General features: G+C 35.9%; 4 protein-coding genes across 12 annotated transcripts; 2 read left to right on the top strand and 2 right to left on the bottom strand.

The window, feature by feature from the left end:
- Nucleotides 1-9,124: 9,124 nt before the first annotated feature.
- LOC112789385 (putative disease resistance protein At3g14460) lies at nucleotides 9,125-13,606 on the bottom strand. The gene has a single exon (XM_025831250.3). It carries the CDS (start codon nucleotides 13,426-13,428, stop codon nucleotides 9,295-9,297), a length of 4,134 nt encoding a protein of 1,377 aa, XP_025687035.1. The 5' UTR covers nucleotides 13,429-13,606; the 3' UTR covers nucleotides 9,125-9,294.
- Nucleotides 13,607-17,053: 3,447 nt separating this feature from the next.
- On the top strand, nucleotides 17,054-20,055 carry LOC140183000 (disease resistance protein RGA2-like). Its single transcript, XM_072230991.1, has 3 exons — nucleotides 17,054-17,096; nucleotides 17,206-17,213; nucleotides 19,339-20,055. The coding sequence occupies exons 1-3, from the start codon at nucleotides 17,054-17,056 to the stop codon at nucleotides 20,053-20,055; spliced, it is 768 nt and encodes a 255-aa protein (XP_072087092.1).
- A 16-nt stretch (nucleotides 20,056-20,071) lies between these two features.
- Nucleotides 20,072-23,558, top strand: LOC112789387 (putative disease resistance protein At3g14460). The gene has a single exon (XM_029295946.2). The coding sequence runs from the start codon at nucleotides 20,076-20,078 to the stop codon at nucleotides 22,794-22,796; it is 2,721 nt and encodes a 906-aa protein (XP_029151779.1). The 5' UTR covers nucleotides 20,072-20,075; the 3' UTR covers nucleotides 22,797-23,558.
- Nucleotides 23,559-41,762: 18,204 nt separating this feature from the next.
- Nucleotides 41,763-49,648, bottom strand: LOC112789388 (putative disease resistance protein At3g14460). 9 transcript variants are annotated; one of them, XR_011879521.1, is made up of 5 exons: nucleotides 49,248-49,648; nucleotides 48,816-48,989; nucleotides 47,224-48,713; nucleotides 47,030-47,064; nucleotides 45,814-46,040 (listed from the first exon to the last, which is right to left on the bottom strand). XR_011879521.1 is itself a non-coding variant. In XM_072232346.1 (4 exons), the coding sequence occupies exons 1-3, from the start codon at nucleotides 49,360-49,362 to the stop codon at nucleotides 47,269-47,271; spliced, it is 1,734 nt and encodes a 577-aa protein (XP_072088447.1). In that variant the 5' UTR covers nucleotides 49,363-49,648; the 3' UTR covers nucleotides 41,763-47,064; nucleotides 47,224-47,268. The 9 variants fall into 9 exon arrangements, 3 of the variants coding, with proteins under 3 accessions (XP_072088447.1, XP_025687039.1, XP_072088446.1); XR_011879518.1 differs by having other exon boundaries at nucleotides 47,030-47,101; XR_011879519.1 differs by having other exon boundaries at nucleotides 46,012-46,148.
- Nucleotides 49,649-57,897: the final 8,249 nt, after the last annotated feature.

Below are 57,897 nucleotides of genomic sequence, written 5' to 3' on the forward strand. Positions count from 1 at the left end.
TATGTTTAAAGTAAAAATGAAATTTAAAATTTGAAATCATAGTTGTAAGAATTGGACTGGACCGACTAGTTCGACCATAAATTGATGAACCAGACTCCTAACCGATCCAGTCCAGTCTTTGAACCCCTTAAAGAATAAAACCGGTAAGAATTGGTTTAACTAAATCGTTCCAGAAAAAATTCTAAAATTAATAAAGATGTAGTTTGAACTTAGGTTTTCTTTGTGCTTGCATGCTCTCTTTGTCACTAAGCTATATTATTCTTTGATGGTAATCAGTGGCTAAGAGAAAGGGGTTGAATCTTAGCTCTTTTTTGCTGAGTGTCACTTTTTGCCCTTTAAAATAGCTTCAGGAGATTTTTCTGCTTTTTGTCTCATAACCAATCATGAGACATTTTCTTTTTGTCTCGTAACCAGTCAGGAGATATTTTTCAATTTTGTCTCCTACGTAACAGAAACAGAAATGGAGTAGAAAAGAAAGAGAGAATCACACCAAGATGTATTCTGTTTCAGTTGCTAAGTGCAATGCAGCCTACGTCCAGTCTCCATCACAACAATAACGAAATTTTACTATAATCAAATTGATTACGGACACCAATTCTTCCCTAGGAACTATCCTTTTCTATCCAGGACAAGTCCAGAATCTATCCCCAATCCTGAACTTGACTTGGTTACCTACCAAACTTTCAACTGCTAAGTGCTAACCCAACTTGCAAGGGAATCTCCACAGGATCATGAAATACAACATAGATGTACAAAGGAACTCTTAGACATCTATGCCTTTTTCTTTAATTTTGTACTCTCTACCTTTTTTCTCTCACTGACTTTTTCTTACAAACCTTACTCTGTTTGTCTTTTTCACCATGAGATTCAAACAGACAAAACTAAAGAAAAGAAAATAAAATTTAACACATTGAAGGAGAAGAACTTTTGTTAGTTTGGGTAGCTATAAGAACTCTGTGCTTTCTCTCTTTGTCTCAAGCCTTGGCCGTTCACCCTTATTATAGAAGGGGAAGCTTCCAAGGTTGAAATCGGTTTAACCAAGCCACCTTCTTCTTCTTCAATATCAAGGCCGGTTCGGACAGAGAGAAGAGAGAGAAAAAACCGAAAGCAAATCAACATGCATTTACCTCTCTCTCATCCCTTCTCATCAAACTTCATCAATCTGAGCCTTCCATCTTGACTTTGTCCCCAAGAAAGATTTCTGACTCTTGATGAACTATTGATCCTTGACAGCTCTATTTGTTCTATTTTTCTTCTTCCTCCACGTAGCCTCTATAGCTACCTTCTGTGATGGATGAACAAAAGTGGAAACGAGTTTCACCTCAGAGATCTTATTCTCTGATCAAAATCAATTGCTTCTTCTCCACATCTTGCCTTTAGTGAAAAAGATCTCAGCCACGCCATTCCTTGGATCTTCTTTTTGCAAGAGCCATCATCACCTTAGCCGCTTGCTTCTTCTTAGCTTCTATGTGATTTTCATTGATAGCTTCTACCATCTTCTTTGTCTGATAGAAGTGACAACTAAAAACAAGAGAGAGAAGAGAAAGAAGAGAAAAGGAAACTTTGGAAGCAATGAATGAAATTAAACAAAATTAAATTCCACTTCCATTCCTTTATGCATAGTAACGTGTGGAATCAATTAATGTAATCAAATCAATTTAAATTTTCTCTTTCCTGTTACCAATGCATGTAATTAAACCAATTGAATTAACTTTGAATTCTATTCCAAAGGGAAAGTAGGTAACCGAACTCATCATATTCCATTTTTCTTTTCTTCTTTTATTTCAGACCAAGGCTTGTTGGTCTCATAAGTCATAACAAAATTAATTTGGGCTATTCTCTTGATGCTTGGCCCAAATATCATTTGCAAAATAATTCAGCCACTCTCTTAGAAATCTTTTTGCACAATGGCTGAATATTTCTTCAACATATTGGACTACTTTATTTTTAACCCAATAATCAAATCTGCATATTAGCAAAAATATTAATCAACCAAGTGAAAAAATAATAACTTAATAATTTTGTAATTAATTATTTTTAATAATGTTTGATCATCACATTAATTTAAAGTTTTCCAATCTCATTATTCTTTATTATTTTAAATATTAATTATTAATTATATAGTAAAAATGTTTACTGATTTTTTTTAGATATTATTTTAATTTTATAATCACTTATATTTATATTAATTATATTTTTATTATTCATAATTATTAATATAAATGTAATTAAATATGTATAACTAAAAAATATCAAATATTTTTTAATTACAATATGATTATTTTTTATGATTATATGATATTTATTAATATTATTTTTCAGTAAAGACATATAGTATATAATAATATAATAAATACAAACTAATTAATTAGTTATTAAAATAAAAAATATTTACTTTAATACAAAAATAAAATTAAAAAATTTTTATTATGAAAAAATACTAGAATTTTATATACTTATTTAATAATAACTAGATTATAATTTGTTGAAATTTGATTATTTTTAAAATATTAGTGAAGATATATATATATATATATATATTTTAAATTTTAATTTTAGGCTTTGTATTATTTTATATTTTTTATTTACATAGGACCACCAGTTTTGTCGGTTCAACCAGTAATTTATCGATTGAACTAATAAACCAATAAATTGATAATCTGACCGATTTGATTACTAATTCAGTTTTGATAACTATATTTAAAATCCTTTTTATTCAGAAAAATTAATTAGTTTTGAACTAAGAATTTGAAATTAAGAAAGATAACTTTGATAGACAAGTCAATTAGCAAAATATAATAAGAAAACATAACAAGAAAGCAAAGATAGTTTAATTTTATTTGCAAAGAAAACATAATAAGAAAGCAAAGATAGTTTAATCGCTGCTAATATTCTCACATTGCTTTTCTTTTGCATTGTTAATTTAATAATTTTTTGATAATACTTTACGTGTCGAAATATTTTCAACGAATAATGTGTTCAAGAAATATAGTGTATTTAAGATTTGTATTTAGTAAATTAAAAAGTTTATATGCTTATGCGTTTAAAAGTTAGGAGTACTTTTAAAAGCATCTAAAAAGAGTTTTTAAAAATTAGCTTATACTTATTAAAATTAAAAAGTCTAATATAATCTCGTTCATTAATTAGTATCTAAATTAAATTCTTACATTAATGTTTATTATAATATTTTTAAAATTTATAAACCATTTTACCAAATATTATTTATTATTGTTTGTGTTTATTAAAAATTATTTTTGATTTAATTTATCAAATATAAATATTATAACTTTTAAATATGATTAAAATAAAGTTAATCCCTCATCACAACAAAGCGAGTGAAGTTTAATACCTTTTTTTTTTGTTTCTCACGGTATCCCCCAACCCGGCAGGCCAAGGACTAATCTGCCGCGTTACTGAGCTCCATTTAAGGATTTGCCGCTGGCCAATGGGTTGCTGCATGCACAAGGCAGGATTCGAATCCTCGACACTTGTTTAAGCGGACTAGTGAGCTAACCACTAGACCAACCCAACTTGGTTAAGTTTAATACTTTAATCTAGCGGAGTTTGCACAGTAAGTAGTAGCATTAACATTTTCAATAATTATGCAAGTAGTAGTAGCATTGGACTTTTAAAAAATTCTAATGGCCCAATATCTTCAAGGTGTTCATTTGCTTTACATCAATCAGCTGCAAGCTGATTACCTGCTTTTAAAGCTATCATTTTTTGACATTTGTTCTCTTTAAATATGGTTAATTTAGTCCTTTTCCATTCAATAAAGAATAAATCCCTACTGAATAACTTTTAGTGCACATGAACTTCATGTTCCATTTTCACACGTGATAATTTTCCTATAATATGACTCGTAATAACATTTATCATCTCGGTTTCTAACCGTCTATCTACATTCTAATATGCAGTTTGATTCCAATATATCATTATTCCTTACTCTAAATATATTAATATACACAAATGTAATTGGGTGATGCAATGAAATAGCTAGTTTTCGATGACATTTTCTATGAATGTCTTTTATTTTCTCATCTAGTATGCAGAGACTATTTGGTGATCAATTTGGATGTTTGGGATATGAGCCACTTTGTGCAATTCCTTCCCTCTTTTTGGTTTAAGCCTTGGAGTCAACAACGGGTATTCTTGGACACAAAGATTAATTAGGGAAGAAGGATCGAAGAATATCGCAACCATGAATTTCAAGTGTTTGAAGAGCATTCAGGTGTTGAAGTCCTTTGTGGTTCAGCTTCTTGAGACTATTTAGTGTGCTTATGCGCAGAGTGTTGATATTGCATGGAAGCAAGATCTCATTTGGAAATGACTCCATGCCCATGCATCCACCTTCAAGCTCAAATCGACGGAGAGACTCAAGACTACACAGACCCCAATCCTCTTGTGGTATGAGTTTATCACAATAAGCTATGGAGAGTACAATCAAACTTGAAGGCAGACCCCCACGTGGGAGAGATTCAATCTCTGGACATCTGTTTAAAAACAATGTCTTGGGGGATGTAAGAAAGTTCATGCCACTGGGCAATGCATTAAGATTCTTGCAATTGGAAATCAATATGGATTCTAAATTTGGAGTATGCAATCCTCCATCTGGTAAAAACCTCAATCTTGGACAATCTCTAATCTCTAAAGACTCGAGTGATGCAAGATCACCCTTAAACTCTGGTAACATTAACTGATTGAAGATTGTGACAATCCCATATACAGAGGCAAGCTTCTCTCTTGATTCTGAAGAGGGGAGAAATCCCAATCTCCTGCAGTTTCTCATGTAAAGTGTTGTCAAGGAAGCAGCAGGGTAGGGGAAGGATTTAAGTGAACAACAACTTATCAGGTACAACTCTTTAAGGGCAGTTATCCCTCCTAGTAAGTCATCTGGAAGAGCCTCTAAGGATTCACACCCCTCAATTTTCAGGCTGTGAAGGTTGGATGATAAGGACTTCAATTGTGGCACAGTTGAAACCTTTAAAGTTTCAAAAGATGATCGCGGTTCATCTAAATCTTCTGTCACCAAATTTTCTACCTTGACAGGAAGGTCATCAGCTTGTGGGGTGATTGGAATATCAGCTTTACCAAATGAAGATTGTGTGTCCTTTTTCTGTTTAGTTTTGGGAATAATACCAGCTTCAACTTGATGACTGTGCATGCCAATATGTGAAGATAATAATGAATCAAGCGGCAATCTGCTTCCTTTGGACTCAGTTTCCTCAATCTCACTTGAAGAGTCAAGAGTGACAGTGTCCTTAAAACTTGAAAAGTCAGAGTAGGATATTGAGGTTGTTTCACGTGATCCTTGTGAATATTTGAGAAAGGATGGATCGAAATGGGTTCTAACAAAACTAGAACTGCTTTTAGACTTCCCCTCATCAGAATAATCGTAATTGGATAATCTCATGTCTATTATATCATCCAAGAGCTTTCTTAAAAACTCCATCTCATCTTTCTCTTGCTTTTCCAAATCAGACATTCTCTCAGAGAATTTGTGCTCTTCTTGATATCCCATTTGAGACCTCTGTTCCTGTTTCTGCACCTTCCTCTTTATTCTCTTTGATTTTCTCCCCCATGATGAGGAACCTCCTGATCTAGCACTATCTTCAATCTCCAACGAGGTAACAAGACCTTTATGCTTTGCTGCAAACAAAAGTGGGAAGTGGGAACCATAATATAAAAGACCCAAATGGCCAAATTTAAAGGTATAAAGGTTTATCGTGTGTTAAAGACACATCAAAATATAAAGGCACATAGCCTAAAGTTGACATAAAATAAAACATAAAATTACGATTAAAATTCTTATTAAGATGGCTTTGAAAATAACAATCTTTCCTTGAAAATTAAAGTTCTTAAAACAAGCTACAACTTGAACAAAATGTTAAGGTCAAGAATCTGAAAAATAAAAAAGGTACCTCCAAGAACAATATGGCATTCACCACATTCAAAGAGAGAATAATCGGCATGCATACGAAGGATAGTGAAACAGTGGGGGCACATCCCCAACCGCACCTTGGTTGAGTCCTCCATTGCCGAGACACACACAAAGGAACTCTAAACAAAAAGCATCACAAGATCAAAGTGAAAGCTTGGCTTAAGTAAAATGCTTATTCTTTTTTAGAGTACAAACACATTTTCAGAACATTTTGCCCAATCAAACTTTAGTTATAGCTTTCGTTTTCATTAGCTAAGAAAAATCTAGCACCTTTATTAATCCTTGGTTCGTGTTCAACACGTTAATTTTTATTTACCACGATTTTCGTTAATTCTGTTTATTTACCACGCTTTGAGTAGTTTTCATTGTTTCTCTATTTCTATATATTTTTATCATGACTCAATTACTAAATGCATAAATAAACAGAAGTACATTAGAGATTAGACACTAATTATACAACTACATTATATGATCAGGTTAATAATATTTAGAACCTCAAGCTCCTTAGCGACAACCTAACAAAGTGTAGCTGACTTTGTGTAAAATTCTCAAAGTCTAGAACTCAGCATCATATATGAATTATTGAAGTAATATAAATGACAAAAAAAAGTTGTTGAGTTTGGAAACTGAGATGATGATCAAACATTATTAAAATATTAATTAGAAAATTATTAAATGGTTATTTATTTAAATTGCTTTCAAATAATTTGTTTGATGTTTTTGTTCAAGTGTACAAGAAGCAAATTAGTTTTCTATTAAGTCAAAGCTACACAAGTCCAAATAGATCATTGAAAAAAATTCAATTTTGGGTAAAATTAATTCAAAAATTAGTGGCTGAATATTGAAAAAAAAATAATCTAAAGTTGGCACAAATAAACTCTTTTCTTGATCCAATATCATCATTGATCCAAACTAGAAGAAGAAAGAAGTGGATCAAGCATGCTTCGGTTACCTATTAGAATCTAAATTCCAATTTAATTATGTTTAGGATTGGGGCTGTCCAATCCACTTGACCAAAAAAAAATTTTTAATTTAATTAATTACATTTCTTGGTAACAAAACTCTCATGGTGTAATGAATTTCAAATTTTAACTCAATTAAGTTCATGCCTTGACAACTGAAAAGATAAAATTCAATTTGATTTATTTGCATTGAATACTTTACACGTTACTCCATGCTTTGGGAAATGGAAGTAGAAATTCAATTTGTTTTAATTTCATTCATTGCTTTCTTAGAAAGTTTCCTTCTCTCTTCTTTCTCCTCTCTCTTATCCTCCAGTCACATCCATCGGAAAAGAAAAGTAAAGAAGTTATTAGAAGCATATGGAAGAAAAAGGCTATGAAAAAAGATAGGAAGAAAAACAAAAGCAAGATTTTTGCCATTGAAGACATGATTTGAAGAAAAGTTTCAAGATTTTACTTGCCAAGAAAAGGAAGGATCTGCCTCAGTGAAGGAGCAAATCTGAGGTGTAAAAGTTCATTTCCATTTTTTGTTCATCAAAAAAGAAAGATAGCCACTCTGCACGTAGGAAGAAGCAAAAATGAAAGACAAGAACTCATCAAAGGTCTGAATCCTTTCTTGGAGCCAAAGACAAGATCAAAGGTCCAGATTGAAGAAGCTTGATAAAAAAGGTTGAGAAAGATGAGGTAAGCTTGCATGCATAAGCCTCGGTTCTCTCATCTCTCTCTATTGAAGCCGCTGCTACTAGTTGGTAGGAGAAGAAGTTGCTGGGTTAGGGTTTCAACCTTGGAAGCTTTTCCTTCTATATTAAGGGTGAACGGCCAAGGGTTGAGATCAAGGAGAGAAAAGTGAAAGTACAGAGTTCTCATAGCAACCCAAACTTCCTGAGTTATTCTCCTTCAATGTTATTCATTTTGTTTTCTTTTTCTTAATTTTGTCTGTCAGAGTCTCATGGGAAAAAAAGCAAACATGATGAGGTTTGTAATAAAAAGCCAATGAGAGAAAAAAAGGCAGTGATCAAATTTAAAGAAAAAATCATAGATGTCTCAGAGTTTCTTTGTACATTTATATGTTGTGTTTCATGATCTCGTGAAGATTCTCATACAAGTTGGGTTAGTACTTTGCAGTTAAAAGTTAGGTTTTGAGTCCTAGTCAAATTCAGATTTGGTGTAGAATCTGGATTTGTCCCAGGTAGGGATGAATAGTTCCTAGAGATAAATTGGTATTTGTAATCTTAAAAAAGAGATAGTAAAATTTCATCATTGTTGTGATAGAAATTGGATGTAGGCCACATTGCACCTAGTGGCTGAATTAGGATATATCTGGTGTTAATTATTCTTCTCTACTCCTTTCTCTGTTTCTGTTAAATCAGGAGATGAAATCAAAATGTCTCTCAACTTGGCACGAGACAAATCAAAATGTCTCTCAACTTGATACGAGACAAAAACAGAAATATCTTCTAAAGTTTAGTTGAAAAATCAAAGATTAAAATTCAGCAAAAAAGACTAAAATTCAATCCCCTTCTCTTAACCACCGAGTACCATAAAAATTAAAATCCAAATGGTTGTATTTTATCTATCCATCTATCTATGAGTTTCTTGCTGCCCCCGGATTTCGAGCATGTAACACTATTTCTTGAAATTTGATCATAATGCTTCCATATATCCATAACACCATTTATATCAACAAACTAAGCTAGTCACCATAATAGGCCTAACTACTACAAGGTTCTACTAAAATCATTTATTCAAGCATTAACTATTTTATTCTTAAAAACAAAGTTCTACTAAAAAATATAAATAAAAAAGTACTTTAAAAGAAAAAGTCAATCCAATACATTCTATATAAGGGGGTGTGTATATAGAATCATCTAGAAAACGTTCATCAGGCATGTTTTTAATATATCTTGTGCTATTCTAAAATAAAAAATTATATGAACTAGGATTTTCTAAGTTTTAATATAAAAATGACATCATGATTCAGTTCACTACTTTTCTTTCCCTTTTTTATTTTTAGTTTTTTAACTAAATTATAATATGACTTATAGTGACTTTTATCATCTCGGTTATATTGGTTCTAAGTATAACCAATTTATTTAATAATTTATCTGCATCTAAAATATAATCTGATGTCATGATATATATCATTATTCCTTACTCTAATATCAATCATACTATATGTACATTAAAACTTAGTCACAAAATATAAAATACAAATTAAAAATAGTTAAACAATATATATATTTATACACAAGTATATAATAATTGATTTAGTGAGTACTTTTTAGAGTGCAGATAGTATTTTTGCAGTAATGTACATGAATGTAATTGGGAGATGCAATGAAAAAACTAGTCATAGATGACATTTCCTATGAATATCTGTGATTTGCTGATCTAGTGTGCAGAGAGCAGCTGGTAATCAATTTGGATGTGTGGGATATGAGCCACTTTGTGCCATTCCTTCCCTCTCTTTGGTTTAAGCCTTGGAGTCAACAATGGGCATTCTTGGACACAAAGATTACTTAAGGAGGAAGGAATCCCTTCATCGGGCAAGGATTGAAGCACGTCACAACCATGAATTTCAAGTGTTTGAAGAGCATTCAGATGTTGAAACCCCTTGTGATTCAACTTCTTGAGACTTTGCATTGTGCTTATGCGCAAAGAGTTGATATTGCAAGGAAGCAAGTTGTCCTCTGGGAATGAATCCATGCCCATGCATCCACCCTCAAGTTCAAAACGGTTAAGAGACTCAAGACTATCCAACCTCCAATCCTTTTGAGGTATGAGTTTGTCACAGTAAGCTATGGAGAGTACAATCAAACTTGGAGGCAGACCCCCACGTGGGAGAGATTCAATCTCTGGACATGTGTGTAAAAACAATGTCTTCAGTGATATGAGAGAGTTCATAGCATCAGGCAATTTGTTAAGATTCTTGCAATTGGAAATGAATATGGATTCTAGATTTGTAGCATGTAGTCCTCCATCTGGGAAAGATCTCAATCTGGGGCAATCTCTAATCTCTAGAGACTCAAGTGATGCAAGATCACCCTTAAAGTCTCTGGTAACATTAACTGATTGAAGATTGGGACAATCCCATACACACAGAATTTTGAGTTCAAGGAGCAAATCTAAGGTCAAGGTAGTGAGAGAATTGCAGCTGCTCCCTATGAACAAGTGTTGGAGAAAGTCAAGCTGCTTTCTTGATTCTAAAGATGATAGATCTTCCAATCTCCTGCAGTTTCGTATATAAAGTGTTGCCACGAAACCAAGGGAAGGTAGGGATCTAAGAGAAGAACAACTTATCAGATACAACTCCCTAAGAGTAGTTATTCCCCCTAGTAGATCATCAGGCAGGGCCTCTAAGGATTCACACCCTTCAATTTTTAGGGTGTGCAATTTGAGTGGCAATGACTTCAATTGGGACACGGTTGAAACCTTGAATATCTCAAAGGATGATCTTCCATCATCTAAATCTTCCTTTTGAAAAGTTTCTTCCTTGACAGTGGTAGGGGTATCAGTAAGAGGAAGGGTAGATGCTTGTGTAATTTTAGGAATATCAGCTTCAACTTGATGGCTGAGCATGCTAGAAGAAGTTTCCTCTAGTTTTGGGGTCCATGTTGTATCTGAAGATGAAGAACCAAGTGGTGATCTGCTTCCTGTGGAATCAATTTCCATCCTTGCCTCATGAGAATTTTCTTCAATCTCGCTCACCAAGTGACTGTCTAGAAAACTGGAATAGGATTTTCGGGTGATGTCAAGTTCTTCTGAGAACGAAACCCGGCGTGAAGATGCTTGTGAGGGGCTTTTAGCAACATTTCTCATCAGAGTTTCATTGCATTCTTGTACCAACAATTCACATGTGCTGGAAACTTTTGGAAGTGAAGCCACAAGGTCATAGCATCTGAAGATCTCCAACTTCTTTAAAGAATCAAGTTGCTTTGGCAAACCTTTCACTAGCTTGGGACACCGAATTATACAAAGCTTAATGAGACATGGAAACTCAATACCTTCTGGTATGTTCCATTTTTTCCATTCCAACATATCACAAAATTGTAAACTCTCTAAAGATTGAAATGGCACCTGGGAAGCAGTCATCTCTCCATAAAACTCAAGGCCTATGGAACTTACTTTGCTGAATCCTTCAATGTAGAGGTCTTTAAGCAATGGCAGCAGGCCTAGTGTTGGCAAAGAAGTGCAATTTTGACAATGGCGGAGAGCTACTGATTGTAAAGCCTGGTAAGAAGGATCCCCCAACCAATTTGGGAATCGTGCACCACTGTAGTATTCGATACTTAGTTTTTTCAAGTGTTTGTGAGGTTTTAGATCCTGAAGCACTTCTGTTTCATCCTCCTCATAGCCGGGAATGCCAGAGTTCCATTGAAGCATAAGGTTATCAAGGCTCCTCTTCTCTATGAGTTTGCAATCTGAAGCATCCTTAGCACTTGCCACATTTTGCAGCTTTGAAATAGACAGTGTTTTGAGATTGGAGAGCCCTGCCAAGTCTCTTAATCCTGGACCAGTGTTGGAAACGATGAAGTCTCTAAGTGTTCGGAGACTCGTCAGTTTATGCATTTCCCAAGGCATCTCTTGCACACTGCTACCTCTGATATCAAGGTAACGCAAGCTTATCAAATCACATATTCTTTTAGGTAAACTTGTGAGTTTAGTGCAGTTTGTCAACAATAGTATCTGCAAATTATGCAGCTCACAAATGGAATCTGGTAGTGTCTGCAATGGAGTGTTAGAAAGGTCAAGAAAACACAGATGAATCAGTTTTCCAATTGTAGTAGGCAAGCTAGTGATATCATAGTGAGATAAAGAGAACACCCGGAGAACATCTGGATTCAACATCATAACTTTAAGCATAAGATCAGCGCGCCTAGGTGCGCGTTGAAATTGCAATGGTATAGGCAAGATTGTTCTCAAAGATTTTCCATGTTTGAGAAGAAATGACAATCCGAAATCCCGAGTGTTTCCAGAGTAGGACAAATGGTGCTTGTATGATTCTCCAAACACATAGGTGGCCAAGTCATGAACCAAATTATGCATTGTAAAACTACCACCAGAACCATAAGGCTCCAAGAAAGACCTCATGATTAGATAACCAAAGTACTCATCACCAATGTCTTCCATGCTTTTTCCATTGGTTTCCTTTAGAAAGCCTTCAGCCATCCATAACAGGACCACCTTATTCTTGTTGAATTGGTAGCCCTTTGGAAACAATGACAAATAAGCAAAGCACCGTTTAATCTGTGCAGGGAGATCAAGGTAGCAGAGTACTAGGAATGAAGGAATAGAAATATTCACATCACCTGCATGCAGAAATTTGCTCATCAGTATCTCAACCCATTGATCAAGATGAAGCTTATCTTGGAAGAGGCTCCCTATCATTTTTGCAGCCAAAGGAAGGTTTCCCAATCTGTTAACGATTTCTTTGCCAGCAGCTGCAAGTTCCTCATGTTCAGTAAGGTCCATCTGCCCAGAGGAAGCATGCCCCAAAAAGATTCCCCAGGCACTCTCCATTGACAGCGAATCGAGATGCACGGTATGACTAGCAGGTGGCCCAAACAGGTTTGGCTCATCATCACATGGAGTGGATATTAGGATTATGACACTTCCTCTTGCTGCAGATTCAAGGGAATCAAGCAACATGTTCCAGTCATATGAGATATCTTCAATCTTGATGTCATCCAACACTAGCAGAAATTTCTTCCCAGCAAAGGTTCTCTTCAATCTCTTCCTCAAGACACTGAAATCATTTTCAGAAACAAACTGCTCAGTGACTGCCTCTAGAATCTTCTTTGCCATGAATTTGAAGTTGGCTTCTGAGTGCATAGAGACCCGAGCTCTGGGCTCAAAAGACTCCCTCACATCATGGTTGAAGTAGATAACATCAGTCAAAGTAGTTTTGCCTGCCCCGGGTTTTCCCACTATGTTAATCACCTTGACATATTCTTCATTTTCACTTTCACTGGTTGATAACATGATTTTCAATATAGACATCACTTCTTCATATCTTTCATAGAAACAATCTTTGGGATATTTTCCATAAAAATAAGAATGCACCACATCAGAAGATGAAGCCAATCCCTGTAGAGACTCCTTCAAAGCTGTAGCACTCCCAGTTAGACCAAGAACGTCCTTCTTTCTCACAAGAGCTTCCAAGCTCTCGATCGCATCGCGGGTTTGAACCTTGATATCCATGTCTGGTCTCTTTGCTGTTGAGAAGACTTTTAGTTGCAGAAGCAAAGACTTGGTAGTGGTGGTGTTGACTTGCTGCCATTGGCGTAGAAGCTCCTCCAAATGGTAAACAACATGGTGCAGTTCAATCAGCCACACCTTCACTTGTTGAGCTTTGTCTCCTTGAGAAAACTGCATCTGTTCTGCATCATCGACGAGAGCATCAAGTGTCAACAACTTATCCTTGATCTTGCGCAGATATCTGTGTGGTTTGGTTTGAGAAGTGAAATAGAAAAGAAAGTTGTCCAACAAATCATGAAGGAAAGCAGAGAGTAAGGCTCTACCCATGCTTCAAACTTTGTAACTTAGGAGCTGCAGAATTAAAGATGCTGGAAAATAAGCTCTTCTCTGAGTTTTGTTCGTAGTTGATAGTTGAGACAAATATTACAGAAAAAATTAGTCCAACCATGTAAATTTTGAGTTGACTGGTTCTTGTATGTTGAAGACGTCTATCTTGACTGAGTGCATAATTGCATAATTGACTGGTTTGCATACAGTTTTACTTATTCCTCACAGTTCCAGTTGAATAAACGTACGCCTCTTCAGAATCTGCTTAAGATTTATTTTATGGTGAGTTCTACTCTTTTGTTATAGTGTCTAAATTACTTAACTTCTTTTTTAAAATAAAAAATAAAATATTTAAAATAAAAAATAAATTATATAAAATTTATTAAATATTATTTATTTATCTTATTTTATTCACCACAGTTATCACGTACAACTCAGCTAAACTCAATCACTTGTTTCTTTAATTCCCCGAGAGCATGTTAAATAGTAAGTGGACAAAAATAACTATATAATTATGAATAATTACTGTGGAAATGTTAGTTCAGAGAGAGGGAAGGTTCAAGAACAGAGGAAAGTTTACAGAGGAAGCCCTAGGTCAAAAGCAAGTTACTTCTGACTGAGGCAAAAATGAGACTTACAAGAGCAAAAAACTCAAAACTCTAATTACTCCATCTACTATATATACTTCCTTAACTAAATCTGCTAACTAACCGTTCACCACTATTAACAGCTGTATAACAAACTTTTCCAAAACTGCAAAGTGTGTAACTAACTTGCTAATTAATCTGACTCCTCATATGATAGCCCCTCTCAAGCTGGAATTGGCAAAATCAACCATTCCAAGCTTGCTATGACATCTCTCAAAAATGCTTGGAGCTAGAGCCTTTGTAAATATGTCTGCAGTTTGGTTTGCAGTGGAGATTGGGAGTAATTTGATAACCTTTTCTTGCCATTTATCTCTCACTATATGACAATCCATCTCAATGTGCTTTGTTCTCTCATGGAAGACTGGGTTTGCTGCAATGTGTAATGCTGATTGGTTGTCGCAATATATGACTATTGGCTTCTCCAACTTCACTTTCAAGTCTTGCAAGATGTAGGTCAACCACTGAGCTTCCCTAGTTGCCATTGCTAATGCCCTGTACTCTGCTTCGCATGATGAACTTGCAACTGTATTTTGTTTCTTACTCTTCCAAGATACAATTGAAGTTCCCAAAAAAAAAACAATACCCAGATATTGATCTTCTACTATCCGAACATGTCCCCCAATCACTGTCTGAGTATCTCGCTGGCTCTAAGTCTGAATGAGCTGAAAACATCAACCCAAGTGCTGGTGCTCCCTTGAGATACCTTAATACTCTAATGGCAGCTTCAAAGTGTTTATCTGTGGCACAATCCAAGAATTGACTGAGTTTTCCAACTGCATATCCAATCTCCGGTCTGGTGTTGGTCAAGTACAACAATTTTCCAACTAACTTCCTGTATTCTGAAGTTGAGCTTAATGGAGTTCCAGAATTCTTTGACAATGGCACTGTGTAGTCCATAGGTGTCGAAACTGTTTTGGCTTCGAGTAATCCATACTCTTTGAGAAGGTCGATGCAATATTTTCTCTGACATACAGTGATGCCCCTCCTGCATCGAGCCACCTCCAACCCCAAGAAGAATTTAAGCTCTCCCAGGTCCTTGATTCTGAATAGCTCATGCAAGTGATGCTTGATGAATTCAATCTCCCTTAAATCTGTCCCTGTTACAATCAAATCGTCAACATAAACTAAAATAACAGTGAATCCTCCTTTTGAATCTTTAGTGAACAGGCTGTAATCATTTTTGGATTGTTGGAAGCCAACTGCTCTTAGAGCATCACACAACTTTGAATTCCACTGCCTGCTTGCCTGTTTTAGGCCATAAAGAGATCTGTCCAACCTACACACCATGTTTGGTGAAGAAACATTCAACCCGGGTGGAGGTTTCATGTAAACTTCCTCCAAAAGATCACCATGTAAGAAGGCCGTATTTACATCTAGTTGATGTAAGTGCCAGTTCTGCACAGCTGCAATGGATAGCACAATCCGCAATGTACTCATCTTCACTACTGGACTATAGGTTTCGAAATAATCAACACCAGCAGTTTGTGTAAAGCCCTGTGCCACCAACCTGGCTTTGTACCTGTCAATGCTACCATCAGAATTCATTTTGAGCTTGAACACCCATTTGCAGCCTACCGCCTTTTTTCCATTAGGTAGAGAAGTCAAAGTCCAAGTCTTATTTTCTTTCAATGCAGAGAGTTCAGCCTCAATTGCCGCTTGCCAACATGGATCACTGATGGCCTCAGCATAGCATTGTGGTTCTTTAATGGGATTTGGCAATAGAGGGTTTGTAGAGTGTTGAATTTGTATATTATGAAATTGAGACTGTGACTCACAAAAGAGAATAGTTGACTCTTCAAAAAAATTTTCAAAAACTTTAGGATAAAAATCTTGTAAAATTCCAGGATTGAATTGAAGATTATTGATGTAGTTGTGATTTATATCCGATGCAGTGGTCATACAATGATAGTCTGCTAAATATGATGGTTTTCTCCTGATCCTATTTGATTGTCTAATGTCTAAGTGTTGATGTGTTTGTGCTGGTGCATTGTATATGATCGAGCTGTCATTTCCAATGATTTCATGAGATGCTGATGGATAATTGTGTTCTGGTCGTACCACAGAACTTGATAGATGCAGGTCTTGTCTAGTTGAATGAACTAAAGAGCCATGTGATGTATGTGATGAATCATTGAATGAATTAGATGAATGCAGGTATGTTCCATTTGAGTGGTTTAAAGGGGCTTGTGGTGTATGTGAGGGCTCAATGAATGGATCCTCAAAATTTACCATGATACTTGGTTTTGGAGTTAGTGTCATAGTGTCAGATACTTGGTTATTGCCATTGTTGAAATATGATAGAAAGGGAAATTCATGCTCATAGAAGTATGTGTCTCTAGATAAGAATATCTTCTTTTCATTTAAATCATACAAGATGTAACCCTTAACTCCACTTTGATATCCTAGAAACACACACTTCTTTGCTCTTCCATCCAATTTGGATCTGCGAGCGTTCGGCGTTGAGGCATAAACCAAGCACCCAAAGACCTTCAAATAACCCAAGTCTGGTAACTTTCCTTTTAAAATTTGATAAGGTGAAGTGTTTTTCAGCAATGCACTTGGAATCCTATTAATCAAATGAATCGCATGTGCTGCTGCAAAATTCCAAAAACGTTTTGGCAAGTTAGACTGAAACAACAAAGCTCTTGTGACAGTCAAGATATGTTGATGTTTCCTCTCCACAATGCCATTTTGTTGAGGAGTCTCAACACAAGAAGTTTGATGCAAAATTCCTTTTGAAGCAAAAAATTTTAAAAGTTTAAATTCAGGTCCATTATCTGACCTAATGCATTTTATTCTTGTATCAAATTGTGTCTCAATCATGTTTACAAAATTCTGAATTAAAATTCTAGTTTTACTCTTGGTTTTCATGAAGAACAACCAAGTGAACCTACTTTTATCTTCAACTACTGTCAAAAAAATATCTATGACCTGACAAAGTTGCTGTACCTATAGGTCCTCATATATCCATGTGCACTATGTCAAACAATTTTTCTGATTTTGTAAGTCTTATTGGAAATGGTAATCTTTTTTGTTTGGCATAGTGACACGGATCACAAGGTTTATTGCAATTTGTGTTTTTCAGGAACTCATAGTCCCTTTTCATTACATTTATTCTCTCATTTGGCAGGTGCCCAAGTCTGAGATGCCACAGAGTGCTTTCAGCAGTTTGTGAGGGTTGTGAGATGTGTGTTGTGAGCGCAGATGCATGCGCAATGTTGTTATGTGTAGCTGGAACATGAATTTTTTACACACATTACCTTGACAAAGCAGTAACTTTGTGATAATAAGCTATGAATGTTTGTGTCCATTTACCTACTTAATTTTTCTTTTGATCATATTCATTATATTCCAATATATACACATTTATATCTTTAGTAGTGTCTTCTGTGAGCCTAAATTTAAAACATAACTTGGTATAAATACAACTGTACAGACACCTAAAAGATAGTTTTAATAGAAAAAAAAGTGAAGAAAGAAATACGAAGAAAAAGAACAGTAAGATTTATATTTTTGTATATAAACACTAAAAATAATTTAAATAATGAAAAATATTATTATATGTACACACTTTGTATATCCAAATATATTTTTCATTATAAAAATGAACTAATAAAAAAAATACAAAAATGGTATTTGTACGTCAAAATCAGCCACTAAAAACAGTTATCAATATATTTGTATATAAATATATATAAAGTTTAATTTATTTTCAATGTGTATTTGTATACTAATTAAAAACTTGACTGAATTTGATTGTCTTATTAAAAATTCTAATGGAGTTGGAATTGTTCTTGGTAGTTCTTCTCTTCGGTCCATCATCCAATGTAAGTTTTTTGTCATTTGGAGGGACCTTATTTTAACTTGTGTTTGCGAATTGAGAGACATAATGTGTAAAATAGATTGTTTAGACATTCTTCATCTTTTGCATTGACTCTCCTTGTGAGTGTAAATCTAAAATTGTTAATTTAGTTAACAAGATTCAGGAGCTGTTATCAAGATCCTAGTACATATAATTTGATTGGATATGTAGAAAAACAAATAAAGTTGTGGATTGGATGATTAAATATAGAACTAAAAGTAATTCCAATTGTATTATTTGGTCTGAGTCTTGTGAAATTCTTTAGTTAATCATTATATCGAATTTATGATAGGTGTTTTGCTTTGTGTTTCCGTTTGTTGTTTAGAGAAAAAAATATGTATTTATATTTCAACATATATTTTATATTGGTGGTTGATTTTGGTGTATACGTAATAAAATTATAAAAAATATTATTTATATACTAAAATTAATCATTATATATTTTTATATAAATATATGTGCTAATTTATTTTTAGTATGTATTTTATATTTTAATATATATTTTATAAAAAAATATTAAAAAATTTATGAGAATTTATTATTTTTTATTGTTTTAGTCTAATTTTTTTAATTTAATAATCTAACAATATAATTAATACTATATTTTTAAATATTAATAATTAATTAATAACTAAAAATAATAAATTTTAATAATTATTTAATATTTTTAAGGTAATTAATTTTAATGGCTAATTTTCGAATGTACTTGTTAGCAACTTAGCATGATTGCTTTACCAAAGCATTGTTATTACTTATTACTTAAAATAAATGTAATATTTTTTAAAATTTAATAATTATACAAAAAATAAAAGAACAAAGACGATAAATACTAACATTACCTATGTTTAATATTCAATAATAGGAAGTACAGAGAGTCAAGGACCAACTTTTAGTTGTATATTTTAGTAAGGATCAGCAAGACCCTGATTATAGGGTCCCCAGCTTAGTCGGAACGTCATAAGTATCTAGGTGAAGATGTTTTCATACTTCAGCAGGAAAAATATATAGTTATATTCAAGCTCCACCATAACTTCCTGCTTGAACGACAAACTCTCAGCTCTCTTTCTCTACTAACTTTGGCATTTCTACGCCACAAGATTATGAAACGAAACCTGTGATAAATGCATGATGGATGGATGCGAAACATGAAGATAGAAGCCGCCATGTAGATATGTATTTCAAGTAAGTCTGCATTTCATTCACTCCATAAATCATTATCACTAGGTTTATCATTTAGTGAATGGTAACAACTAAGAATTTCTCTTATCTCATCTCCTAACAAAACAAAACAAAGAAACAGAAACCACAAATCCAAACTATCCCAGCCATGGGTAGAGCCTTACTCTCAGCATTTATTCATGATTTGTTGGACCTTATTGCTTCTCCACAAAATTCTCCAAGGATGAGGAGCAAGAGCTGGTGGCAAAGTTGCAGATCCTTGATGCCCTCGTGGATGACGCAGAGTGGAAGACCTTCTTTGCAGAAGGAGGAGGAGGAGGAGGCAACGCGCGAGATGTGAAAGACGGGTTAAATGAACTACAACACGCCCTTTACCATCTGGAGGATCTTCTGCTGCGGATCGTGAATCCCCGAAAGTCTTTGCTTTCGTACGGACGACGCTTCTTCGTCAGCGTCGTCTTGCGGAAAACAAAGAACCAACACGTGGATGATATGGTGAAGCTCAAAATCCATGACACCATCAAAATCTTGGAAGCTCTAGTCACACGGAAGGATTTGCTTGGCCTAACTGCCGCCGGTGCTACGTCGAGGGAAAAGCCTCTGCAGCAACAAGGATGGTGGCCTCCATCTCCGGCTGTGCTACATTCCTATCTGGATGGCACCTTTCCCAAACAATGCTTCGTTGGGAGAGATGACGAAATAAAGTCTGTATTAGGAAAACTTTCATCGGCCACTCAGGAAGATGGAAAACATGTCAAAGTGATTAACATAGTGGGAAAAGATGGAGCGGGTAAGACTGCACTTTCTGGTGTTATCTACGACAGCGACAATGTGACTCAGCTTTTCGAGCGCAAAGCTTGGATCACTGTACCTCCCAAAGCCACTGTTAACACCGTTGCAAAGAAATTCTTGAGGAACTCAAGGCTGCTTTTAGTTTAGGCGATAGTTTCGATGAACTGATGAAGAAACTGGAGGCTGAACTTGGCGGGAGGAAATTTCTGCTGGTGTTGGATGATATCATGGTAGAAGATGATGGCTTACACAAGTTAATTGCTTCCTTTGAATCCGCAGCAGCAAGAGGGAGTGCCTTAATCCTCACGTCTACTCCCCATGATGACAATCCAGAACTGTTCATGATACCTGCTAGTCATGTTGTGCTTCTTGATTCGCTGTCAACAAAGAATATGGGGTCAATCTTCTCGGCGCATGCTTCTTCGAGACAGATGAACCGTCCTAAACTGCAAAAGGTAGCAGCACAAGCTGGCTACGAAATTATAAGGAATTTGGGAAACCTTCCCCTGGCAGCAAGAATGATAGGGAGTCTTGTCCAAGATAAGCTAAGTGTTAATAAATGGGTTGAGATGAGCAGATTGTTGGATGCAGGTGATGATATTGATGTCAATCTCCATCCCATCCCTTTGTTTCTGGCACTGTGCTACCTTGATCTCCCTGCACAGATTAAATGGTGTTTTGCTTACTTGTCCTTGTTTCCAAAGGGTTACCAATTCAAGCAGACGGAGGTGGTCCTCTTGTGGATGGCCCAAGGCTTTCTGAATATGAATACATCTGGTGATAAAAGCATGGAAGACATTGCCGACGAGTACTTTGGTTATCTAGTCATGAGGTCACTCTTGCAACCCTGTAGTTCTGGTTCTGGTGTTAGTTTTACAATGCATAACCTGGTTCATGATTTGGCTACCTATGCGTTTGGAGAATCATACAAGCACCATTTGTCCTATTCCGAGGATATTGAGGATTTCCCAGAGCAATCCATTGTTGAAAATAGAAGAACGTTGAGAACAATTTTGCCATTATATTTGTCACTTGAGCAGGCACTCACCAAGTTTGACATTAAGTTGCTTGAGTTTGTAGTTAAGCAGTTGAATCCAAGGGTCTTCCGGGTCCTCTCTTTGTCTCGCCATTATGTCACAGACTTGCCTGCTTCAATTGGAAGACTGAAACATCTTTGTTACCTAAACATCTCTTACACTGCAGTTAAGACACTTCCAGATTCCATCTGTGATCTGCTCAATTTGCAGGAACTTATCACCACAGGCTGCAGTTCACTCAAGAGTCTCCCAGAGAGAATATCCAATTTGGTTAACTTGCGTCACCTTGATGTCAGACATAGCGGCTTGCAAGAGATGCCTTTGGGAATGCATAAATTGACAAGTCTTCGGACATTGACAGACTTTGTTGTCTCTGCAGATGGACCGGGGCTCGCAGATTTAGCAGAGCTTTCCAACCTCAAAACACTCTCTATTTCCAAGTTGCAAAATGTGGCATGTGCTAAGGATCCTTCAGATGCAAAACTCTCTAAGAAAATCCTTGATGATCTTATGCTTCAATGGGGCAATGGCAATGGCAACAAATGGAGGGCAATGGAAGTGCTTGAAAATCTCAAACCTCATAAAGACTTGAAGAAACTAACACTTGAATACTATGATGGTCCAAGATTCCCGAATTGGTTGGGAGATCCATCTTACCGGGCTTTACAATTAGTAATTTTGCGCCACTGTGGAGACTGCAATTCTCTGCCGACACTGGGGATGCTTCCATTTCTTAAGGACCTCTTCATTGAAGGGTTCACTCAAGTAAGTTCCATAGGCGCTGAGTTTTCTGGGGAGGTGAGGCCTTCATGGAAGCCATTTCAATCTTTAGAGAGTTTACAGTTTCGTGATATGTTCCAATGGAGAGTATGGAACATATTAGAAGGCATTGAATTCCCTCGTCTCACTAAGCTTTATATAATAAGGTGTCCCAAGCTGGTGGGATATTTGCCTAAGCAACTTGTTTCTTTACAGAAGTTGGAAATCATTGGATGTTCTAACCTTGTGCCTCCACTTCCCATTGTTGATGTTACATGTAAAGTACTTGTTCATGAAAGTAATGAAATTTTGATGACTAGTGTAGCTCGAAGCTCAGAAGGTACCTTGTACAGCAAAGACTTGCATGAAATCTTCCTAGGATCCTCTTCAAGGTTTACAATCACTAACCCCAGATGTGAAATTGAAGAAATTTCTCTTGAAAGGAGTTTGGAGACTGAATCTCTTGATTCTCCTTCAATTCCAGATTCAACAATGATTCAAGATCTAAAGGAAGCTTCTACTAAGATGCTCAGTGATCAAGTTAAAGATGATATTCCCAAGGGTAAAGTTGATATTCTAAGCACTCCACATCCAGATACACCTGAAACAATGGCTCCTGTCAAGATAGAAAATTTATCCAACCAAGATTCAGATGATCAGCGATCATCCTTTGAAGTATTGAAGGTTTCAACTGTATCCCAATTGAAGTCATTGCCTCCCACGCTGCACAGCCTAAAAATTAAAGGGTGCGAGTCTTTAGAGGTCCTACCAGATGATTTACTTGCAGGATTAACAGCTCTTAGCGAGTTTTATCTGATTAGTTGTTCTTCTCTTACATCCCTTCCTTCCCTTGGTTCTGTGATAACCCTTTACATACGTAACTGCAGAAGATTGGAAAATCTGTCATCTTTAGCATCAAGAAAGCAACTTGCCTTTCTCCGCCATTTGTCTATAGGGAGCAGTTGTGATTCTCTCACTACCTTGACCTTAGATTTGTTCCCAGAACTCAAAGTATATGGGATTGTCCCAATCTTCAGTCATTTTGTGTTACCAAAGAGATCAAGGGTTATCTCTCATCGCTTGAGTCCTTAGAGATTAGAGATTGTCCAAAATTGACGTCTTTCCCAGAAGAAGGACTACTTGCTCCAAACCTAGCATCCATATTCCTTTCCAACTGCGAGAATATTAAGTAATTGCCCAAACCTATGACCACTCTCACATCCCTCAAGACATTGTTTTTACATAGATGTCCAAAGCTTGAATGTTTACCCTTTGGGGGTTTGCCTTCGAGTTTAACTTTACTCTCCATAGTTCATTGTGACAAACTCGTGCCACAAAGGAGTTGGAGGTTACATACTCTTGAGTCTCTCAACCGTTTCGAACTTGAGGGTGGATGCATGGGCATTGAATCATTTCCAGAGGAGAACTTGTTGCCATACAATATCAACTCTGCGCATAAGCACAATGCAGAGTCTCAAGAAGCTGAACCAAGGGGTTTCAACAACTGAATGATCTTCATACACTTGAAATTCATTGCTGCGACATGCTTTGGTCCTTTCCTGATCAAGGGCTTCCTTCCTCCCTCAGAAATCTGTGTGTCCAGGAATGCCCTTTGTTGACTCCAAAGCTTAAAGCCAAGAGAGGAAAAGAATGGCACAAAGTGGCTAACATTACACACATCCAAATTGATCACCAAGTACTCTCTTGGCAAAATGGGCTTGCACATCCCTGAACGCACAGAGAGAGAGAGAGAGAGAGAGAGAGAGAGAGAGAGAGAGAGATGACAGGCACTTGTTGTAAGTTCATAGATCATTATTCTGGGATATATCATCCATGACTAGCTATTTCACCCCATGTTTATCGTTCACTTATTTATATGTTCAGATCACTGATATATTAGCATGAATAAGTTACTTTAATAAAATAAATGACAATCAAAATTACTTATACTAGTGGCTCAACAGACACTATCGTGCCTGTTCTGCTTTTCTATTATTTTTAAGAAATTAATTTTATTTTTTTGTTAATATATTATTTTCTCTTTAAATTTATTAGATAAATATTTTTTTATTTTAATATTAATGTGATCTTATTTATATCATATTTTATTAAAATTAAAATTTTTATAAAAAATCTTTAAATATTAAATTATAAAAACTCGCAATAGAGAGGTATATATATTATCAGAAAAAATATAATTTAAAAAATAATAATAACATTATCCTAATTTAAAAAGAGTATACATAAACCAAAATATATGTTAGTTATTTACAAAAAATAATTTTTACTTAAATGTCATGAATATTCATATTTGTCTTCATATATTTTAACTTTTAAGTGGTAGGTCAAAATATGAATCTAAATATGAAGAGGCCTTCATTTTTTTATAAATAGTGAAAGATAGAAGAAATATGAATGCTTATTTTTTTCGTTTTAAATATCAAACTGTAAGAATAATTAATAAAAAAAATAGGAGAGTATAAAAATTGTGTATTTAGAAAAAATCATTCATAATTCATTATACATCTTCTTATCAATAACTTTTCGAGTTTTGAAAAACTGTCAGATTTATTGACCATAAAAATAATTATATAACCGCTTCAATATTATTCAATTAAAAATTATGTGTAACAAAATCAAAATATAAATTTAAAAATATTATTTACAAATTTAATATTTATAAACGTTATTAAGTTTAATTATTTATTTTTAATAGTATTTAATTTGAGACCGAGATAAAAATTTATATTCAAAAGATTCTTTATCTTCGTGCATAATTCCAATTGTTAAAAAATATTTTATTTTTTTAAATTTTATATTTAATTTTTAGATTTTTTTAATCTCATTATTTTTTTAAAATTTTTAATTTATATTTTTATTATATCCCCTTATTATATTAAACACTATTCTTTCTCTTACTATCTCTCTCTAAACACATACTTGTCATTGTCTCATCACCATTATTATATTTCCTTGTTTTCCTTTCTCATTTTTTCCTTCTCCTTCCACCTTCTCTTCACCCGACCGTAATTAATTATTACCAAGTATTATTATCGCAACTTTTAATCTTGTCTATCACTTCGATTTATAACCATCTATTATATTAACTTTTATGAGTTGTTGAAATTTCGCTAAAAGAAGTAAGAAATAAAGCATTTAAAATTTTTATCCAAATTATCAAATTAACTTTTAGAACGTATAAAATTTATAAATTTAAATTAAATAAGATATTAAACAAATTTAGTATGTTGTTATTATAGGTAACAAAATCAAAATAAAAATTTAAAAGCATTATTTACAAATTAACTATTTATAAACGGTATTAAGTTTAGTTATTTATTTTTTAATAGTATTTAATTTGAAGTCAAGATAAAAATTTATATTTAAAACACTATTTATCTTCATGCATATTTCTAATTGATAAAAAATATTTTAATTTTCTTTTTAATTTTATATTTAATTTTTTTAAATTATCTTTAATTTTGTTATTTTTCAAAATTATTACTTTATATTTTTATTATATCCCTTTACTATATCAAACACTTTTTTTTCTTATTATTATTCTTTATACACATACTTATCATGGTCTCATCGCCATTATTATATTACCTTGTTTTCCTTTCTCATTTTTTTTCTTATCCTTCCACCTTCTCTTCACCCGACCGTAATTAATTATCACCAAGTATTATTATCGCAACTTTCAATCTTGTCTATCACTTTGATTTATAACTATCTATTCTGTTAACTTTTATGAGTTGTTGAAGTTTTGTTAAAAGAAGTAAGACATAAAGCATTTAAATTTTTTTTTCAAATTATCAAAATTTGATGTCAATAATCCTAAAAAACAATATCAAAATATATTACTTTTAACTAAAATAATAAAAAAATACATAATTGTAAGTTTTTAAACTAATAATTATAAATTTAAGTCGCAATTTAATATAGTACATTGGGACAAAAAGGCAACCATTGCTATTCATATTTGACTGCTATTATCTAAGTTTTACATTTATTTTATTGTGCACATTAATTTAAGTGTAATTTATTATTTTATTTTACATGTTTTGAAATAATGCCATTGTATTATAAGGATGAGATTAACTTTCATAATCTAATCCGAATCTTTTTATTATTTTGTTTGTTATTTGAATACTATCTATTTAAAATAGTTACTTAAAGTGAAACCCTATATAAAGAGAGATAAAAAAAACTTTTAGATTTATCGTTCTGGTTTGCTTCTTATTAATCCTCACTTAATATACTCAAATTTAATGGCTTTGATGGTAGTGAATTTTTGTAATTAGTTAAATAATTTTAACTTTTTCTTTCTCTCTCTCCGATCTTGAACAAACTCAATTTTATTATTAAATAGTTTTTTAAGTTCAGACTTCAGAATATTTTTAACTTTTTGTATAAAGGTTAGACTTAATAAATTACCAAAATTCAAACTTATTTTCTTAAACTACTTCTTGATCGTATAATTAGAATCGTTTAAAACGGAAGATCATTAGACCCTTAAAGTTTTTAAAGTAAAAGAAAAATACAATAAAATAAATTAATTAAAAAATCTATTAAAATAAAATGGTTTACAAAATAGAATATATATATATATATATATATAAAATAATAAATTAAAACTTATATTACATGGCTCATGAGTTAGACAAATAAAGAGAAGAAAATAATTATAAAGGTTGAAATAATAAAAAATGTATAACATAATTTTTATTTTGTCACATTTAAATGTTATTATATGTAAATCTAATAATTAATAAAAAATAATATTATCTAATGTAAAATAGATTAAAAATAAAAAGAGATTAACAAAATCAATTAACAAAATTCTAAAAAATTAATTAACAAAGTTTTTATATTGCTACATTTGTTGTGTTATATGTCGAACTAATAATTAATAAAAATAATATTATCCAATGTAAAATAGAATACAAATAAAAAAAAGAAGTTAACAAAATATGTGTGAGAAATTTTTATTCTGCGGGCTTTTTTTATCTTTTATATGTTAATTATGTGATAAATAAAAAATATAAAATTAACTAATTTTTTTGCAATACAATTTAGGAAATTAATAAATGTCAACCATAGTACTCTATATAATTAAATATCAAATCCAGTACTCTACATAATTAATAGCTTAGATAGTTTAGGAAATTAATATATTAATGTTTTTAACGAATCTTTGATGGGTGCGAATTTTCTTGCGTCCTATATATATGCCAATCAAATAACTTAGCCAATATGTAAAATAAATAATATTGTGGTAGACAAAATTAATAATTTAATTTATTTTCAAAATAAATATTTATGTATTCAAATTTTGAACATAATACCCTACATAATCAATATTTAAAAAATTAAAAAAATATTATTACAAAGTAATTTTAAAAAAATAAGTTAACAAAATATTTATAGAACTCTTTCATTCAATTACTTTTTAATAAAACACATATCAAATAAAAAGAAACTGTTTTCTTTCTGCATCAAATTGGTAAGACAAAAAAAATTATTTTTTTACATTAAATTGATAAAAATAAAAGGAGATAGAGTACTATTTTCATACGTCAAAAGTTGGGAATAAATTAAAAAAGTATAGAAATGACTGAAAATATAAATTAGATAAGTAAACAAAAGAGAAGAGATATAAGTGAATGTTATGCGTAAAAGTAGTAACTCAATGAAATTTGCAACTGCAATGGATGAATGCAATGGAAGAGGATGGAGGCAAGAGTGTTGAAGAAAGGAGAAGAACAGAACAGCAAGAAAAATATAAAAAAGTAAAATCCAAACTGCAGTGGATGGAGGCAATGGAAGATGCGTTGTTATATTTATAGAAATAACAAAACTGTTTTTATTTTAGTGGGAAGTTATTAAATTTTTTAAAACAAATTTTATGTCTATTTTGTCCTTATAATTTGCTTTATTAAATAGTTTATTGTAGAGTTAATATAGTGCAAAAAAATTGAACACCAAAGTCATGCTTTATATATTGTTATAGATACAACTTTCACAAAAAAATTACTCATATCTATTTTTTTATAATTCTATATAAACCATTACAGGGCGTAACTGTTTACAAAAAATAACAAAAACTGTTGTAGGCTGCTACGCAGTTTTCATATAGCACGTGAATGATTAAAAACCGCTATAGCATGTGCGATTTCCGAAAGAGGTGAAGTAAGCATAAACCACCGAGGCAACAGCAGTTTATGTTAATATATTCTCCAGGGTAATTTGCTACTGCTACAAGCAGATTATACACATGTTTACAAGAGGTACATGGACAACAAGTATCTTCTTTTTTATGTTGTTTTGGGTATAGAGAATTTGTTTTAGTTTTTTACCATATCATAGGCCAAAAACTAATCTATTGCTATGACTAATCTATTGTTATAAACAAGACCGAAATTTAAATCTCTAATATTAATAAGTTAACAATAAGATCAACCTAAATTAATTTGTGACGTGAATTAAAATTAAGTTATTTTATTAAATTTTTTTATAATAGACCTACTATTTTAAATAAAAATAAAATAAAATAAATTTTAATTTAATCTACAAAATAAATTATATAATTTACTATTTTTTGTATAGTACAACAAATTTTAGACTCCAACAAAATATACATGAGGCACATTTTATATTTATTTTTTATTTTCACCTACCATATTATATACAATAAAAGTCTAGACCTTGCTGTATTATAAAAAAAATAGTAAATTATATAAAAACAAAATCACATGTAAAAAATAGAATTAAACATATTACACACAATATTAAATACAAATTTAATAATAAAAAGAGAATTGTAAAATATTAAAAAAATCCTTATTATAAATGGTTTTATTTTGATATAAATTTTTATTTTAATAAAAAAATCGTATAAACTTTTTAAATGGTTTTATTTTGATATAGCAATCAAATCAATGTTCGTATATTTTTTATTTTTTTATATTAAAATTTAAAAAATATAATACTTGACAATATAATACAAAATACGTTAATTCTTTAATTTGGAGCTTATTTAAGATTAAGTGAAATATATAACCATTGCTGCAGGGTCACACTGCTATTAATATCACAATGCTATTAATAAAATTCTTATTTTTTCTATAAATTAAAAAAATTAATTCTAACAATTAAATTTAAAAATTAAAAGAAAAGTACAAATTAAATAAATAATATAAAATAAAATAATTTATTTTATAAATTAAATTAAAATTTTATTTTATTTTTATTTAAAATAGTAGGTCCATTATAAAAAAATTTAATAAAATAACTTAATTTTAATTTATGTCACAAATTAATCAAGTTAGATTGATGATCTAGGGTTTACCTCATTAAGTCATAGGCATAAATTAGTTCCCGGCCTACTCCAACTAAAAATACAGTAAAAAATTAAAACAAAATTTATATACCCAAAATTAAAACAATCCTCTCAACTTTTGATTTAACTCTTTCTCCTTCACCAAAGGATCAATGAACTGTTTGTAATCTATTTTTAATATATAAAAGTAGATATATAAATATGCACTACATTGCTTTTGAGATATTTCTTTTTTCCTACTAATGTCATGTCAGCAATATTGTTTACTTGCCACAATAAATTGAATTCATATTCCTATATTTATTATATCTTTCTGTTATAAATAATACAATAAATTTATAACCGCAATAATTAATTTATTAATTTTTATAAATAACTCACTAAAGGTAATAAATATCGATATTACCAATGTCATAATAATATTATTAATCATAATAAATTTTACGTTATAAGTATTTAAATTCCATACCATTTAAACTACATATATAAGTCTCTTATCACTATTCCTTCACATAACATCGAATTTAGCACAAAAAATTTATTGTCGAACTGCACATTTCAAACTTACTCAATAGAGCATCATTCTTTCAGCAGAACGATTAGAAATCGAATAACTATACAAGATCTAATGGCCATGCAATGAGAATTTGATGATCAGGTATGACAAAAAAAATCACAACATGCATCATACATTCATACTTACTCAAATTCCATATACCTAATGATAACATAAATTGAATATTGGAATAGGAAAATATCTTCATAATTTTAGCAACTATAAAAGAAATTGATGACAAATTAAGATGGAACTATGTTAAATGTAAAAAGTGTGAGAAGAAAGCATATAAAAAAAAAGAAACAACTACATTTGTGGCACATGTAATCAAACACCACAATATCCAACAATAAGGTAACTCTATATACTTTTCATAATCTCATCTGTCAAATTATTAGTTGCTAACCCAATACTTATTTTAGGTTCAGAATTCAATTAAAGGTTTCAAATCAAAGTGTTACAACAACTTTTGTACTATTTGATGGCGACGCAAAACACTTATTGGGCACAACTATTTCAAATCTAATGACATTTCAGAAAAATAATGACATTGAAGCACCACCCCATCAAGAGATTAAGGAGAAAGAAAACCATACAAATTTAAGACACATCTTCCGAAGAAGAACATACATACAAAGATGGAACCAAATAACACAATAGAAAGTGCATCAAATTCAACAATTCCTAAAAAACATGTCTTCACAAGAACCTACGACAAAAGGAAGAAAACAGCAACTCTAACAACCAACAAAAAAAAGAGGACGAGCGCCACATAAGATGACTAAGTCCATCAACTAAAACAAATACAAAAATCAAACTACCAAATAAAAATGTCACTTTGTATAACTCCAACATCCAAATCTTTTGTACTACAAATTATTTAAAATAAAACACCTTTTAAATTTAACTTCAATTTATACATATTTAATTTATTTCTACAAAACATAATAGTTTTTAAAATTTATTATATACTATCATTAATTTACCGTCCAACGCATCGCGCAGATCTTATTCTAGTTATATTAATTAGTTATATAGTGTTTTTATTGTTTATATATTTGTTTGGCATTCATTTGCTGTCCTGGACGCGTGTCCGAGTCAGCAAATGAATGCCTCGCACCCGACCGTTCGGATCGGGTGGTTAGTGGGTCGGGTCGGCCCATGTACCCTTTGGGCCGGGCCATAACAGTGTCCCTGACGTACCAGCAATAGTCGTGGGGGCTGTTGGTGGCGTGTTGTTTCTCCTTTCGCGCGTTGTCGCCAGGTCGGCCATCCGTGAGGGGGACGTGCCTCTTGCGCGCGTATCTGTTTGTTGCTAGGGTGATCATTCGTCGCCTTGTTCCTAGCGCCATGCATTAAATGCTCATAATGGGTTAAAAAACCCGCGCGCAAAGACCATTTTGCCCCTAGTCTTTTCGCACCTCTTGAGTGGCAGTTTTAAATAGTTTGCACTTGTTTTCCTCTCCCATTTTCGCTTCTCCTATCTTCATCTTCTTCTCTCCCAAGTATCCCAGAGCATCATTTTTGCATCCCTGTGCGTTTCTTTCTTTTTCAGGTCTTCGCAACTACTCCAGGTAAATGTTAATCCCTTCTCTTTCTGCTTCAGGGTCCTTTTTTCTTCATCATTGGTTTTTCTACATGTTTGCTGCCTGTTTGATTAGCATGCTAGATGGCTTAGCGTTAAGTAGATGCGTTAGGGGGGTTACCATTCCAAGGTATTAGCTTTCTTTACTTGGATTGTGTTTTAGTCATGCTTGATCTTAGTTGCTGAATAGGCTAAGTGTAGTTTCTGGGATCTTCCGAGCTCCCGAGCTCCCGACCTTGTAGACTAACCGAGTGGTACCCCCATTGTAGGTATGCCTCACGTCGTCTCACGAGCTTCCACCTCCATCGCGGGTTACGACCCATATGCTTGGGTTGTTTCCGACGTGAAGGACTCTCCAAACCAGATGGGTGAGGAGGAGCTTACCGAATTTCGTCAAGCCGAGTACTTGTGCGGGGGGGCTGACGAGGTGGCCAACTACGACGTTTTTGTCCCTACTCCAACAAACGGTTATACGAAATTAATTTTCACTCTCCCCGGGTTACCAATTGGATCTGGTTTTACAAGGCCATGTTCACCCAAGTGGGGGTTTGCATTCTCTTTTTCGCTTTTCAAATGGCGCTCCTTGGTCGGATCTCCGTGGCACCGTCGCAGCTGCATCCGAACAGTTGGGCTTCCATCCACTGTTTCGAGATGGTGTGTGAATATCTGGAGCTGCCGGTATCCGTTGATGTTTTCCTTTATTTCTTCAACCTCACGAATCCTTCCAAGGAATGGAGGGCGAGGAAAGGGTTCATGTCCTTCCAATCTGCCCAGGGTCGGAGGATCTTCGGCTTGTTCGAGGACTCTTATCATGGGTTTAAGGATAAGTACTTTAAGGTGCATCCAGTCAAAGGCCGCCATCCCTTTTGGTTGTCGTTAGAAGGAGAACGCCTCATCCTGATGTATTGGAGTTTCGGGGGTCTAATACCTTCATCAAGGTGACTTACAAGGGAATGTCCGTTGTGGACAAAAAAGTCGCCGACGTGTTGTTGGCCATTTTTGGGCGGAATCATGTGAATTTCCGCCTCCTTATGGGTGACCAGGAGGTCGCCAGAAATTATATTTGTGGGTAGCTTTGACTTGTACTTATTGCATTACTATTGCTTTGATTCGTTATACCGATTTCACGACTAACTTGTGAATTTTGTTTCTCTGTTACAGTGGAGATGTCTACCTCAGTAACAGGGCTTGAGGGTTTATACAAGACTTTCTTGGAGGAAAGCGATGAAGAGAAAGCTGCCGGGAAGCCAGAGGTCCCTCCTGAAAACAAGGAAGATCAGATGCCTTCTCCTCGTGACACCGTGATGTCGGAGAAGAATTCCGACGGGGCTCATGTTTCTCCTATTCACGGGGAGGGGACCATCGCCGGGCACTTGTCTTCCACTCAACAAGGCGAGGATGATGACTTGACGATTGTCCCTACCCCAAGAGGCAAAGGTCATCCTCCAGCCTTAAAGGGGTTCTCACCGTGATGGAGAGGAACTTTGATGCCGGGACTTTCATAGATGGCCAGCTGCTTCCCGGCATGGAGGAATATTTTCTTGGAACCGACCTTGCCGGGCAGGCTAGGTGGATGTACCGTACCCTTCTCCGTGGTGCTGCTATAGCTCGGAAGGCTGAGTTCGAGTTGTCGGGGATGCAGTCGCTGCGCAAGAAGCTCGACACTACTTCCAAGGCCAATAATGAGCTTAAGACTCAAGTTGGAACGCTTCGGGAGCAGCTGTCCAAGGCGGGGGAGAAGCTTAAGGCTGCCAGGAGAAGGCTGCGTCCTCCGAGGAGAAATTGAAGATCTCTGACACTACCATTTCCCGTTTAACCGAGCGGGAAATGACTCTCGAGAGCCAACTCAATGCCGCACAAGGTCGGGTGGTAGCTTTGGAGAAGGAACGTGATGTTGCCGTTTCGTCGGCTAAGGCCGCTCAAGCTGAGGTTGAGGGGCTCAAGAAGAAACATAAGGAGGTCAGAGAGCAGGGAAAGAGCGCGATCTTCATGACTGAGGAGGCTCTTAAGGCTCAGGTAAAGATCGTGGCTCCCGACTTTGACACGTCGGCAATTGGGATTTTCAAAACGATCAAGGATGGCAAAATTGTTGATATGCCCAAAAAGTGAACTCTTGTACCTTATGCTTTTGTATGGATTTGTGGTTTTGTTGTAGAATTTGTGAAACTTATTTTGTTATAATTTAGTGGTCGCTTGGTCGACTTGTGATTACCGTCTTTATCTGCTTGTCTGGTAGCATTTTTGTTTTGTTTGGTTACCGTTTTGTCGGTGTAGGCTTGTCGCTCGTGTTTGTTTACCATTATGTTGGTATTACCATTATGTTGGTATCTTTGGATCGTGGCTTTGCTATTGTCGCGGCCGTTTGTTATGGCTTTAATTTGGTTAGTTCCCGGGGTGATCAGTCCCGGGGCGCCGTATTGTTGTCCCGTTTACCATACGTTATAAGGGACATGTTGTTGTGGGACGCATAATTGGGGAAGAGTAAATGGAAAAATTTGCTAAGTAAACATTAATCGACAGTTAAACAAGTCTATAGCCATGATAAGCCCTTAACATTAGTAAATTATTGAGCTCGTCAGACCGCCTAGTCGGCGTGCTTGAGCTAGGAATAAAATCTTCTCAAGTTACCTGCATTTCATGTTCTCGGGATTTCCTTACCGTCGAGCTTCTCCAATTTGTAGGCGCCTTTGCCGAGCACTTCTTTGACCCTGTAGGGGCCTTCCCAGTTTGCCGCCAGTTTTCCTTCCCCTTGGGTCGGTAGCCCGATGTCGTTGCGTCGCAAGACGAGGTCGTTTTCTTCAAATTCCCTCCTGAGGATTTTGGCGTTATAGCACATGGCTATTCTTTGCTTCAGTGCTACTTCTGTCAAATGGTCCATCTCCCTAGCCTCATCCACCAGGTCCTTCTCTACTGCCTCTTCTACTCCCTTCAGAAGTAACAGCGGGCTCGGTTCGCCGATCTCCACGGGTATCATCGCGTCCACCCCGTACGTTAGGCAAAAGGGGGTTTCTCCTGTGGAGGACTGCTCGGTTGTTCGGTAAGACCAAAGGACCGAGGTGAGTTCATCGGCTCATGCATCTTTTTTATTATCCAGCCGCTTTTTGAGGCCCAACAAGATGACCTTATTTGCGGACTCAACTTGCCCATTCGTCTGGGGGTGCTCTACCGAAGAGAATTTCTATTTTATACCCAAACCGGTAAGGAATTCTATGAACTTCTTGTCAGTGAATTACATCCCGTTGTCTGAGATAACGACTTTCGAGATGCCGAATCGAGTTATCACCTGCCTCCACATGAAATTTCTATAATTGGATAAGGATATGCTGGCCAGTGGTTCAGCCTCTATCCATTTGGTGTAGTAGTCGATGGCAACTATGAGGTATTTGACTTGCCCTGGGCTAACCGGGAAAGGGCCTAGTAGGTCGACTCCCCATTGTGCGAAAGGTCAGGAGGATGTCAATAGGCTTAACTCGGTTGCCAATACTTTGTAGAAGTTGGTGTTCTCTTGGCACTTGAAGCATTACCTTACGAATTCTTTGGAGTCCATCATCATTGATGGCCAGTAATATCCAGCTCGGATGAGCTTTCTGGCTAGGGCTTTGCCCCCGATGTGGTAACCACAGCACCCCTCGTGGACCTCTCTGAGCACGTAGTTCGTTTGGTCGGGATGCAGGCACTTCAGTAGGGGCTGGCTGAGTCCCTTTTTGAACAGATGCCCCTGTATAACCGCCTATTTGGCTGCCTCCCTTCTCAATGCTTTAGCTGCCTTCTCATCGTCGGGGAGTTTGCCGTTTTTCAGGAAATCAGTGATGGGGTCCATCCAGGAGGGGCCTTTCTTTGTCAAGTGGAGGGCAACCGCTGGTTCCTTTACCATGCCCTGAATGAGAGATCAGTTGCCGGCTCCCGGTTTCGTGCTTGCTAGCTTGGATAGGAGGTCTGCCCGTGTGTTCCTTTCCCTCGAAACGTGTTGGATCGTGACCTCCTCGAACTGCTTGCTCAATTCTCTGACCTTCTCCAAGTACTTCTGCAACTGGGAGTCTCTGGCTTGGTAGCTTCCATTCACTTGTGAGGTAACGACTTGTGAGTCATTACACACTTCCAGCCTCGCCGCCCCGACTTCCCGATCTAGGGTTAAGCCTGCCAAGAGGGCCTCGTACTCCGCTTGGTTGTTCAAAACGGGGAACTCAAACTTGATCGATTGTTTATATATGACCCCAGCAGGGCTTTCCAAGATGACCCCGGCACATCCAGACGTTTGGTTGGAGGCCCCGTCCACATGGAGCCTTCACCATATGCCCGTTTTCTCGGTTGGGTTTCCCGTCACTTCAACCAGGAAATCTGCCATTGCTTGCACATTGATCGCGTGTCGGGGCTCGTATCGCAAATCATACTGGGACAGCTCAATGGCCCAAGTCATCATTCTTCCCGCCAAGTCGGGTTTCTGAAGCACTTGACGGATTTTCTGGTCTGTTCTCACGACAACCTGGTGGCCTTGGAAGTATTGCCTTAGTCTACGAAAAGCAGTCAGGAGTGCCAGTGCCAGTTTCTCCAATTTGCTGTATCTCAGTTCTGCTCCTGGCAGTGCTCTACTCACAAAGTAAATGGGTTGTTGAACCTTCCCTTCTTCCCGCACCAAAATCGCTGCAAGCGCTTCCTCCGTTATGGCCAAGTATAAGTAGAGTGGTTCTCTGGCCCTAGGCTTCCCGAGTACCGGGGGTGTTGCAAGGATGTCTTTGAAGTGGTTGAACGCTTCCTCGCACGCCGGCTTCCATTCAAATGCTATCCCCTTTCTCATTATGTTGAAGAAGGGCAGGGCCTTCGCTGCTGATGCTCCGAGAAAACGGGACAGCGCGGTAAGTCTTCCTGCCAGCCTCTGAACGTCTTTGACATAGCCTAGGCTCTTCATTTGGAGTATTGCTTGGCATTTTTCAGGGTTGGCTTCCACCCCCCTTTGGGTTATCATGAATCCTAGGAACTTCCCGGCCTCCATGGCAAAGGCGCACTTGAGCGGGTTGAGCCTCATGCCGTTTTGTCAGAGGGACGCGAATACACTCCCCAGGTCGCTTAGGGGGTCATCAGGCCGGGTGGTCTTTGCAAGGATATCATCTACATAGACTTCCACCGTCTTGCCTATGAGATTGCTGAATATCTTGTTCATCAACCTCTGGTATGTGGCCCCTGCATTTTTCAGGCCAAATGGCATCACCTTGTAGCAATATATTCCTCCCGGCGTTATGAACGTTGTTTTATCCTCGTCAGGCTGGTGCATCGGTATCTGATTGTAGCCGGAATAAGCATCCATAAAGCTTAGATACCGGTACCCCGCCGCCGCATCAACGAGTGCATCAATGTTGGGAAGGGGGTAGCAGTCCTTGGGACATGCTTTGTTGAGATTGGAGTAATCCACACACATCCTCCATCTTCCATTGTGCTTTTTTACCAAAACTACATTTGACAGCCAGGTCGAGTAGTCTAGTTATCGAATAAAACCTGTTTCTAGGAGGCTGGTCGTCTGCCTGGCCACCTCCTTTGCTCTTTCCTGTGAAATCTTCTTTCTCCTTTGAGCCACTGGTCGGGCTTCCGGCTTGACGGCCAAGTGGTGTGACATGAGTTGGGGGTATATCCCTGGCATGTCGGCTGGCGTCCAGGAAAACAAATTGCCATTGGCCCTGATCATTTCTACCAAAGGCTCTTTCAATTCATGTGGGAGGTTTCTGTTCACGAACGTGAACTTCTCCTCCATGTCTCCGACCCTAAACTTTTTCAGGTCCCCCTCTGGTTCGGGTATGGGCTTGTCACCGACTCTAGCATCTAGGTCGGCAAGAAACACCCCTGATGCTTCTTTAGATTTTTTCCTCAAGAAGAGACTAGCGTTGTCGCAAGCGACTGCCGTTTCCAAATCTCCTTTTATGGATCTTACAGATCTGTCATCAGCGACAAACTTCATTACCAGCAGCTTCGTACTGATCACTGCCCCGAGATCGTTAATGGTTTTCCTCCCTAGGATGATGTTGTAGGATGTGGAGTCTCGTAGAATTACGAACTCAGCCATTATCGATCTTCGCCCCTTTCCTTGTCCTATGGAGACCGGCAGGGAGATTATCCCGTCCGGCTTGATGAAGTGGTCGCCTAATCCTACGACACCGTGCTGGTGAGTCGTTAGATTGGCATCCCGTAAACATAAGGCATCGAACATGTTGCGGAACATAATATTCGAGTATGCCCTTGTATCCACAAGGATCCGTTTAACGAAGCCAGTTCCAACCCTGGCCGTGATGACCATGAGGGGCTTTCCAGAACCTCGTCGAACCATTGGTCCTCCGGATCGAAAGAGATGGATGGAAGTCTTTTGGAGCTTCGCGCAGATGACGAGGAGACCACCAGGACTTTGGCATCTTTCTTATGCGCCGATCTCGACCTTGGAGCCGTGTTTCTTGCGGTTACTACATTCACCATGGTAAAGCCGTGGTCGTTGTACTCCGGTTCCTGTCGTCGCTTCACCGTCCGGGTCTTGTCTTCCCCATCGTGGTCGCGATTTTCTCTCCTCGGCTCCCTGATAAGGTGGGAGAATTCGGCTAGTTTTCCGTCCCTGATTGCTTGTTCCAGTGCGTCCTTCAGGTCGAAGCAGTCCTGTGTCTTGTGTCCGTAGCCCTTATGGTAATCACAGTAGATGCTCTTGTTACCCTTGGTTCGGTCCTTCAAAGGTCGGGGCTTCGACAAGATTCCCTTCTCGGCTATCTGCTGGTAAATTTCTATGATGGGGAGGGTGAGGGGAGTGTAATTGGTGAATTTTTCGACGCGAGGAAACGGTCTGGATGTCTTGCTCAGACCGCCATCTCTGGCGTGTTCCTTCTGCCTTTCTCTGTTACCGTGCTGCCTGGGTTGATTGTAAGAGGGCTGCCGCTTGTTGGCAGCCACAACTTGACTGACTTTCTCATCGTTAATATATTCCCTAGCTACAGTTTGGATCTCTTGCATCGTGCAGACCGGCTTCGTGGTGAGGTGCTTTCTGAAGTCCTCGTTAAGGAGCCCATTCGTCAGACAGAGACTAGCTACTGAATCAGTTAACCCCTCGATCTCCAAGCACTCATCGTTGAACCGGTCTAGATATTTCCTGGTCCGCTTGCCGGTCCTCTGAGTCACGCCGAGCAGATTGATCGGGTGCTTTGCCTTTGCGATTCTAGTGGTGAATTGGGCTAGGAAGGCGCAGCTAATATCCGAGAAGCCGGCCACCGAGCCCTGCGGGAGGCTGTTGAACCACCGTATCGCAGGCCCTGCCAGGGTGACTGGGAAGGCGCGGCACCTTACTTCGTCTCCTACTCCCTCCAGGTTCATCCTGGCCTCAAAGGCCGTGAGGTGCTCCTGCGGGTCTTGGGTTCTGTCATACCTCATGTCCGTTGGTTTGTCAAAGTGCTTTGCCAACCGGACCTCGAGGATGGAACGATGGAATGGGGTGGTGCCCATTATCACGGGTCGCCGTGTTCTTCTAGATCTCTCTTTGCCGTTTTTGCGATCTTGCCTCGTGGCGCGCGTCCCATTACCTCGGGCATAGATGATTGTGTCATGTCGTCTTCTTGGGTGTTCCTGCTCTTCCTGGATACTTTCCGATTCCGATCTTGAGGTGGGAGTGCGCCGGGAGCGACTTCGGTGGGAGGTTCTTCCTCGACTTTTGGGAGACTGGGAGTAGTCGGGGTCGGAAGTTTGTTGACAATGCTCCTGATCCGTTAGTTGACGCTCCAGGTTCTGCACCCTATGGCGCAGTTCCTGCATTATCCTAGCGCTGTCGCTACCAGTTCCCCCAAAGGGGCGTCTTTCTTGGGCTCTCGACTGTGGCTCAGTACGTCGCGGGGGAGACCGCAGCTGCTCACGGGGAGAGCGACGGAGGCTGCCCCCTCAAGGCCCACCACGCGGCCATGGTCCCCTGGACCTTGCACGATTCCCATTTAGGCGGTCCCCACAGACGGCGCCAATGTTCGGTGTGGCGGGTATCGGACGGTTCGGGAGAATCTTTGGATTGATAGGTGGGGCGTGCCCTGGAACCAGGTCGCGAGAGTGAAGCTGGGGTAGCCGACGTTCCGAGCTCTCAATGTGAGGGGGTGTCACCTGCAAAAACACTCCGACCTCTAGTCAGTTTAGTGTGCAGGCGAAAAAGGGATAAAGTGGTAGGTGTCGTACCTTGGAGGAGGGGTAGGACCCTCCCCATATATACCGTGTCAGAAGTGGGTCCCACGAGGATAGAACCCACCTTCCTCAAAACTTCCTTATACAGCTGTAGCGGCGAGCTGTCCTGGACACGTGTCCGGATCAGCAAATGAATGCCTCGCACCTGACCGTTCGAGTCGGGTGGTTAGTGGGTCGGGTCAGATCGGCCCATATACCCTTTGGACCGGGCTGTAACAATATTTTTTTCTTTTAAAAAATTATTTTTTTAATATTATTTAGTTGTAATAATATTAAAAATAAATGTCGTTATGATTCATAAAAAATTAGAAAATTGATGGTCATTTTTAATTATCAAATATTAATAATATTCATACATATATTTATAAAAAAAATCATAAACAAAAGTAACTATTTAAAAAATAATTATATAAAATCAGGTTAATAAATTTTGATTGCATATTTTTATTATTTATAGTCTAAGTTATGTATAATTATTGATTGTATAATTATTAAATTTTGAATTAATTTTTATTATTTTAAATTATCATTTATCATCAACTGTGCAAAATTTAAATCAATTTTAATATGAAATTAAACAAAATTTTAAACTTTTTAATCAATTAAATTTAATACATATCATTACTCAAATGAATTATAAAGTTATGATTAAACACAATTATTACTTATATTAAAACTGTATACTTTTTTTATAATTCTTTTATGTTGAATAATAATATTGAATCATATATAAATTGCCAAATGAATATATTGTACAATATTGTTTACAAAGTAATTTTTAAGTTTAACATTAACTTACATATTATTTAATCTATTCTTAAATAATATAACATTTTATATAGTATAATTAATTTAGCTGTAACAATTGGTCTTAACCTAGCTCCAATTTTAAACTAAGCTAAACATATTTTTCCAATATCAAGACAAATAAGCAAATTGTGAGAGACTAAGAGGAGCTATTGGTTTAGGTGTATCAAGAGAATAATCAACAAGCTCCCGAAGGATAGTTTGACAGTTGGGAGACTGAGATACACACAAAGTGAAGGTTTGACTTACAATCCAGAATCTAAGAAACTCATGATAGTGTGTTTGGAAAGAATTTAGTTTTATGTTACTTGTATACTACTACTCCATTATACAATGCAAAAATACAAGTGTTAACTTCGATATACATCATCTCAATATTCATACAATGTCTATAAATAATGTGTTAAAATGATATTACTTCATTGAAGTCAACTTCATTACTTAAATTCCTCATCTTTCCACAAGCAATCTTTTCTGGATTACATCAGGAAGCAGGAGGATCAGTGTCTCTGTGGGATCCTCTTCTAGTGTGAAAAAATTTTCTTTTTTATCTTCTGCTGGATATCCTAGTATAGCTGGACTAATTTCTCATGACCATGACACTTGTAACAGCATGTTAAGGTAATATAAATCAAACATTATTTTAACAAGTCTAGAGTATTCACGATATTAAAAGATGAGTTACAAACTTTAACTTAATCAAAATAAGAATCTGGAACCTTAAAGAAAATTAAAATTGAATAGGAATTGACAGTAAACAATCTTGTAAACCGTGTATATTTGTTATAAGTTGCTTTATATATTTAGGAATCTAAACCGCAAATTATAGCTATAAATTGATGGTACTTCTGTGCTTTTTGATATGAGTTCCATGAATGAAAAATTCTTTGTATCAAAAAGATCTCCTCTATTTTCTTATGAATATGGTGTTTGGAAAAAAATATAATAGTGTCATTTATATGAGTAAATGATCTTGCTGCTAATTAATTGTGAATTCGAGACATATAAGAGGAGCAGTATAAGAAACGTAGAAATTAGAGTGTTCCTGCAGTATAAATTAAAAGGAGACAAACTCAAGAAACAAAAAGATACAAATTAAATCCTTGGTATAAGTAGTTCTCCATGAACAAAACCAAATTACTTCCCCACCACCAACTCTAGAAAGCGAAGATACCCTCCTCAAGACACCAAGGATTTTAAGACGAGCTAATAATAATAATAATAATAATAATAAAACGCTTATAGCTCCACCTTAGACAACTATTATATTTCCCTTTTCCATTGGTTTTGTTATCATTCTTTCCAAGTTTCTTGAAGCTTATACATACTCCTTTTCCTTATTCGCAGTTCATCCTGCATGGCCTAACAGTAATGATATCGTCCACATCAGATAGCAACCTATAGACATTCACCAAAGGGAGGTACATCCTCCTTGACCTCTTTTTTTCCAAAATCACGATCCATAACTAAAGATGACTACTTCCATTCACCTCATTCTATTTTTTGCGGCCGCCATTAGGTGTCCATGCATCTTGTCCATTGGAAAACTTATAATTCTTTTGTTCAAATTTTTTGTATAACAGTGTATGGACATGGAAAAAATTTATTCAAATAACATTGTTGAAGTTTGATCATTTGCTTATAATTACATGAGTCTTGAACAAGATTGCAGTTATCCCACTGGAAATTAAGAAAAAATTTTTCCAGAGAGTTCTGCAAAGAAAATGAGCATTAAAGTAGTGCATTCTCTTGGTTTGTTGCTAAACAAAAATCATGAAAAGAAATGTACAGAATTCACAACATTCGGCTTGTAATTAGTGTTATAATCCTCTAACCTTAATGACTAGCTTGGGCAGTGCTCTCTTCAACAGATTATTTGGTGATCAATTTGTATGTGTGGAATTCGAGCCACCTTGTGCCACTCCTTCCCACTTTTTGGTTTAAGTCTTGGAGTCAGCAAAGGGCATTCTTGGACACAAAGTTGATTAAGGGAGGAAGGAAGTTCTTCATCAGGCAAGGAATGAAGGAGGTCACAGCAATGAATTTCAAGTGTATGAAGAGCATTCAGATATTGGAACCCTCTGTAGTTTAGCTTCTTGAGACTCTTCAGTGTGCTTATGCGCAGTGAGCTTATATTGGAGGAAGTATCATGTCCTCTGGAAATGAATCCATGCCCATGCATCCACCTTCAAGCTCCAATCGGTTGAGAGACTCAAGAGTGTCCAATCTCCAATTCTTTTGTGGGATAAGTTTGTCACAATAAGCTACGGAGAGTAAAATTAAACTTGAAGGCAAGCCCCCATATGGAAAAGATTCAATCTCTGGACATTTATGTAGAAATAATGTCTTGAGGGATGTCAGAGAGGTCATACCATCTGGCAAATTGTTAAGATTCTGGCAATTGGAAAGGAATATGGATTCCAGATTTGGGGCATGTAATCCTCCCTCTGGAAAAGACATCAATCTGGGGCAATCTCTAATCTCTAAAGATTCAAGTGACTGAAGATCGCCCTTGATCTCTTTAATAACATTAAATGATTGCAAGTTTGAACAATCCCAAATGCAGAGATTTTTGAGTTTGGGGAAGAAATCTAAGGTCAAGGTAGTGAGAGAATCACAGCTACTTCCTATGAACAAGTGGTGGAGGAAGGCAAGCTGCATTTTTTATTCAGAAGATGACAGATTTTCCAATCTTCTGCAGTTACGTATGTAAAGTGCTGTCACAGAACCAAGGGAAGGGAGGGATTTAAGAGAACCACAACTAATGAGATACAACTCCTTAAGAGATGTTAATCCGGCTAGTAAACCATTGCGTATGGCCTCCAGGTACTCGCACCCTTCAATTTTTAGAGTGTGCAGCGTGGGCGGCAATGACTTCAATTGTGATACAGTTGAAACCTTTAGTACTTCAAAGGATGATCGTGGATTACCTGCTTCTTCATTGTTGAAAGGAGCTGTTGTGGAAGGTGTATTATTGGTGGGAGGAATGACAGCTGCTTGAGTGGTGATTGGAATATCAGCTTCAACCATTGAAGACTGAGAGCCTGTTTCAGCTTCAACTTGATGACTAAACACAACTGAGGAAGTCTCTTTTGGCCTTGGGGACATGGTTGTATCTGAAGAAGAACTAAAAGGAAATCTGCTTACTACAGATTCAGTTTCCATCAATGATCCATGAAGGATTTCTTCAATCTCACTTGCAGTGCTAGTACCTCGAAAACCAGAATTGGGTACTGGGGTGATTTCATGTACCTTTTGTGGAACTGTAACTTTATCCAGGTCCAAGGATGGTTGTGAGTGGCTGTTGTGTACAAACATTTCACAAGTATCGGAAACATTCGGAAGTGGAGCCACAAGGTGAGTGCATCCAATAATCTCCAACTTCTTTAAAGAAGGAAGTTCATTAGGCAAATCTCCCACCAGCTTGGGACACTGTAATATACAAAGATGAACCAGATGTGGAAACTCGATACCTTCGACTATGTTCCATTTTTTCCACTCTGGCATATGCGAAAACCGTAAAACCTTTAAAGATTGAAACGGTTTCTGCGAAGCAGTCATCTCCCCGTAGAACTCAAGGCCTACGGAACTTACTCTTGTGAACCTTCCAATATAGAGTTCCCTAAGAAACGGCAGCAGACCCAGTGTTGGCAATGACTCGAAGTTTTCACAGTAATAGAGATCTAGATACAGTAGAGCCGAGTAAGATGGATCCCCCAACCATCTTGGGAACCTTGCACCAGGATAATATGTAACTTTTAATATTTTCAAGTCTTTGTGCGATGGTTCTAGTTTCTTGAGCACTTCCATTTCATTCCCATACCTATTGCTATCATGGACATAGTCCCATGAAAGCCAAAGATCAGCAAGACCTTTCTCTTTTAGTTTGGCATCTGAAGCATCATTAGCATGGGCCACATTTTGCAAGTTTGAAATAGCCAGAACTTTGAGATTGGACAGTCCTGCTAAATCTCCAAGTCTTGGCCCGGTATCGGAAACAATGAAGTCTGTCAATATCAAGAGACTCGTCAAATTGTGCATATTTGGAGGCATCCTTTGCAAGCTGCTTCCTTGGAAATCAAGATGTCGCAAGTTTACCAAATTACATAGTCTGTCGGGCAATGTTGTGAGTGAATAACAGCCTCTGAGTAAAAGTGTCTGCAAATTTAGCAGGTCACAAATGGAATCTGGCAGCTCCTTTAAGTTGGTGTAAGAAACGTTAAGGTAGCAGAGATGTCTCAGTTCTCCTATTGAAGCAGGCAAGCTGGTGATCTTATAGTGTGATAAAGATAAGACCCGGAAGACATGCTGACTCAACTTCATAATCACAGGCTGTAACATCTCGGGATCAAACTCACTATTTCCCCTTTCAGTTGGCAAGTACACTGGCATAATTGTTCTCAACGATCTCCCATGTTTGAGAATAGATTTTGCTGGAAAATCCTCCATCCTTCTATCGTAACATAAATGGTGCTTGTATGATTCTCCAAACACGTAAATTGCCAAGTCATGAACAAGATTATGCATCATAAATCTATCATTATAACCAAAGGCAGGTTGCAAGAAAGACCTCTTGATTAGATAACCTAAATATGCATCCCCAGTGTCTTCCATGCTTTTACCAGATTCAGTGTTTTTCAGAAAGCCTTGAGCCATCCACTGGCAGATCACCTCCTTCTGCCTGAAGTGGTAAGACTTTGGAAATAGTGACAAATATGCAAAGCACCGTTTAACTGGTGCAGGGAGATCAAGATAGCACATCACTAGAAATGAAGGGATGGGAAGAAGATTTGTGCCATCCAGAAATTCACACAATATCTTATCCCATTGAGGATTCAAATCCAGCTTATCTTGCAGAAGGCTCCCTGTCATTTTTAGAGCCAAGGGAAGATTTCCCAATTTGTTGACAATTTTTTTTTCCAACTGTTGATAGTTCTTCCGGGGGTTGACAAACGTTATCTGTCTGTCTCCAAGCATGCCCCATAAAGATTGACAAGCAATTCTCTGTTGACAGCGAACTCAGATGCACAGTATGAGTCGCAGGTATCATAAGTTGCTTTGGGTCATAAAGAGGAATGGATGTTAGAATTATGGCACTCCCTCTTGCTGCTCCAGTTTCAAAGGAAGCAATCAGCTTGCTCCAGTTGTGTAAGCTATCCTCAATCCTGATGTCATCCAACACCAACAGACATTTCTTCCCACCACACCTTTCCTGCAATATCTTACATAAAAAATCGAAATCCTCATCCTCACCACCACAAAAATTTCCAGTGATTTCCTCAACAATATTCTTAACCGTCAAGTTAGCAATGTAGGGCACAGTGATTTGAGCTCTAAGTTTAAAAGACTCTCTCACCTTGTGGTTTGAGTAGATAACATCCACCAAGCTAGTCTTGCCCACCCCAGCGAATCCCACTATGTTAATCACCTTGATATGTTGTTCACTTTCAGTAGTAGTTGATAACAGGTAATCCAAAATAGTCTTCACTTCTTCATTTCTCCCTAAGAAGTCATACTTTGGATAGTTATCCAACACATCAGAAGTTGAATACAAATCTCCACTGGATTCCATCCACCTCTTAGTAACAGGCTCAACAGTTAAGCCAAGGACACCAATCTTTTTCACCAGAGATTCTAAATTCTTGAGGGTATCAAGGATTTGAGCCTTGAATTTCTTGCCTGGCTTCGCTTTTTTTTCCATGATTCTGACGAACTGCCAGCCCAGCAACGGATGCCGATCTAGAGAACTGATGGTGGTCAAGTTCTGCAGCAGAATTTCATCCAGTTGGTATAGAGCATCTTGTACTTCATTTAACCAGTCCTTCACTGCTTGTGCATATCTTCCTCCTCCGAACTGCTTCTCTTCTGCATAATCAACCACAGCATCAAGGGGTAACAATGTTGACATGACCTTTTGCAGTGATTTCACCACACTACGCTTGGTTTGAGAGGTGATGATACGTTTTATGTTGTCTACCAAATCAGCAAGGAAAGAGGATAGTAAGGATCTACCCATCCTTCAAACTTGAAACTGCTAAAAGTGGATAATACGTATTGTATCTATTTTTTGTTTCTGGGATTGTAAAAAGAATAGTGAAACTGCAGATCAAGAGAAAAAACGTGAAGGTAGAGGACTTCTCTTAAGTTGACTAATTGTTGCAATGAAACAACATGTCACATGTCATTAGTTAGCTAAAAGCATTTTTCTAATTCAAAGTTAAAACAATAATTTAGAACTTCTCTAATGTCAGGACAACCATTTGATTATCAAGGAGACGTGCAATAGGCAGCACTTAACTACTTATTACAACCATTTCTTACTCGGATAGTGTCAATTTATTGGCTCGTGCTCTACACGGCTATACCTGTACATGTTAAAAACAAAAATAATTAAAATTTTTAAACATAACTATATGTAAACCTGAGCCATTTCAGGGGACCAAAATGAATGTCATATTTTATATAGAAAACAATGAATTAATACTCAGTTGCATTTGCATCTCAAACTGCTCTCTAAAGTTTCAATTTACTCAATTAGCCTCAAAAATTGGCATCTGTGACTCACGTTAGTCCCTGATCCCATTTCACATTTTCAGTCACAAAACGTGCTGAGGTGGACTCACAGCTGCCATGCTGGACACTTAAATGACTATTTGGTCCCTACAAACCATTCGAAACTCTAGTCCCATTTTTACTTGAAGAACAACAAACCAAAACCAAGTTCCCCTCCAGGAACAACACGTTGACGAAGCAAAAGAAAAAGAAAAAAAAATGCAGTGATTCAGAAGAAATTATCATCAACATCGTCATCAAAGAGGGTTTGGTTTGGCTTTGAAGTGGGTTTTCGAGACTACCTTCTTTCCTCTTGAAGTCCCCTCTTGCAACAGTCCTGCCAAAGCTTCAACAGCTCCCGTTAAATATCAATCCTACGTATTAATATTATAAAAAATTGTAATATGATTTAATAATCACATTTTTTTTCATTTCTGTCATAATATAACCAAATTTCTTTATCTAACAATCTATCTACATTCTCATTTTTTCTTACCCTGAATATAGGTTACTAGTCTTAGATGGCATATCATGTGAATGTCTATGCAGAGAGTAGCTGATGATCAATTTGTATATGTGGGATATGAGCCACTTTGTGCCATTCCTTTCCTCTCTTTGGTTTAAGCCTTGGAGTCAACAACGGGCATTCTTGGACACAAAGATTACTTAAGGAGGAAGGAAGCCCTTGATCCGGCAAGGATTGAAGCATGTCGCAACCATGAATTTCAAGTGTTTGAAGAGCATTCAGGTGTTGAAACCCCTTGTAGTTCAGCTTCTTGAGACTATGCATTGTGCTTATGCGCAAAGAGTTGATATTGCAAGGAAGCAAGTTGTCCTCTGGGAATGAATCCATGCCCATGCATCCACCCTCAAGTTCAAAACGGTTAAGAGACTCAAGACTATCCAACCTCCAATCCTTTTGAGGTATGAGTTTGTCACAATAAGCTATGGAGAGTAAAGTTAAACTTGAAGGCAGACCCCCATGTGGGAGAGATTCAATCTGTGGACACCTGTGTAAAAACAATGTCCTGAGGGATGCAAGAAAGTTCATAGCATTGGGCAATGCATTAAGATTCTTGCAATTGAAAATCAAAATGGATTCTAGATTTGGAGTATGCAGTCCTCCATCTGGTAAAGAACTCAATCTTGGACAATCTCTAATCTCTAAAGACTCAAGTGATGCAAGATCACCCTTAAACTCTCCGGTAAAGTTAACTGAGTGAAGATTGGGACAATCCCATATACAGAGAATTTTCAGTTTGGGAAACAAGTCTAAGGTCAAGGTAGTGAGGGAATCACAGCTGCTACCTATGCACAAATTCTGGAGAAAGGCAAGCTTCTTGCTTGATTCTAAAGATGGGAGAAATTCCAGTCTCCTACATTTATGTATGTAAAGGGTTGTCAATGAACCAGGGTACGGGAAAGAACTAAGAGAAGCACAACTGATCAGATACAACTCTTTGAGTGTAGTTCTTCCTGCAAGTAAGTCATCTGGAAGGGCCTCTAAGGATCCACACCCATCTATTTTTAGGCTGTGCAGTTTGGTCGGTAATTGCAACAATTGTGATATAGTTGAAACCTTTAACACTTCAAAGGATGATCGTTGATTGTCTGAATCTTCTTCCGATAGAGTTTCCACCTTGAGAGGAGATATTGCTTTAGGTGTATCAGTAAGAGGCAGGACAGTCACAGTTGTCGCGATTGGAATATCAGCTTTAGCCATTGACGATTGATTGTCTTTTTGCTGCTCAATGCTGAAAATATCAGCTTCGGAAATGTGATCACTGAGCATGCCAGAGGAACCTTCCCTCAGTTTCAGGATCCTAGCTGAATCTGAAAATGAATAATCTTGCGGAATTTCTGTAAATTCAGTTTCCATCCATTCACCAAGACCAATTTCTTCGATTTCGCTTAAAGAAGTGTCACTAGTGTCCTTAGAACTTGAAAATCCAGAGGAGGATCGTGGTGTGATTTCATGTCCTTCTTCTGAAATTGTAGTTATGATAGTGAGAGAGTTTCAAGGACACCAGAATTAACTACTTGAAGTCCCCTCATCTGGAAAATTGAAGTGGAAATTAACTGACATACCTTCCATCTCTTCTCTATTTTCACTTGACCCTTTTTCATGCCTCATTTGAGATTCATGTTCCTGCAGCATTCTTCTTATTAATATTCTCCTCAAGTAATTTCCTGATTTAGCATGATCACTTTCAGCCTCTCCCTTCTCTGACAAGCCAACACTTCCATGATCTTTGTGCTTTGCTGCAAACAAAGTGGAAACTAGAGTAAGAAATCAGAAACCACATAGTTGCCATTCCTATATTTTGCAGGTAGTTTGTAGTTTGTACCTTACATTTATGAGCTGATAAAAAACCAAATAAAAAAAAAAGGACTATATATATAGTTTCTTCCTGGTCACAAAAACTTTAAAAATGGAAAGCAAATTTGCCTTATAATTCATAATGCCTTGAGCAGCATAAATCACTAAAAGTGTAGTAGAAGGGTCTAAAATAAGGATACCTTTAAGTGTAGTACCACAGCCACCACATCGATAGACAGAGTAATCAACAGGCTCTTGGAGGATATTTCGACATTTGGGACACCGCACAACCCGCACCTTGGCTAAGTCCGCCATTGCAGAGACTGAGACACACACAAATCCACACCGGACACAACAAAAGGATTAACTAAAATCTAAGAAAACTATCACAGTGTGATTTAGAAATACTAATTACCCTATACAAATCTATCTATCTTAATTCTTATATAATTTATATAAAAGTTGATACACAGATCTTACTACAACTAGAAATTTATCTAACTATCTATTATTATATTACCACACAAATTTTACTACGACTAAAATTTATCTAGTTACGCTGTACAAATCTTCTATCTATCTATCTTATCAGTTGATATACAAATTTTATTATAACTAAAAATAAACATTTTATCTGTTATTTTATTATCCCAAAAGTTTTTTTCTATTTTATAATTTTTTTTAATTTTTAAATTCTTTAATTACCTCTATTCATTTAAAAGTCTCTACTAACATTAGCTTTTAATTAATATTAATAATGAATTTGATGAATAACTTCTATTAATATTATTTTTTAATTAATAAATTTAATAGTATTATTAAATTATTTTATAAAAAAATATCATATTATTTCTTTGTTATTAATTATGTTTATTAAAATATTATTTTATTTTGATATATTTTATATTATAAATCAAATAACCTATATATTATATTTTTTTTGGATTCTTTAATTTTAGAACTTAAATTATAAGTTCTGAAGTTAATTAATATTCAATGATATTAAAAAAATTATTATAAATATTTGAATTTATTCTAATTTTTTATAATTTTATTTTCTTTAACTTATATAAATAATGCTAAAATTTTATTTAAAAAATTAAAATAAAATTTATATAAGTCAAACTTTGTTTGAGTGTCAATATTATTATATTTATATTTATATGTTATTTTTGGTTTGAATTTTTTATCAAAATTAAATAGACAAAAAATTGATTCTCTTTTCTATACTTTATCAAAAAATTCTATTTAAATAAATTAACATATGTATAAAATAGTTAATTCACTGTGTACAAAATTAATATATGTATCGTATATAACACAATCAACTAAAAGAAAAACTTGAATTTTGATAAATTGACCTAAGTATAATTTTCACAATTAATTGACTCTAAAATTAGAGTTACATAAATGATAATATCATCTTTTTAGTTCTCAAATTCATTAATAACACTCAAATATAAAAATAGAATATCTAATATTTAAAACACATTCATTTTATTTATTGGAGAACACATATAATACATGAATTTGAGCCTATTTAAATATTTATAAGCAAAATTACTTATTCAAGATAATAGTTTTTAATTGCTAAGAATCAAAGACGGTGCATAAAGCCAGCTAATCTGCCAACTAATCGTGTATTGTTACTTTCCGATAAAGCCACTTGCTTGATATCTTCATAGTCTTGTAATTTGATAATGGCGGTGACCCCAAATTATTATAAATTTATAATGCATGCTGATAAAAGTTGTGAAGTATTTTATGTTGAATTTAATTTGTACAAGTTGACAGTAAAAAAAGTTTGTAGAGTTTTGGTGATAAATTATCACTTTAAATTCAAATTAAATTCTGTTTTTGATTTTTTAAATTTTGTTATTTGTATATAATTTGATTTAATTTTACTTAACATTATTTTTTTAAATTAAGTTTGTAAAATTAATTATTTTAAGTATATTTTTTAACTTATAAAATAATTCAGTTTTCAATAGTTTTATAAATATATCTGTAATTTGTTGTTCAGTAAGACAAGATTCAATCACAATTTATTTTTTACTTACCAATTTTCTAATTTTATAAAATTGAATATCAATATGCTTCGATCTTTTATAGAATATTGAATTTTTGTAAAGTACAATAACTGACTTGTTATTATAAAATATCATTACTAGAGTATTTTATTTTTCGTTCAATTCTTCAAAAATTCTTCTTAACCACATTGTTTGTGTTGCACAATTTGCTGTTGCTATATATTCTGCTTCTGCTGTAGAGAGAACAATTATTAATTATTTTTTCGATGACCATAAAATTACATCAGAATAAAAAATGAAATGCAAATTCTAAAATACTTTTTTCTTGTTTCAATATCTCCAACCCAATCATTATCAGTGTAGCCAACAAAGTTTACTTCATTAGTATTCTCATAATAAATTTTATCATTTAAATTTTAAAGTACATTTGATACATCGAATAATCTTTTTTGCTACTTGCAAGTGGTTGGAATAAAGTTCTTCCATAAATCTGCTAAGCAATCCAACTCCAAATTGATCTAGTCGCAGTCAAATACCTTAGACTTCCAATCAAACTTTTGTAATAAGTGGGATTTACTGCTCTTCCTTTATTTTCTCTCAATAACTTAAACTTTTCTTCAATTAGAGTAGCAACTAGTTTTGAATGTTCCATCTGAAATTTCTTCAAAATATCATTTGCATATTTCTTCTATGAAATGAAGATTCCATCATTTTTCTGAACGACTTCAATGCCGAGAAGGTAAGACATCAATTCCATATTTGTTATTTCAAAGTGCTTTATCATAGCTTCTCTGAATTCTGCAATTATCTTCAAATTGTTGCCAAAAAAGATTAAATCGTCAACATAAAGACACGCGATCAAGATATCTCCAGGTTCAATGAACTTGATATAAATGGTATGTTCAAATTGACATCTTCTGAAACTACTCTAAGTGCAATAAGAATCAATCTTCTTGTACCACACTCTTGATGTTTGTTTTAATCCGTACAAGACTTTCTTCAATTTGTAAATTTTATATTCTTCTCCTGGAATTTTATATCCTACAGGTTGCTCAACATACACTTCTTCTTCTAAAGTACCATTTAGAAATGTTGACTTAATATTCATCTGATGTATCTTCTACTTATTTTGGGTCGTGAGTGAAATAATCATACGAATAGTGTCTAATCTAGCAACATGAGCAAATACTTCAAAGCAATCAATACCTGACTTTTGTTTGTATCTCTTAGCAACTAATCTTGCTTTAAAACGATCAACTTTACCGTTGGGTTTGTACTTAGTTTTGTAAACTCACTTTACCCCCAATCAATTTCTCATCTATTGATAAATCTATCAGCTCTCATGTCTCATTCTTTTCAATGGCATGAATCTTCTCATCCATTATTTTCTTCTATTTGTTGTCTCTAGAGGATTCTTAAAAGTTCAACGGCTCATAATCTGAAAATAGAGCAAAATTTATGATTTCTTCATAGGACAGATCGTTGTCATTGCCAACTTCATAATCTGCTAATCTAGCAAGTAGTCTTCGCTCTCTTTGAAGTCTTCTAGATTATTCTGATTGTTCGATTAAGCCTGACTATCTTTCTTCTTCTTCATCACACGTATTTGGAATTATAATCGACTATTTTTCTGTCTTTGTATTCAAGTTCCATATGCCTTTCTCATTAAATTTTATATCTCTGCAAATAATCACCTTCTTTAATTATAGATTATACAATTTGTATATTTTTTAGTTTGTGCTATAACCAATAAAGATACACTTCTCGTCTTTGTCATCTAACTTCTTACTTAATTGATCTGGAACATAGGCATAAGCAATATATCAAAAGACTCTGAAATAATGAATGGGAGATCATTTTTCACTCCAAGTTTTCTCTAAAATTTTATCATGAATGCTCTTCGTTGCACACCAATTTAAAATATGAACTATTGTTGCGACTGTTTTTGCACAAAATTTTTTAGCATTTGTTTTTACTTGAGCATGCATCCGAACCATATCCATGATGATTCTATTTTTTCTTTTAACAACTCCATTTTATTGAGGAATATATCTGGTTGTTAGTTGGTATTGAATTCTATGTTGCTTAAAGTAATTGAACATACAAGATATTTTGTTCTTCTGTCTATTTTGAGGATTTTGATTTTACAGCCACTTTGTTTTTCGACAAACGCCTTTAATGTCTTGAAGGTATCACATGCTTCTAATTTCTGCTTCAGAAAATATAACCATGTATATCTACTAAAATCATTAATAAAAGTGATAAAGTACCTGCTACCACGATTACTTGAAACTTCGACAGAACAAAGATCTAAATGCACAATTTCAAGTAATCTTCTGACACTCCATGACTTTTCTATAGGGAATGGATTTCTGTGCTTCTTTTTCAGTTGACAAATCACACAACACAATTAGGAATATGAATTTGTGGTAGAACAAAAACAAATCATTTTCTTGACTAGTAGTTTTCGGCTAGAAAAATGAAAATGGCCAAGTCGCATATCCCATAGGCAGCTATCATTAAGTATTACGAAACTCATGCAAGAGGGATTAACGTATTAAATTTTCAATGGAAACATTATGTTTAAAGTCATATTTGCTTTATTTTGTTGTTATCAAACACAGTGCAATATTCACGATATGTTATCATCTTATATCCCTTCTCAGATAATTGTTTCATACTCAATAAATTGAAATCAAGTTTAGGAGTATAGAACACAACAGAAATATAACTTAGAGAATCATCCTTCAATCTAATTGGTATTTGTCTTTTTTCTTCAATAAGAATTTGTGTACTATTAACAAACTTCAATAGTAGTTTAACTGAATCATTCAGTGAAAAAAAAAATTCTTTTCTACTAGACATATGATTACTGCAAGCATTATCCAGCAAGTATCATATATTTTTATTTTTAGTACATGAATTACTTGTAAAAAATAAAGTTTGAGTATCTGAATTATTATCAGTATTTTGATGCTGATTTTCTACAACGTATGCTTGATTATTATTCATCATTTTGAATCTGCAATCTGCTATTCTGTATTCATACTTTTCATAATGAAAACAGTTAAAATTTGTTCTTTTTTGATAAAATTGCCTCGACCTCTTTTTCGGTTCATAGGTCTGAAATTTGTTCTATCTTTTTCTTAATTAAGTGGTGTAAAATTATTATAAATTCCATGGTTGTAAATTCCGTGACCTCTTCCTCTAAAACTTCTTCTACCTCTACTTTAAAAATTGAAACCACGACCTTGTCCTTCTTGTGTACAGCTTGATTCTACAATATTATTTAAATTTACCCGACTTTTTAGGGCTTCTTTGGTTAATCTTTGTAACTTCTCCAATATTCTGCTGATGTGGCTTTCTATAGTTCCTTGCAACTTTGCAATTGTAATAGTTTTCATATCGTGGGATTCTAATATGTAGTCATCACATGATCATACTTTATCAGCATAGTGCGAAAATTCTTTCTACTATTAAGCATATCTTCTCTATAGACTATCATTTTATTGACAAGATCTGTAACACTAGTAAAATATTGCTCAATAGTTTCTGAGCTAGACATCTCATATATTTCCTATGCTTTTCGCAAAGACTGTAGCTTTGCTTTTTGGGCTTTATCTATGCTTTTGTACAACAGCTTCAACGTGTTCCATGCTTTTTTTGCACTTTGGCATTTACTATTTTATAAAAACACTTGTATTTAAACGATATGTGAAAAAATAGAATTGAAATTAGTGTATCCAAAATATTGAAAATTTTAAATTTTTAAAAAAAAGGAGAAAAAATTGGTGAAATGACTAGTCTGGTGCATGACATTCAATTTTAGGGACTAAAATGAGTCACTTAATGCAAAGTGAGGGACTAATTTGGTGCATCTACAATGATGGCATAATAAATGACACGTAGACGAATACGGTTGCGACACGTGGCACAAACAGACATGTGGCCAAATAGCATTGTGACACGTGGCACAACCATCCACATCAGCATGCCACGTATCACTGGTCAACACATTATTATACCATTACACGTGGCCAAATCATGGAGTGATATGTATTACTAACGTGCCACATCATCAAGCCATGTCATCACATTGTTAATAGAAAATTGGTCAGAGACTAATATGATACATTTTTATCAATTTCAGAGATATAATTGGTGTAATTAAAATTTCATGGACGATTTTAATACATAATACCAATCTCAGAGACAATTTTGGATTTAACTCTGCTTGTAATTTGATAATGGCGGTGACACCAAATTGATTATAATACATGCGGATGAAAGTTGTGGAGTTTTCTATGTTAAATTCAACTTGTATAAATTGATAGTACAAAAATTTAAAGTCTTGATGATGAACCATAAATTTATAATCATTTTAAATTCAAATTAAATTATGCCTTTAACTTTTTAAATTTTGTTATTTACATACAACTTGATTTAATTTTACTTAACAATTGATTATTATAAAAATAAGAGAAGGCTCATTTTTTAAAAAAATTCACTTAGTATAAAATTATGAGCTAAAAAATTTTATTTTTTTATGTTTGAAAAAAATTCCATCGAAATTTGACCTTTAAATCTTTTTGTATGAATATTTATTTAATATCTAATTATTTTTATCAAATTTTTTAATTTTTCAAGATTTATTTATCATTTATATTTTTTTGAAGGTTATTTTTTTCAACCATTTAAATTTTCGGTACTATATAATTTATCTAAAAATAAAATAAATAAATTTAAGTACTGAAAATATCTACTAAAATAGTATTTGAAAATATCTAAAAAAATTATTTAAAAATTTTAAATTACTTATATTATATAAATAGGCCATAATAAAATTTATTATATCAATAAAAAATAGGGTAAAAAACGTAAACAAGCCAAGGAGAGAACAATTTGACACAAATAAGCTAAAGCAAAATCTGATTCATCAATCAACCAAAGTATTTCTATGTAGTTCGAACCAACATGGTTCGAATTACTCAGAATTCGTTCCACACAGCAATTTAAGTTACGAACATAGTTTTCGCATCATGTCTTAATAAAGCTCGTACAGTTATTTATTCCGGTGTGCATTAGACATACATTTCGTTTAAAACCGCGGAGACAGAATATATTCATTAACTAAAATCACATTCAAAGTACATCGCACTAACGTTAACAAATTCTATCAGTCACCAACTACAAGTAAGAAAACCGATAATAGTGGAATCTAAACGCGAAATTGAAATAACAAAAGTACCAAAGCCACCAATACACCTAATCATGTTCCCGTGTGTGCTCTGCTCCTCCGAGCTGTGGGCAACTCCGACGTGTGTGGCTGGGCTGCCGACAAAGCCCACATCTCTTTGGCCGGTTCGGATCTGCCTCGTCCATATTGGTCCGTATCCGAGTGGACCTCAGACGACCCTCTCTCGCACGCCTCTTATTGGGGTCAGGGATGACAGTCGGCCCGTCATATGGTGGCCAGAAACCCTCCGGAATGGGAGGTGTGAAACCCATCTGATACACACTGAAGACCGAACTAAGACGATACACCTGGTGGACGTAAGGCTCCCATGTAAGCCGTGAGTAGGCACAGCATGCCAGTGCATGGGGACACGGGAAATGAAGTGCCTGGAAGTATCCGCAGTCACATGTGTGAGATGCAAGCGAGACTCTGTAGCTACCCAGTGAGAAAGAACCAGTAGGAGTTGTCTCTGCAACGGTGAACTCGGAGTTATCCCTGTCGTACACAATAACCGTGAAGCACCTAGCCGTCTTCAAGTTGGCCTCTATACACTTCAGCAAGTACTGACTAAATTGTTGTCTGGTTCCCATCTGCGCCTCAGCTTCTCTCCCTTTGCAAACAAATAATTCGGCCAACCTTCCGTATGTTGCCTTCACTAGCGAGCACACCGAAAGGTTTTTGACACCCTTGAGGATCGAGTTCACACACTCAGATATATTCGTCGTCATGTGTCTGAATCTACGCCCCTCATCACAATGCTGTGTCCACAACGAATACTCAATCCGGTTTGCCCAGTCACACATCGCCGGGTCTTCGAACCTAAGAATATCAAACCAGTAATGGAACTCGACCTCGGTCTTAGCGTACGCCGCATTCACAAGTAGCCTCCTTGCGTCTTTGCCCTTGAAGGTGAGGGCGAAATTTGTCACAACATGTCGAATGCAGAATGCCCGGTATGTAGATGGAGGTAACCAGCCTCTGTCAGGAGCCTCAAGCGCGGCCTTGATGCCGTTATGCCTGTTCGAGATAACCAGCAGACCCGGCTGCGGTGTCACATGCTCACGCAGGTGGGAGAGAAAGAAGGACCACGACTCAGCATTCTCACCCTCGACTAACGCGAATGCAACAGGGAGTATGTTGGAGTTCCCGTCCTGTGCAATCGTGACAAGCAACGTTCCCCATACTTGCCATACAGATGGGTGCCGTCAATACTAACTAGGAGCTTGCAATGACGGAATACCTCGATACACAGTAGAAACGTCCAGAATAGTCTGTGAAAATAAGCTCGAGACTCGTCCAACTGTCCACCGACACGAACAGGGCTCGTCCTTACGACTGCAACAGTACCAAGCATCGTCAACTGGACTCCTAACACCCACCTTGGCAGCTCGTTGTACGACTCATCCCAGTCACCATAGATGAAGGCAACAGCCTTCTGCTTCGCCAACCAGACCCTCCTGTAAGTTGGCCTAAACCCAAAGTGTGCGGCGGTGACATTTAGGAGCACCTTGATGCTGACGGATGCATCAGCCCTAACCATTGGCATAATGAATGCCGATATCACATGGTAATCCAAACTCCTGT

Source organism: Arachis hypogaea, chromosome 3, assembly GCF_003086295.3.
Source record: "Arachis hypogaea cultivar Tifrunner chromosome 3, arahy.Tifrunner.gnm2.J5K5, whole genome shotgun sequence".
Classification (NCBI taxonomy): Eukaryota; Viridiplantae; Streptophyta; class Magnoliopsida; order Fabales; family Fabaceae; genus Arachis; species Arachis hypogaea.

Coding starts and splice junctions, on each gene's coding strand:
- LOC112789385 (XM_025831250.3), bottom strand. CDS start 13,428: ATGGGTAGAGCCTTACTCTCTGCTTTCCTTCATGATTTGTTGGACAAC.
- LOC140183000 (XM_072230991.1), top strand. CDS start 17,054: ATGTCAAACAATTTTTCTGATTTTGTAAGTCTTATTGGAAATG.
- LOC112789388 (XM_072232345.1), bottom strand. CDS start 45,152: ATGCTTGGAGACAGACAGATAACGTTTGTCAACCCCCGGAAGAACTAT.
- LOC112789387 (XM_029295946.2), top strand. CDS start 20,076: ATGAAGAAACTGGAGGCTGAACTTGGCGGGAGGAAATTTCTGCTGGTG.